The sequence below is a fragment of the Pipistrellus kuhlii genome, unplaced genomic scaffold, assembly GCF_014108245.1.
Source record: "Pipistrellus kuhlii isolate mPipKuh1 unplaced genomic scaffold, mPipKuh1.p scaffold_m20_p_50, whole genome shotgun sequence".
Lineage (NCBI taxonomy): Eukaryota > Metazoa > Chordata > Mammalia > Chiroptera > Vespertilionidae > Pipistrellus > Pipistrellus kuhlii.
In genome coordinates this window covers 964,142-1,030,992 of record NW_023425552.1, presented here as the reverse complement: position 1 = coordinate 1,030,992, position 66,851 = coordinate 964,142, and the positions used below count along the sequence as shown (strand labels likewise).

Sequence of the window (66,851 nt, the reverse complement as noted above, 5' to 3'; positions counted from 1 at the left end):
CGCGCGCGCCTCAGGGGCCGGGGCGGCGCTGACCGGAAGCGGGGCTCCGCGGGGCTTCGGGCTCTCGCGAGCCTGGAGGGTCGGGGCGCGACCCGACTGCCTCGGGGACCAAGAGACACGGGCCCCGCGGAGGGGCGGCGGCGGGACCGCCGGTTCGGGTCTGGGTCCCCCAGGAGCGTTGGCCGTGCGGGGTGACAGGGCAGCGCGGGGACGGGCGCGGCGCCCGGAGCACCCGGCGCCCCCGGTTCGCGCCGCGCGGCGCCCGCCGAGGTGGCAGCGGGTCGAGGTGCGGGGCGTGGGGCCGGGAGAAGAGGCCCGCTTGCAAGGAGGGCGAGCTGCTGAGGCCAGCTGGGCAGTCACGGGGTGATGCTCTCCCCAAGTTTATACTGTTTTGTTTTGTGTTTTTTTATTATTATTTATTTATTTGGTGATGGTTTTGTTTTAAAATATATTTCTTTTTTTAATATATTTTATTTAGTTTTTACAGAGGAAGGAAGAGGGACACAGAGTTAGAAAATCTATGAGAGAAACATCGGTCAGCTGCCTCTTGCACCCCTCCCCCCTCCTGGGGATGTGCCCACAACCAAGGTACATGCCCTTGACCGGAATGGAACCTGGGACCTTTCAGTCCGCAGGACTACCCTCTATCCACTGAGCCAAACCAGTCAGGGCCAAATATATTTCTTTATTGATTTTAGAGAGGAAGGGAAGAGAGAGATAGAAACATCCGTGATGAGAAAGAATCATGGATTGGCTGCCTCCTGCACGCCGGCCTAGTGGGGATCAAGGCATGTGCCCTTGGCCGGAATCGAACCTGGGACCCTTGGGTCCACAGGCTGATGCTCTATCCACTGATCCAAGCCAGCTAGGGCTCTTCCCAAATTTGGAGGAGGCGAGAAGGAGGGGGAGAGAGAATCAAAGAGGAGGGATGCTGGGTGGCTCCAGGGGCAGTGACAGGAAAAGGGACAGGTGTTGTGTTTTGTTTTGTTTTGTTTTGTTTCCATTTGAGGAGGAGCTGGGGAGGAGAGGGGGGGAGAGAAGAGAGAAGGTGATTAATGGAGCCAGAGATAGGGGTGGGAAAAGGCAATCTGCTAGAAGATTTAAAGGATGCGTAAAAGTGGGCCCGTCTCCGCTCCCTGAGTCCATGGATCAGCTGCCCCGAGTGACCCCTTCCACAAGTCCCAAGTCATCTGTGGGCCTCTGCTGGGGTTACCGTCCTTTAAAACAAGTGCAGTTGCCCTGGCATCGGCCTGCGAATGAAGAGTCGCAGGTTCCATTCTGGTCAAGGGCACATACCCCCATTGCAGGCTTTAAAAAAAAAAAAAAAATGCAATTGGGCCGAAATCGGTTTGGCTCAGTAGATAGAGCGTGGGCCTGCGGATTGAAAGGTCCCAGGTTCGATTCCTGTCAAGGGCATGGACCTTGGTTGCGGGCACATCCCCAGTGGTGGGGTGTGCAGGAGGCAGCTGGTCGATGTTTCTCTCTCATCGATGTTTCTAGCTCTCTGTCCTCCCTTCCTCTCTGTGCAAAATCAATAAAATATATTTTTTAAAAAATGCAATTGGTTCACACTCCCATTTCACTTGAAGTGGGAAACCAGCATTTCTAAAATATCTCCAAAGATTCCTTGAGGGGGACTTACATTTCTCCTAATGGTCATTGACCAAGTCAGGCTCTTTCAGCAAATTTGTCCCTTGTACTCCAGATACTGTTCCCTCTATGCTCCTCCAAGATGCAGTACCAGATGTGAAAAACAAGCAAAATGCCCAATGTTCTGTGACTGTTAAATGAATGATAGTTTGTTTGTAGCCATTAAAAGTCCAATTAAGCCGAAACTGGTTTGGCTCAGTGGATAGAGCATCGGCCTGCGGACTGAAAGGTCCTAGGTTCGATTCCAGTCAAGGACATGTACCTTGGTTGCGGGCACATCCCCGGTGGGGGTTGTGCAGGAGGCAGCTGGTCGATGATTCTCTCTTATCAATGTTTCTAGCTCTCTATCCCTCTCCCTTTCTCTCTGTGAAAAATCAATAAAATATACATTAAAAAAAAAAAAAAGTCCGATTAAGACGACATAGCGAAGTGGGCATGACTCAGGGGTTGAGCATCAACCTATGAACCAAGAGGTCACACTTCAATTCCTGATCAGGAAACATGCCAGGGTTACGGGCTCCATCCCCGCTGTGGAGCCCTCATCATTGATGTTTCTATCTCTCCCTTTCCCTTCCTCTCTGAAATCAATAAAATATTTTTAAATGACATCACCATGTTATATATAAGTATACATCTATGTACTATGCAGACACTTAAAAAATGGGATTTTTTTCTTCTGAGACTTCTGTATTTTTTTTCTCTCTACTACATTAATGTTTCTCCATGTCAGGAAAAATTGTATTCTTTTTTTTTTTTTTCCCCCTTTGGTGTTTTGTTTTTTAAGCCTCACCAGAGGATATTTTTTCATGGATGATTTTTTTCCCATTGATTCTTAGAGAGAGTAGAAGAGAGAGGAAAAGACGGAGAGAAATATCGATGTGAAAACAGGGCCCGGGACCCTTCAGTCCACAAGCTGACGCTCTATCCACTGAGCCAAATCAGCCAGGGCAAGGGTATTCTTAAATATATTATTAAAGCTATTGTTATGAAAGATATTTATGGAATTCAAAAGAAAGATATTAGGACTCCAGCAAGGAAATTGGGAGTGGGTGTTTGAAGGACAAATGGGGACTGGCAAGCAGCGACAGGCTAGCTGAGGAGGCCAAAGGAACAGTGCAAGCAAGGACACAGAAAGAGAACCGGAAGGAGTGTTATGGGAACACCAAGCAGTCAGTTCGATTGGAGCTCAGGATTCCTAGGGGAGAAGAGTAAGTGAGTCAGGCGGAGAGGTAAGCTAGGGTTATGGCTAGCCAGGAAGGACCACTGCCCTTCTAGCTTAATGATACTTGGGCATTTTTAAAATGCATTTTGATTGATTTTTTTACGGAGAGGCAGGGAGAGGGAGAGAAACATCAACTGCCTCCTGCACACCTCCTACCGGGGATGTGCCCGCAACCAAGGTCCATGCCCTTGTCCAGAATCAAACCCGGGACCTTTCAGTCCGCAGACCGACAACTCTATCCACTGAGCCAAACTGGTTAGGGCGATACTTGGGCATTTGGTGGGCTTACAGCAGTGGTCGGCAAACTCATTAGTCCACAGAGCCAAATATCAACAGGACGACGATTGACATTTCTTTGGAGAGCGACATTTTTTAAACGTAAACTTCTAATGCTACTTCTTCAAAACAGACTCGCCCAGGCCGCGGTATTTTGTGGAAGAGCCACACTCAAGGGGCCAAAGAGCTGCATGTGGTTCGTGAGCCACAGTTTGCCGACCATGGGCTTAGAGTAGGGGTGTCGGACTCAATCAGAGAAGGGGCCAAAATCTAAAATCCAGCCTAAATCGCGGGCCGAATGCTTTACTGAACAGTCTTAAACTGTCATTGTGATGGAAACGCAGCAGAGTGCAGTGATGACAGCGCGGTGCGGGCCACATTGCAAGGCCTGGCGGGACGGATTTGGCCCGCGGTCCTTGTGTTTGACACATGTGGCTTAGAGCAATGAGGGAGAAGCAATAGTTTTTGCATCCCAGCTGTTTACTGAGTGAGAATTAGCCCTTCTCCTTGTTAATGACAGGTTCTATTCAAAAGGCAGCAGTTTCAGAGCAAATTAGCAAAGAACAAAAATGAAGAAATGTCCACTTCAAACCAGTGCTTTGCAAACTTTTTTTTCACAACTTTCTATGAGTTTTGCAGTTTTTATTTTTTTTTAAATATATTTTTATTGATTTCAGAGAAGGAAGAGGGAGAGAGAGATAGAAACATCAGTGATGAGAGAGAACCATTGATCGGCTGCCTCCTGCACGCCCCCTACTGGGGAGCAAGCTCACAACTTGGGCATGTGCCCTGGACCAGAATCGAACCCCGGGACTGTTCAGTCCACCTGCCGACGACACTCTATCCACTGAGCCACACCAGCTAGGGCTGCTTTAAAAATATATAAATATACATTTTTCAGAGAGGAAGAACGATAGAAACATCAACAATGAGAGAGAATCATTGATGGGCTTCATCAAGCCCACAACCCGGGCATGTGCCCTGGCCGGGAATCAAACCGTGACCTCCTTGTTTCTAGGTAGACACTCAAACACTGAGCCATGCCAGCTGGGTGAGTAATGCTTTTTTAAGAGTCCATATGCAAGTGCAATCATACAGTGTTTGTCTTTTTTCTGCCTGATTTATTTCACTTAGCATAATGCCCTCAAGATCTAACCATGGTATTTGAAATGGCTGGATTTTCTTTCTTTTCTTTTATTTTTAAATATATTTTATTGATTTTTTTTACAGAGAGGAAGGAAGAGAGATAGAGAGCTAGAAACATTGATGAGAGAGAAACATCGATCAGCTGCCTCCTGCACACCTCCCACTGGGGATGTACCCGCAACCAAGGTACATGCCCTTGACTGGAATCGAACCTGGGACCTTTCAGTCCTCAGGTGACACTCTATCCACTGAGCCAAACCAGTTTCGGCTGGATTCCCTTTCTTATAGTTACTAGTAAATAATATTCTCTGCAAGCTTTTGTGACTGTGCCCCTCCCCCCATAAGAAGAAACACATTCCAATTCTCAACCCAAAATGTATATACACACGCGCCAAGATACACACACCTCTGAAAAAGAAGCTTCCTGAAATATTACCCTTATTTTATGTACTGCATGCTAATGTGTTTTGTTTTTTCCTGCTTCATCTTTATTTTAAGATGGATTTTTTTTTTTAGGTGTTTTCATTGCTTTCTCGAGGTATGCTTGACATGCAATAAACCAAATATACTTACAATGTACAATTTTGTTTCCACTTCTATACACTCATTGCGTGCTAATAGTTTCAGCTTTATTCATTTTTTTATTTTTTTTAATATATTTTATTGATTTTTTACAGAGAGGAAGAGAGAGAGATAGAGAGCTAGAAACGTTGAGGAGAGAGAAACATTGACCAGCTGCCTCTTACACAACCCCACTGGGGATATGCCCGCAACCAAGGTACATGCCCTTGACTGGAATCGAACCCGGGACCCTTCAGTCCGCAGACGGACGCTCTACCACTGAGCCAAATCGGTTTCGGCAGCTTTATTTATTTTTAAACCCTGGTCAAGACCTATTACGTTGATTGTATGACCCACTAAAAGACTAGTAGAGGAATTTTTTCGGTGTTGGCTAGGTCTCATTTAGCTGGCCGCACAGACTGTGATCTTAAGTTCGCTGTGTTTGCCTGTTCCAGAAATCAGGACAAGTAAGACTCTCAGGATGCGGTGGGAGAGGGGATGGAAGGGTTGACGGGAGCAATGTTTAGGTTCCTCTTCCCTTCACAGTAAATACTTCCTGATATCTGTATTCCTCAGGAGCCATAGTGTGTGTGTGTGTGTGTGTGTGTGTGTGTGTGTGTTTCCTTTGTCTAGCTTGAGATAGAGATTTGACTTCGTACAAGGCTACACTACTGCCTACAAACCAGAGGCAGCTTTTAGTTTGAATGAACAGAATCACGGACTGAGATAAAAGGGGAAAATAGCCGAAACCGGTGTGGTTCAGTGGATAGAGCGTCGGCTTGCGGATTGAAAGGTCCCGGGCTTGATTCCGGTCAAGGGCATGAACCTTGGTTGCGGGCACATCCCCGGTAGAGGGTGTGCAAGAAGCAGCTGATCGATGATTCTCTCTCGTCGATGTTTCTAACTCTCTATCCCTCTCTCTTCCTCTCTGTAAAAAAATCAATAATATATATATATTTTTTGTTTGTTTGTTTTTTATTTATTTATTTATTTATTTATTTATTTTTGACTGAGTTTTCTTTAAAGTCCCAGCAATTATGAGATTCTTTTTTTTAATTTTTTTTCTATTTTTTTATTTATTAAATTATTATCTGTGTACATATTTTAACATTGCCCCCCCCTCCCAAAAATACCCTCCCTCCCCAGAGTTTTGTGTCCATTGGTTGTACTTATATGCATGTATACAAGTCCTTTGGTTGATCTCTTATCTCCCCCAGATCTTCCTACTCTCCCTGCTGTAATTTTACAGTCTGCTTGTTGCTTTACTGTCTTTATATCTATCTTTTGGTTTGTCAGTTTATAATGTTTTTTAATATCCATAAATGAGTGAGGCCATGTGGTATTTCTCTTTCATTGACTGGCTTATTTCACTCAGCATGATGTTCTCTAGTTCTATCCAGGTTGCTGCAAATGATGAGAATTCCTTCTTTTTTATGGCAGCATAGTATTCCATTGTGTAGATGTACCATAGTTTTTGGATCCAATCATCTGCTGACAGGCATCTAGGCTGTTTCCAGATTCTAGCTATTGTAGATTGTGCTGCTATGAACATAGGGGTGTATATATCCTTTCTGATTGGTATTTCTAGTTTCTTGGGATATATTCCTAGAAGTGGGATTACTGGGTCAAATGGGAGTTCCATTTTCATAAAATATATTTTTTTAAAAAGGGGGGTAAATAATGTGTCTTGATTGTGACAGTACCTAGAGACCATCTTATCCACAGAAACAATGAACAGCATCTCTTTCTTATACGTTTGGAACCAATGAAAAGATGAGAATATCAACTTCTATTACCATAAAGCTAACAGAAGAATGAGGCTTGGATGATGACCAATAAGCTTTTTATTTTTTATTTTTTTAAAATATATTTTATTGATTTTTTTACAGAGAGGAAGGGAGAGGGATAGTGAGTTAGAAACATCGATGAGAGAGAATCATCCATCAGCTGCCTCTTGCACACCCCCTACTGGGGATGCGTCCGTAACCAAGATACATGCCCTTGGCCGGAGTCGAACTTGGGACCTTCCAGTCCACAGGCCCACGCTCTATCCACTGAGCCAAACCGGTTTCGGCTTGATTAGAGTTCTTGAGCTCTCTTTGCTACCTAAGTCATATCCACGATGTGTTTCCAATGTTATCCAAGTGTTTCTTTAAGGTTAACTGAGGACTTAAAGCTTCTTGCAAAGCAATATAAATAGAGGCTCCTTGTTTAAAAAAAAAAAAAAAGAAAAGAAAGAAAAAGAAAGAAAGAAAGAAAGAAAAGCGCAGCCGGTATGGTTGAGTGGTTGAGCGTCGACCTAGGTCACAGTTCAATTCCCAGTCAGGACACTTCCCTGGATTGTAGGCTGTGGGCTCTGTCCCCAGTGTGAGGTGTGCAGGAGGCAGCCAATCAATGACTTTCTCATCAATGATGTTTCTATCTCTCCCTCTCCCTTTCTCTCTAAATCAATAAAAATATTTTTAAAATATATTTTATTGATTTTTTATAGAGAGAAAGAGACAGGGACAGAGAATTAGAAACATCGATGAGAGAGAATCATCCATCTGCTGCCTCCCGCACACCCCCCACTGGGGATGTGCCCGCAACCAAGGCACATGCCCTTGACCGGAATCGAACCTGGGACCCTTCAGTCCGCGGACCGACGCTCTACCACTAAGCCAAACCAGCTTCAGCAATAAAAATATATTCTTAAAAATCCTTTGTAATCAGCCGGGACCAGTTTGGCTCAATGGATAGAGCGTCGGCTTGGGGACTGAAGGGTCCCGGATTCGATTCCGGTCAAGGGCATGTACCTTGGTTGCGGGCATATCCCCAGTAGGGGGTGTGCAAGAGGCAGCTGATCGATGACTCTCTCATCGATGTTTCTAACTCTCTATCTCTCTCCCTTTCTCTCTGTACAAAATCAATAAAATATATATTTTTTAAAAAAAATCTTTTGTAATCATCTCCCCCAGATTTGGTTTGATGGTAATTTTCAGCTGGTCTTTAGCTAGTGTTTCCACAGCATTCAACTGAGATTTTTTTTTCACGCTACGTTTCATCAGTCTGTGTAAATTTTGATTAAATTAATTATATCCAGGCATATTAGTTGTCATCAGCAGGTTTGGGATCAAACACAAGACTCTTGTTAGGCATCTAACTCAACTTGAGCAACATTGTATACGTAACTTACCATTGAGTACTCAGACAACTGGTCACTTGGAAAACACTTAATTACATTTTAAATGAAAAAAAAAGATACAAGTCCATCAACTTCATGAAGAACCACTGAATCCTGCACTTTAAAAGAGTGAATTTTGTGCGCTAGCTGGTTCGGCTCAGTGGATAGAGCGTCGGCCTCTGGACTCAAGGGTCCCAGGCTCAAATCCAGCCAAGGGCATATACCTTGGTTGCGGGCACATTCCCCAGTAGGGGGTGTGCAAGAGGCAGCTGATCGATGTTTCTAACTCTCTATTCCTCTCTCTTCCTCTCTGTAAAAAAAAATCAATAAAATATATTTAAAAATAAAAAAAAAAAAATTTTTTTAAATAAAGTCCTCCAGCGCTCTGGTTTCCTTGCAGTGTCTACCTTTTATCTTTGGAGTCCATCATTTGCCTCCTGATCTCATTCTCCTTTGCTACCGACACTGATTATCTGTAGTCCATGGATCAGGCCACCCTGTCCTTCATTTCAGTACCTTTCCTCCCGGAATGGGATGGCCACACCCTCTGCTCCTCCCACTTGGCAATCCTCTCCATATTCTTCTACGCAATTAACTGTCATCACTTCTCTGGTCCCTGACCTTACCGGGAATAAGGAAGCATCCTCCAGCTTCTTCCTTTGTGTTGTCAGCACATCTTCCTAGCCCTGAATGTCTTTATTGTGCCAAGTAATCTTATCTCTTAGACCTCAAGGCCACAGGATCGTGGGCTAGGACCCTCAATTCGTTGGTTCCTGTGTGGCCCTCTTTTGTAACTCACCATTCACCCTGAACATTAAAATTGACAAGTACACATTTCCCCTCTTTCCCCCCTACCCAGTGCTTAAGCTTGTACTTACAGTTTTCTTGCTGTTAAAAATATTTCATTAAAAATAATAAGGATGCCCTGACTGGCTTGGCTCAGTGATAGAGTGTCAGCCTGTGACTGAAGGGTCCTAGGTTCGAGTCCAGTCAAGAGCATGTACCTTGGTTGCGGGCACATCCCTAGTGAGGGGTGTGCAGGAGGCAGCTGATCGATGTTTCTAACTCTCTGACTCTCTCCCTTCCTCTCCGTAAAAAAAATCAATGAAAATGTTTAGAAATAATAATAATAATATTAATAATAATAAATATTTGAATGTGGCTGGTGTGGCTCAGTGGTTGAGTGTTGACCTATGAACCAGGAGGTCATGGTTCAATTCCTAGTAAGGGCACATGCCCAGTTGCAAGCTTGATCTCTAGTAGGGGGTGAGCAGGGGGCAGCCAACCAATGATTCTCTCCCATCATTGATGTTTCTATCTCTCCCTCCCCCTTCTCTGAAATCAAAAAATATATATTTTAAAAATAAAATAAAGCCGGAACCGGTTTGGCTCAGTGGATAGAGCGTCGGCCTGGGGACTGAAAGGTCCTGGGTTCGATTCCGGTCAAGGGCATGTATCTTGGTTGCAGGCACATCACCAGTAGGGGGTGTGCAGGAGGCAGCTGGTCAATGATTCTCTCTCATTGATTTTTCTAGCTCTCTGTCCCTCTCTCTTCCTCTCTGTGAAAAATCAATAAAATATATTTAAATAAATAAATAAATAAAAATAAAATAAAAAATAATGTTGAAGTTGAATGTGTTTATGTATATTTATTAGTGATATATATTTCTTCTTTTTTGAAATATCTATTCATATCTTTCTGCCCATTTTTCTATTGGTTGTTTATCTTTTTCTTATTCATTTTTAGGATTTCTTTTTTTTCTTTTTTTTTCCTTTTTTATAATTTTTTAATATATATTTTATTGATTTTGTACATATATTTACATATATTTACATATATACAAAAGTATATGTGTGTGTATATAGACATGCACATATATTTCCAAAACACATATTATTAATTTTCATTAGAAGAGTACCATTTCGCCGAAACCGGTTTGGCTCAGTGGTAGAGCGTCAGTCTGCGGACTGAAAGGTCCCAGGTTTGATTCCGGTCAAGGGCATGTACATTGGTTGCGGGCACATCCCTGGTAGGGGTTGTGCAAGAGGCAGCTGGTCGATGTTTCTCTCTCATCAATGTTTTTTGTTTTTTTTAATATATATTTTATTGATTTTTTACAGAGAGGAAGGGAGAGGGATAGAGAGTCAGAAACGTTGAGGAGAGAGAAACATCGATCAGCTGTCTACTGCACACCCCCCACTGGGGATGTGCCCACAACCAAGGTACATGCCCTTGACCGGAATCAAACCTGGGATCTTCCAGTCCACAGGCCAACGCTCTATCCACTGAGCCAAACCGGTTTTGGCTCTCATCAATGTTTCAATCTCTATTTCTCTCTCTTCCTCTTTCTCTAAAAACCAATAAAATAAAATTAAAATTTTTTAAAATTAAAAAAAGATTTGTTTGCTTTTTTTAAAAAAAAAAAAAAGGCCGAGACCGGTTTGGCTCAGTGGTAGAGCGGCGGTCTGCGGACTGAAAGGTCCCAGGTTCGATTCCGGTCAAGGGCATGTACCTTGGTTGAGGGCACATCCCCAGTGGGGGATGTGCAAGAGGCAGCTGATAGATGTTTCTGGCTCTCTATCCCTCTCTCTTCCTCTCTGTAAAAAATCAATAAAATATATATTTTTTTAAATAAATAAATAAATAAAAAGGGTATCACTTCCCACATATTATCCTGGGACTTCTCATGGACTATTCATGCAATGACACTCAGATTTATCTCAGGCTTATTATACGTGGTTGAGTTTTATTTATTATATCTGCTGTAGACTTCGTCAGTGTAGAATATGCTAATCTTACCTTGTCCCCCGCCGCGGGTACATTGTGTTCTTCCCGTGGGGCCACCTCTGAAATTGGCTGAATCTGCAGTGTCCGATTTCATGGGAGCCCTGACCATTTCCACTGTAAGTGCTAAGCCTTGGCCCTCGCCATCTGTCTGCCTTCTTGAAAGCCACAAGTGCCTTCTCAGCCCTCTCCCAGGTCAGCCTGAAGGTAAAGAGAGTTAGCCCTCAACCAATAGGAGATGCGAGCCAAGAGGTCAACGCCCCAGCCCTAAGCGCTGTGGCTCAGTGGATAGAGCTTCGGCCTGCGGACTCAAGGGTCCCAGGTTCGATTCCGGTCAAGGGTATGTACCTTGATTTCAGGCACATACCCCGTAGGGAGTGTGCATGAGGCAGCTGATGGATGATTCTCTCTCATCGATGTTTCTAACTCTCTGTCCCTCTCTCTTCCTCTCTGTAAAAATAAAATAAAATAAAAATATATATATATCAATAAAATATATTTAAATAAGTAAATAAATAAAAGGGTCCCAGGTTCAATTCCGGAGAAGGGCATAAAGCTTGGTTGCGGGCACATCCCCAATGGGGAGTGTGCAGGAGATGGCTGATCAGTGTTTCTCATCAATGTTTCTAACTATTTCTCTCCTTTCCTCTCTGTAAAATATCAATAAAAAGTATATTTTGTTTAATGTTTTTATCTTCTGGGAAATGTCTATTTATAACTTTTGCCCCTTTTTCTTTTTTCTTTTTTTAAAATATATTTTATTGATTTTTTTACAGAGAGGAAGGGAGAGAGGTAAAGAGCCAGAAACGTCGATGAGAGAGAGAAACATCGACCAGCTGCCTCTTGCACACTCCCTAGCCCGGGGGGATGTGCCTGCCCCTGACCAAAATCGAACCTGGGACCTTTCAATCTGCAGGCCAACGCTCTACCACTGAGCCAAACTGGCTTCGGCACTTTTTCCCCTTTTTCTATTGGTTGGTGGTTCTTTCCTTATTCACTTTGCTCATTCTTTGACAGTGATGGCTTTTCCCCCTTGAAACGCAGGTGGTCAGAACTGGATTTAGGGTAATGGTCACCTGATGTGACTTCCCCCCTGGTTACAAAATGACCGCGTGCTTATTATGGAGGCATTTCACTCAGAGAGAGGAAGTCTCCTTTGCTCTCGGCTCCATGCGACCTCGAGGCGGGAATAACTGCCACAAATAGCTTGTCCTCCTCTATTTGGGGGGTTTGTTTTCACACCTCTCTCCCAAATCGGATTGATGTTTCTCCAGGGTGAGAACTGTGTTATTGCCGAAACCGGTTTGGCTCAGTGGTAGAGGGTCGGTCTGCGGGCTCAAGGGTCCCAGGTTCGATTCCGGGTCAAGGGCATGTACCTTGGTTGCGGGCACATCCCCAGTAGGGGGTGTGCAAGAGGCCGCTGGTCGATGTTTCTCTCTCATCGATGTTTCTAACTCTCTATCCCTCTCTTTTCCTCTCTGTAAAAAAAAAAAAAAAAAATCAATGAAATATATATTTTTAAAAAATAAAAACAAAACTGTGTTATTCATCTTTGTGTTCTCAGCCTGGCCTAGATCAGGAATGCAATCACACGTTACTGAGCGAACTACTGAGAGGTGGGTGAGAACAGATGTTTGGAAATTATAAGACCAGTTTGGCTGGAACAGGAGGAAAATGGGTGGTGGTACAATATGCTGTGGCTTGATTATCAAACGTGCTGGCTGTCAGGCAAAGTGTTTGCTTTTTATCTTTTTTTTTTTTTTTAAGAGGTACTATTCTTTTTTTTTTTAAGTATATTTTATTGATTTTTTTACAGAGAGGAATTGAGAGGGATAGAGAGTCAGAAACATCAATGAGAGAGAAACATCGATCAGCTGCCTCCTGCACACCCCCCACTGGGGATGTGCCCGCAACCAAGGTCCATGCCCTTGACTCGAATCGAACCCGGGACCCTTCAGTCCGCAGGCCGACGCTCCATCCACTGAGCCAAACCGGTTTTGGCTGCTTTTTATCTTGGATGCAGTCAGCCAGGGAGGCAGTCAAGATTTTTTAGGTGAAGAGAAGTTCTTTGTCCCTACCAGTCCCAGAATTAAAACAACATATTAACAACCTAGCCAACTATGGCAATGTACAGGATGTAATGGGGAGGAGGTGGGTAAAAACGAAACTGGAGACAGAAAAATGAATGAATCCAGAAGTTACTTTTTGGACACAGACTCCTGTGAAAATACCTTCTTTCAGAAAGCTAGACATAAATAAACACAAGCCCATGCATTTTTTAAAAAAAATATTTATTTTTTATTGGTTTTCAGAGAGGAAGGGAGAGGGAGAGAGAGAGAGAGAGAGAGAGAAAAACGTCAAAGATGAGAGAGAATCATGGATCGGCTGCCTCCTGCATGCCCCACAGTGGGGATCGAGCCTGCAACCCAGGCCTGTGCCCTGACCGGGGATCAAACCCTGCCTTCCTCATTCACAGGTTGATACTCAACCACTGAGTCACACCAGGTGGGCCCCACGCACTTTTTAAGAACTCATTAATTGTGGGTTATCCTAAGTGAGAAAAGAAAAACCTGGACCACGGTGACAATATATGCTCATTCATCCAAGCACAGTTATTGATCTCCAAGTGTATGCAAGGCAAACCACTGTGCTGAGTGCTGAAAACAAGCACCATGTAGTGAGGCATAGAGTACAGTATGGCATGGTGGTCAAGAGCGCATTATCTGTCTCTCTCCCAATTTTATTTTTGCGGGGGGGTGGGAGGGGGGGGTAGGGAAGGGAGGCAACCAGAATTTTTGGTGGTGTCCCAGGTAGATCTGGGGAAAGGACCTGGGGTGTTTATCTAAGGTGTCCCTTGAGATAAACTTGAACCAGGCAGGTGTTGAGATGTTCAAGTTGTTGCTAACAAAGAGACTACTCTACACAAGCAGGACCAAGGGCAGGCCTAGGACAGAAAAGACCAGAAGTTTTCATTTCAATTTTTTTTTTAAATATATTTTATTGATTTTTTACAGAGAGGAAGAGAGGGGGATAGAGTTAGAAACATCGATGAGAGAGAATCAACGATCAGCTGCCTCTTGCACACCCTCCACCGGGGATGTGCCCGCAACCAAGGTACATGCCCCTGCCCGGAATCGAACCCGGGACCTTTCAGTCCGCAGGCCGACGCTCTATCCACTGAGCCAAACCAGTCCCGGCCATTTCAATTTTTTTTTAAATATATTTTATTGATTTTTTTACAGAGAGGAAGAGAGAGGGATAGAAAGCTAGAAACATCGATGAGAGAGAGAGAGACATTGATCAGCTGCCTCTTGCACACCCCCTACTGGGGATATGCCCGCAACCAAGGTACATGCCCTTGACCGGAATCGAACCCAGGACCCTTCAGTCCCCAAGCCGACGCTTTATCCATTGAGCCAAACTGGTCTCGGCTATTTTATTGATTTTTTTTTACAGAGAGGAGGGGAGAGGGATAGAGAGTTAAAAACGTCGATGAGAGAGAAACATCGATCAGCTGCCTCTTGCACACCTCCTACTGGGGATGTGCCTGCAACCCAGGTACATGCCCTTGACCGGAATCGAACCTGGGACCCTTCAGTCCACAGGCTGACACTCTATCCACTGAGCCAAACCGGTTTTGGCCGGCCACGGCTTTAATTTCAATTTTAAGTGTATGCAAAATGACTCAATGAACTGCTAGAGGAATGACACCACATGAAACATATGCAATTGCAAACCACACGGCACTTCATTACTCACACAAGTTCCTGATGCTGCAGGTACAGGTTTATATGGGACCTCGGTGGTGCTGTCCTCTGGGGTCCAGCCACTGGGCTGGGCTGAATGCAGGGGGCCAGCAATCCTCACCTGGGAGCTCGGTCACATCTTGATCGGGAGGTACTAGCCATTCTTCTGTGGTCTGGCAGGGAGAGGAGCGTGGAGCAGCGTCGCTTTCCAGACTGGCAAAAGGACGTGTGCCTTTGTGGATGTCTCGACAGGCAAGCAAGCACTGTTGGCTGGTCAGGACCCATTTTTATTTTTATTTTTTAAAATATATTTTATTGCCAAAACCGCTTTGGCTCAGTGGATAGAGCATCTGTCTGCGGACTAAAGGTCCCAGGTTCGATTCCAGTCAAACCTTGTACCTTGGTTGCGGGCACATCCCCAGTAGGGGGTGTGCAAGAGGCAGCTGATCGATGTTTCCCTCTCATTGATGTTTTTGGCTATCTCTCTCTCTTCCTCTCTGTAAAAAAATCAATAAAATATATTTCTCTCTCTCTCTCTCTCTCTCTCTCTCTCTATATATATATATATACATATATACGTATATATATGTATATATATGTATATGTATATATAAAATTGATTTTCTACAGAGAGGAAGGTACAGGTTTTTTTTAAAAATATATTTTATTGATTTTGTACAGAGAGGAAGGGAGAGAGATAGAGAGTTAGAAACATCGATGAGAGAGAAACGTTGGTCAGCTGCCTCCTGCACACCCCCTACTGGAGATGTGCCTGCACCCAAGGTACATGCCCTTGACCGGAATCGAACCCGGGACCCTTCAGTCCCCAAGCCGACGCTCTATCCATTGAGCCAAACCGGTCTCGGCGAAGGTATAGGTTTAAAAAAAAAAAAAAAAAAAAAAAAGATGGAAGGGATCTTAAATGCCGACAGGGAGGGTGGAGTGGAGTGGGAGAGGCAGAGAGACACATCGCTGACGATCTGTCCTTTTCCATAAAGGTGCCCCCGCTGGCAGGAGGGAGGGTTTGGGGGGAAAGGTGGAGGGCTTGGCGGGAGCTAGGAAGCCACTTCCGCTTGCGAGCTGGAGGGGAGGAGCAGAACATGGTGTGGCTGCAGGTGCTGGCTCTGAAGTAACCACAGGCAAGGGAGAAAGAATGTCGCCGAGGGGGAGGGGAGGGCTGGGGCGAGGAGTGGTGCCTGGTGGGAGGTCTGAGGAGAGAGAAGTTGTGACTTACCATTTTTTTTTAAATATATTTTTATTGATTTTTTACAGAGAGGAAGAGAGAGGGATAGAAAGTTAGAAACATCGATGAGAGAGAATCATCCATCAGCTGCCTCTTGCACACCCCTACCGGGGATATGCCCGCAACCAAGGTACATGCCCTTGACCGGAATCGAACCTGGGACCTTTCAGTCCGCAGGCCGACGCTCTATCCACTGAGCCAAACCGGTTTCGGCGTGACTTACCATTTTTAAAAAATATAGTTTCATTGATTTCAATCAATCAAAATAAGGGAGAGGGAGAGAGAGAGAGAGAAACATCAATGAGAGAGATAGTCATTGGTCAACTGCCCCCTGCAGGCCCCACACTAGGGATTCAGCCCACAACCCACGCGGGTGTCCTGACCAGGAATTGAACCATGACCTCCTAGTTCATAGGTCGACGCTCCACCACTGAATTGTGCCAGCTGGTCGATAAGACACCATTTTATTTTTATTTTTAAATACTGTTTATTGATTTATTTATTTTTACAGAGAGGAAGGGAGAGGGATAGAGGGTTAGAAACATCGATGGGAGAGAGACATTGATCAGCCGCCTCCTGCACACCCCCTACTGGGGATGCGCCGGAAACTGTGGTACATGCCCTTGACCGGAATTGAACCTGGGATCCTTGAGTCCGCAGGTGGATGCTCTATCCACTGAGCCACACCGGTTAGGGCGAGATACCATTTTAGAAAGGGTATAGCCAGTGTCTGGAGGGAGGAGATGAGGTCGCCAGGGATTCTTCAGTGCCAGGGCACTTATGGGAATACTGGTGTGTCTGCCCGGCTGATCATTTCCGGTGGGATGGGAGCTACAGCAGGAGAGAAGCATGGAAAGGCGGTGAGCGCTGAAGCTTACAGGGGTGACGTCAAGAAGAATGGGGACAGGAAGGGGACTGCTGGACTTGCCAGGGGACCTGATCATTGCTGAAGTAGTGTCTCAGGGGTCACAGTAGTGTCTGAGCAGATGGCACATGGCAGAGAAGAGAAGAAGCCGAAATCAGTTTGGCTCAGGGGATACCGTGCAGGGGTCTTCAAACTACGGCCCGCGGGCCACATGCGGCCCGCAGAGGAGTCTGATCCGGCCCGCCAGGTTTTTGGGGCAGTGAGCGCAGCCGAGGTGTTACAGTAGGAATTAGTAGTTCATATAGTCCAGCCCTCCAGCTCTCTGAGGGACCGTGATCTGGCCCCCACTTTAAAAAGTTTGAGGACCCCTGGGATAGAGCATCAGCCTACGGACTGAAAGGTCCCAGGTTCGATTCCAGGCAAGGGCATGTACCGTGGTTGCGGGCACATCCCCAGTAGGAGGTGTGCAAGGGGCAACTGATCGATGGTTCTCTCTCATCTATGTTTCTAACTCTCTATCCCTCTCCCTCTCTCCCTCCCTGTAAAAAATCAACTAAATATGTTTTTAAAAAGGAACAGAGCTCATCTCTTCTTGCCAAACTGCCATCTTCAGTGAACACAGAGAAAACCAAAACCAAGGCACAAGGCCAAAGGGAACTGGGCAGTGTTATGGTCAGGTCCCGGGCGAGGGCCAGAGACAGAAACTGAGAGCTGTGGAGAGCAACTGGACAAACAGGACCAGGGCACAGGGGGCAGACCCTATTGCCACACCGAAGTCCTGCCCCCACAGATCACACCAACGGCCATGGAGAAAATGCCAGGGTTCAAGGGCACCTAGTTGACCAGGGAGGGACTGAAAGAGCAGATCTGAGCAGAGAGGAAGTAGCCACCTGGCCCAGCTCTGCTTGCACATTAACCTCTATACGCCTACAAAAAAGCATTGCAAATGCTCTATTAGTCATAGTGAAAACAGAGAAAAGAGGCAGGTGGCATTGAAGCTACTATATTTTGTTTTCTTTAACTCAGGGTATCCAAGTATTATTTCAACTTATAATCCACTAGCGGCCCAGGTCATGAATTCGTGCACATTGAAAAGAAATTCATTAGAAAAAATATGAGTGCACCCTCTTCTCCTCCCCACTGGCCTGCATACCCCCAACTGCCCCCTTGCTGTCCTGCTCACTCCAAAATGCCCCCCTGCTGTCCTGATCACCCCCAACTGGGCCGCCTGCTGGTCTACTTACCCCCAACGGCTCTTGCCGTCCCATCCTGGCCTGATCGTCCCACCCCCACCCCTGAGACGCAAGATCCCAGCCCCTCCCTTTTTTCTTTTTCTTTTTCTTTTTCTTTTTTTCCCCCCAGTGCCTCCTTGATTAGAGGCCAGGGACAGCTGGAAGCAAGTATCTAGAATTTATTTATCTTCTATAATTGAAACTTTGTAGTCTTGAGCAGAGGCCAAGGCAGGTCAGGGCAGGAAACTTGGCTTCCTCCATTGCTGGGGGCAACCCAAGCCTCCTGCTTGCTCCAGCTCGTGGCTGGTGGCCATATTGGTTGAGTTATTTTGCATACTCACTTCTGATTGGCTGGTGGGCATGGCTTGTGGGTATATCAAGTGATGGTTAATTTGCATGTTTCTCTTTTATTAGTGTAGCTAGGATCAATAGCTCTTTACATTCCCTTTTTCATACTAAGTCTTCAAGATCTAGGGTGGATTTAAAAAGTATATATATTTTTATTATTGATTTCAGAGAGGAGAGAGAGATAGAAACAGCAATGATAAGAAAGAATCATTGATCAGCTGCTTCTTGCATGCCCACTATAGGGGATCAAGCCCTCAACCCAGGAATGTGCCCTTGATGGGAATCATGCCTGGGACCCTTCAGTCCACAGGCTGACCCTCCATCCACTGAACCAAACCATCTAGGGGAGTGGTTCTCAACCTTTTTAATGCTGTGACCCTTTAATACAGTTCCTCATGTTGTGGTGACCCCCAACCATAAAATTATTTTCGTTGCTACTTCATCACTGTAATTTTGCTACTGTTAATGAATCATAAGGTAAATATTTGTGTTTTCCGTTGGTTTTAGGTTCTACAGCAGCAGTTCTCTTAACAACAGTAACTAAACATCAGCTAAGGCCGAAACCGGTTGGGCTCAGTGGATAGAGTGTCGGCCTGCAGACTCAAGGGTCCCGGGTTCGATTCCGGTCAAGGGCATGTACCTTGGTTGCAGGCATATCCCCAGTAAGGGAGTGCAAGAGGCAGCTGATCGATGACTCTCTCTCATCGATGTTTCTAACTCTCTCTTTCCCTTCCTCTCTGTAAAAAATCAATAAAATACATTTTTAAACATCAGCTAAGGGTCAGGACTGTGCTGAGGGCTAGTTTTACAGGCATATTCCCTGGCTTGAGAACCCTACCATTTAGCAGAAAAGGAGACATATCATTACAATGAAATGTAGTAAGTGTGATTGGGGCAGAATGAGGGGCTAAGTGGCGACCTAGGAGAATAATATCACCATTTTGGGAGATAAGTGAAGGCTTGGGGGGGTAGAGAAAAGAATGAAGATTGAATTAAAAAAAAATTACTTGGAAAGGGAGAAGGGAGGACTGAAGAAATGCTCTAGGCAGGAAGAGCAGCTTAGGGGAAATCCAGAAGCCTTTGGGGCCCCAAGGGTGAGAGGTAAGGCTGATCTGAGTTGGGCCAAAACTGGTTTGGCTCAGTGGATAGAGTGTTGGCATGGGGACTGAAAGGTCCTGGGTTTGATTCCGGTCAAGGGCATGTACCTTGGTTTTAGGCACATCCCCAGTAGGGGGTGTGCAAGAGGCAGCTGGTCAATGTTTCTAACTCTCTATCCCTCTCTCTTCCTCTCTGTAAAAAAAAAAATCAATGAAATATTTTTTTTTTAGAAAGAAGTGGAAATTGGAAGGCAGGATGTTGACAGATCTGGAACAGGCTGGCCCAGCACGGGAAGTAGTCCGCCCCACAAATATTCCCTCACCAGTTCAGTTCAAGTTTACTAGGTGACTAGTTACAGACTCAAACCGGTTAGTGAGCTGCCCTTTATCAAAGCAAGAATCTCAAAGCAGGAATCTGTCGTAGAGTGAGAGAATCCTCCTTTCAGATCATCTCAAGCCTTGATGTCTTATTATTTGATTCAGAAAACTGAGCATGATCGAAGTTCCATGTAATAAAGGACTTACAGGGGTAGAACTGTGGTCGGCAAACTGCAGCTGGCGAGCCACATGCGGCTCTTTGGCCCCTGGAGGGTGGCTCTTCCACAAAAAAATACCACGGCCTGGGCGAGTCTATGTTGAAGAAGTGGCACTAGTAGAAGTTTGAGTTTAAATAAATGTGGCTCTCCAAAGAAATGTCAATCGGTGTGCTGTTGATATGTGGCTCTGTGGACGAATGAGTTTGCTGACTACTGGGGTAGAACAAATGAAAGGATAACTCTGCCCAGGGGAAGTCTGGTTGGGCTTCCCACAGAAGATGGCACTTAAGCTGAAACCGGTTTGGCTCAGTGGGTAGAGCGTTGGTCTGCGGACTGAAGGGTCCCAGGTTCGATTCCGGTCAAGGGCATGTACCTTGGTTGTGGGCACATCCCCAGTAGGGGGTGTGCAGGAGGCAGCTGATCGATGTTTCTCTCTCATCGACGTTTCTAGCTCTTTATCACTCCCCCTTATTCTCTATAGAAAATCAATAAAATATATTTTTTTTTTAAAAGAAGGGTTCCCCCACAGGAACTCACATTAAAAAAATGAAAAGAAGATGGCACTTCAGCAGGGTCTAAAAGAAGAAATTAGAGTTGCCAGGCTGCGAGGTGGAAGTGTTAGCAGTTATGTGGGCTCTTCGTTCTTGACTTCAGGTAGAAAATATTTCAGAACACAAGTCTGGGTGATTTTTTTTTTCCATATATATTTCATTGATTTCTTTTTCTTTTATTTTTCCTTAAAATATATTTTATTGGCCGGGACCGGTTTGGCTCAATGGATAGAGCGTCGGCTTGGGGACTGAAAGGTCCCGGGTTCGATTCCGGTCAAGGGCATGTACCTTGGTTGCGGGCATATCTCCAGTAGGGGGTGTGCAAGAGGCAGCTGATCGATGACTCTCTCTCATCGATGTTTCTAACTCTCTATCTCTCTCCCTTACTCTCTGTACAAAATCAATAAAATATATTTTTTTTAAAAAAATAAATAAATAAAAAATATATATTTTATTGATTTTTCACAGAGAGGAAGAGAGAGGGATAAAGAGTTAGAAACATCGATGAGAGAGAATCATCGATCAGCTGCTTCTTGCACCTCACCCCCCCCCCACCGGGGATGTGCCCGCAACCAAGGTACATGCCCTTGACTGGAATTGAACCCGGGACCTTTCCGTCTGCAGGCCGACGCTCTATCCACTGAGCCAAACCGCCAACCCGGTTTTGGCTATTTTATTGATTTCTTACAGACAGGAAGGGAGAGGGATAAAGAGATAGAGAGATAGAAACATCATGATGAGAGAGAATCATTGGTCAGATGCCTCCTGCAAGCCCCCCACTGGGGATTGAGCCCGCAACGCAGGCATGTGCCCTTGACCGGAATCCAGCCTGGGACTCTTCAGTCCGCAGGCCAACGCTCTATCCACTGAGCCACACCAGCCGGGGCTGCCTTGGCCCTTTAGAAAGAAAGTCACAGAGGCAGAAGAAGTGAGCCTACTGGGCTGCGTGAGCTCAGGAAACAAGTTACGGAGGCAAAAGAAAGGCCCTTGGAGAAAGGAAGCAAAAACATGCAACTAAGGAAAGAGGAGAGGAGAGGGGCTGGCTTGCTGAGCACAGGGTGAGTGTACTGGGCCCTTCCCCTTAAGGATTTTATTTTAACATAGATTTTTTACAGAGAGGAAGAGAGAGGGATAGAGAGTTAGAAACATCGACGAGAGAGAAACATTGATCAGCTGCCTCCCTACTGGGGATGTGCCCACAACCAAGGTACGTGCCCTTGACCGGAATCAAACCTGGGACTCTTCAGTCCACAGGCCGACGCTCTACCCACTGAGTCACACCGGTTTTGCCCCTTGAAGGATTTTTATCTGTTTCTTTAAAGGCAGGAATCTTCGGGGAGGTCTCAGGGAATATTCATCAGCTTCTCAAGTGCGTCCTTTCAGGGTTGTGGTCTCTACTGGTTGTTCGGGGATAGGATAGGGTAGTCATTGGTCATTGGTCATTGCACCTAGTCCTGCTGTCAGCCCGCGCGGTGGACTCGCTCCATTTGGTTTTGTTGCTTTTCAGGGCCTGGAGCTGACACACGACTGAGGCTCAGATGGTATCTCTAGCTTGACCAAACTGTGTTTGTGTGGTCAGTGTACCCAAGGCTTTGCTCCTAAGATGATTTGATCCCTATCTAAACCTCATTGTCCTGAGGACTTAGTGCTTAAGGGAGTGATTGTGCAAGGGAGAAGGAGGAAGGTGAGTCAGGAGGCTAGATGGGGCCCGTTTGAATCACTATCTGTCTCAACGTCTACGTTCCCTGATATTAATTACCGTTATTTAGTCTTAGAGGCCCGATGCATGAAATTTTTAAAAAAATATATTTTATTGATTTTTCACAGAGAGGAAGGGAGAAGGATAGAGAGCTAGAAACATCGATGAGAGAGATACATCGACCAGTTGCCTCCTGCACACCACCCACTGGGGATGTGCCCTCAACCAATGTACATGCCCTTGACCGGAATCGAACCTGGTACCCTTAAGTCCACAGACCGACACTCTATCCACTGAGCCAAATTGTTTTCAGCTGGATGCATGAAATTTGTGCAAGGGGCTCAGCCATCACAGCCCCAGCTGAGTCCTGGCCCCACCCTCCTCCACCCCCCATTGGTCCTTCCGGAAGTCATTCTAGAAGATTGTTCCGCAGTCCGGTCTAATTAGCATATTAGCTCTTTATTATCTACCATGTTTCCCCGAAAATAAGACATCCTCCGAAAATAAGACCTACTTACAGGTTTCCTTCTGAGTGAAATATAAGGCATCCCCCCTGAAAATAAGACCCCCCCTAGGCTAAACATGAGAGATTTGGTCCACTGATTCTGAAAGAAATGGAGTCACAGAAATTCATCAGGAAATTCAGGAATTGGATTGTTATGATGATGCTCCAGAAGATGATGACATGATTGTCATTGAATAAATGAGTAAATTCTTGATACTGTAGGATTCACAGTTTGTCTGGTTTGTGTTGACAACTACCATACTACAGTTCCGTATACAGGTAATAAATTTCCTTTATTTTCATTTAACAATAAATGTGTACCGTATTCTTCTTCATGGAAAAATAAGACATCCCCTGAAAATAAGACCTAGCACATCTTTGGGAGCAAAACTTAATATAAGACACTGTCTTATTTTCGGTGAAACAGGGTAGGAAGTGTCAGGCTTTATTCTAGAGGTTTAAATTCTTACGTCACTTGAAACCGGTTTGGCTCAGTGGATAGAGCATCGGCCTGCAAACTGAAAGGTTCCAGGATCGATTCTGGTCAAGGACATGTGCCTTGGTTGCAAGCACATCCCCAGTAGGGGGTGTGCAGGAGGCAGATGATCGATGATTCTCTCTCAATGATGTTTCTAACTCTCTATCCCTCTCTCTTCCTCTCTGTAAATTCTTACCTCACTTGATCTCCATAAAAAGCCCTCGATACCACAATCCCTGTATACAGATAAGGAAACTGAGGCACTGAAAGGAGGTATCACTCGTCCAGTGTCAGAATCTATAAGGGATAGAGCATTTTGGCGTCAGAGCTCACTGCGTTAACCCCTCTGTCATAGCTTGGGGCTGTGTATGCCCAGGAGTGTAGGGTGAGGTGTTGGCTAGGAATGTCAGGATCCAACTCGTGAGGCAGGCAGTGGCCAAATCACGCATGTCAGCTCTAGCACCAGCAGCCTGTCAGGAAATGTTTTTTTAATTCCTTGACTGCATATATAAATGATTGCTAATGATATCTTTGAATGTGGTTGAGTTAAGAGAACATTATATTCAGCCCTACCCGGCTCAGCTCAGTGGATAGAGCGTCAGCCTGCGGACTGAAGGGTCTCAGGTTCCATTCCACTCAAGGGCACATGCTTGGATTGCGGGCTCAATCCCCAGTAGGGGTGTGCAGGAGGCAGCCAATCAGTGATTCTCTCTTATCATTGATGCTTCTATTGTTCTCTCCTCCCTTCCTCTCTAAGTCAATAAAAAATATTTTTTTTTAATGAGCTTTAAAAAAAAAGAGAGAGGAGAACATTATATTCAAATCCAGATTTACACAAGCCACATTTCCTACAGGGATTCCCGGCCTCACCAAATTCCCATAAGCTATCAAGAGAAGCCAACCCCCTGATATTAAGCTCTAAGATGCAAAATCCCAAAAGGCAAGTAACCAGTGACAGGAGCTGGAAGCCCAGGTTCAGGGAGAGGCTAAGGTCGCCTCCACTCTTTTTAAAAATATATATTTTATTGGGTTTTTTTTACAGAGAGGAAAGGAGAGGGATAGAGAGAAACATCGATGAGAGAGAAACATCGATCAGCTGCCACCTGCACACCCCCTACTGGGGATGTGCCAGCAACCAAGGTACATGCCCTTGACCGCAATCAAACCTGGGACCTTGAGTCCGCAGGCCAAGGCTCTACCCACTGAGCCACACTGGTCAGGGCTTGCCTCCACTCTTGACCTTTCACCCACAGGACCCCCAGATTCACAGCGCAGCTCTGTCCTCTGTGAGAGCTTACACACAAACAGCCAGGCCCCTGCTAGCCAAATCACAATGGCCAAACAGGAAACAGGCAACTCCTACCCCCAACCCCCTACCACAGTGTACACACATACCAACCCAGAAGGCTGGTGCTTCCTTCCCCCAGCTGTCTCCGCAGCTGTGCAGGACTCTTTAAAGAGAGCTTTCCAAAAATCTTCCCGAGAGACTTGTGACTCTAATAATCTCTGCGCACAGAAGGCTCCTTTGATTTTAGGAATGAGATTTTTTTTTTTTTTTTTTTTTTTACAGAAACCGGTTTGGCTCAGTGGATAGAGCATCGGCCTGCGGACTGAAGGGTCCCAGGTTCGATTCCGGTCAAGGGCATGTACCTTGGTTGTGAGCACATCCCCAGTGGCGGGGGGAGGGGGGGGGTGCAAGAGGCAGCTGATCTTCTCTCTCATTGATGTTTCTGGCTGTCTGTCCCTCTCTCTTTCTCTCTGTAAAAAATCAACACAATATATTTAAAAAAAAAAAAAAAAAAGAAAGAAAGAAAGAAAGAAGGAAAGAAAGAAAGAAGAATAGAAAGAAATAGGACTTTCTGTCTGCCTACCAACCCATCAGAGACCATGCTTTTTGTTTTTAGTTTTTTTATTTATATTTAATTATTTCTTTTTATAGAGAGGAAGGGAGAGGGATAGAGAGCCAGAAACATTGATGAGAGAGAAACATCGACCAGCTGCCTCCTGCACACCCCCTACCAGGGATGTGCCTGCAACCAATGTACATGCCCTTGACCAGAATGGAACCTGGGACCTTTCAGTCCGCAGGCTGACGCTCTATCCACTGAGCCAAACCGGTTTCGGCTGAACCCACTTCTTGTTGTTTTTTATATATATTTTTTTATTTTCTATAGAGTGGAAGGGAGAGGGATAGAGAGTTAGAAACATCGATGAGAGGAAACATCGACCAGCCGCCTCCTGTACACCCTCCACTGGGGATGTGCCCGCAACCAAGGTACATGCCCTTGACCAGAATCGAACCTGGGGCCCTTCAGGCTGCAGACCAACGCTCTATCCAGTGAGCCAAACCAGTTAGGGCTCACTTCTTGTTTTAATAATAACTAACAGTGATCATATACTCACCATTTGTCATCCATTGTGTCAACAGCTGTATTAATGTGTCTTATCTTGTTTAATCTTCAAATGATATAAATGATTTTTTTTTATTTCCACTTTACACACCAGAAAACTGAGGATTAAAAAAAAAAGAGTTAACTGATTGGCTTGAGATCACACAGCTAGTGAGTGGTGGATCTGTGATTCAAAGTCAAGTGCGTCTGACTTAATCTCTATAATAAGATGCCTCCTTCAGGCAGGCCAGCAGTCTACATATGGAGGAAAATACCAGACATGCCTTTGGGATTGATGGAACCCAAAAGACTTATGGGTTGGGGAAACTGGCAGCACAGTGGGCAGAGAAAATAGCATGTTAGAGTTCCACATTTGGAAAATGTAATTCCTTTGGCTCTATGTCTTTATCTAGTCTGGGATCACCTGTCCCAAATATCTGAATTATTTTCCTAAGAGAGAGAGTGTTTCCTCCTCAGCGCGACAGGGAAACCTTCTTAAGCCTCTCCAGATCTACCCAGTTTCTTTTTCTTTCTTTTTTTAAAATATATTTTATTGATTTTTTTACAGAGAGGAGGAGAGAGGGATAGAGAGATAGAAACGTCGATGAGAGAGAAACATCGACCAGCTGCCTCTTGCACACCCCCTACTGGGGATGTGCCCGCAACCAATGTACATGCCCTTGACCGGAATCGAACCTGGGACCTTTCAGTCCGCAGACCGATGCTCTACCACTGAGCCAAACCTGTTTTGGCCCCAGTTTCTATTAATCCCTCCCAGTCCTATTGCTTCCTAATGCATTCTCTTCACCCCAGTTATTTCTCAATCAGTCTGTCCTCAAGACTATAAGCTCCCAGAAAGGAAGCCTGAGGGTTAGCCACCTCCCACACCGAACCCCATTTCTAATCTGTGCTTGGCATTATGCTTCCTCTTTTTTAAAAAAAAAATATATTTTATTGACTTTTCACAGAGAGGAAGAGAGAGGGATAGAGAGTTAGAAACATTGATGAGAGAGAAACATCGATCAGCTGCCTCTTGCACACCCCCTACTGGGGATGTGCTCGCAATCAAGGTACATGCCCTTGACCGGAATCGAACCTGGGACCTTTCAGTCCGCAGGCCGACGCTCTATCCACTGAGACAAACCGGTTTGGGCTATATATTGATTTTTCACAGAGAGGAAGGGAGAGGGCTAGAGAACTAGAAACATTGATGAGAGAGAAACATCGATCAGCTGCCTCCTGCACACCCCCTACCGGGGTTGTGCCCCCAACTAATGTACATGCCCTTGACTGGAATCGAACCCGGGACCCTTCAGTCCACAGACCGACGCTTTATCCACTGAGACAAACCAGTTTCAGCTATGCTTCTTCTTTTATAATGCCAAGCTGGCCCAACTGTGACCCAGCTTCCCTCAGAAGTTTGTTTTGACTAAGCCATGCCTGGAATATTCTTTTTCTTCTCTGTGTTTCTAGCATTTGAGGCTAGCATTTGTTCCTTTTCTTGATACTTTTTTTTTTTCTTGCTGCAAATTATACTGAAAGCTCTCAAGGATTAGGTCTGTAGCTTCTGATTTTTATTTTATTTTATTAAATATATTTTATTGATTTTTTTACAGAGAGGAAGGGAGAGGGATAGAGAGTTAGAAACATTAGTGAGAGAAAAACATCGCTCAGCTGCCTCCTGCACTCCTTGTACTGGGGATGTGCCTGCAACCAAGACACATGCCCTTGATCGGAATAGAACCTGGGACCCTTCAGTCCACAGGCCGATGCTCCCTCCACTGAGCCAAGCCAGTCAGGGCAACTTCCGATTTCTAATTTGATAAATCCTCTTTCAGCCTTGAGCAAGCACTGCGGGGCCACCATCCTCATGGAGCTGAGTGAGGATAATCCCATCCTTACAGTCTTGCTGGATGCTTCTGTCTGGGAGGATTGTGCCTTCTGGGTGTTAAGACCTCCATTCACTCATTTGACAACTTTTTGAATGTTTCTTTCATGTAAGACGCTGGGGGTGAAAAGGTAAGAAGGGCCCTGTCCCCCAGTGTGAGACAACAGTATTTTCTTTCTTTCTTTTCTTTTTTCTCCAACAGTGTTTTCCAAAAAACCCAGAAATAATAGCAAGAGACCAGCTCCGGTCCTTCTTGCCCTAGATTAAGGTGACCAGACATCCCGCTTTTGGCGGGACAGTCCCATTTTAAACAAATTGTCCCGAGTACCGCTTTAAAAAAAAGTCCCGGTTTTTGGAAAGAATGCACGACAAGCTAAGGAACGGCGGGAGAACAGGAAGGGAATAGACAGTGTTCAGCAGCCATGTCAATGGTGTCTGGATTTACCACTGTTAAAATCTGGTCACCTTACCCTAGATGCATATTAGGAACTTCAGCTACTTATAGTACAGCATGACAGAAGGCAGCCAGAGAAGGGTCACATTCAGGTGCAGGAGGTAGAGTTCAAGGAGGTAGTCAGATACCATTATCAAAGTCAAGTTCAGGGAGAAAGAGATCTCCTGATTATCCGCACCACTGGTTTGCTCATCACACTGTTACATGGTTTGGTTACTTTCTAAGCGAAGGGTTGTTTTCTCTCCAGCCAAATGTTTCTTAAATTTGAGAGACTCAGGTGTGCTTGTTTTCTTTCTTTCTTTCCTGTTTTTTTTTTCATTTTTTTATTAAGGTATTATATGTATACATATTTTACCATTGCTCCCTCAACCCACTCCCATGCATGCTTCCCCCCCCCCAAGAGTTTTGCGTCCATTGGTTATGCTTATATGCATGCATACAAGTCCTTCAGTTGATCTCTTATCTCCCCCATATCTCCCTATCCTCCCCGCTGTCATTTGACAGTCTGTTTGATGCTTTACTGTCTCTGAATCTATCTTTTTGCTCATCTGTTTATAATGTTCTTTATTATCCATAAATGAGTGAGATAAGTGGTATTTTTCTTTCATTGACTGGCTTATTTAACTTGGCATAATGTTCTCCAATTCCATCCAGGTCGCTGCAAATGGTAAGAATTTCTTCTTTTTTATGGCAGCATAGTATTCCATTGTGTAGATGTGCCATAGTTTTCTGATCCAGTCATCTGCTGACAGGCACATAGGCTGTTTTCAAACCTTAGCTATGGTGAATTGTGCTGCTATGAACATAGGGGTGCATATATCCTTTCTAATTGGTGTTTCTAGTTTTATGAGATATATTCCTAGACGTGAGATCACTGGGTCAAATGGGAGTTCCACTTTCAGTTTGTTTTGTTTTGTTTTGTTTTAATATATTTTATTGATTTTTTCTTACAGAGTGGAAGAGAGAGGAATACAGAGTTAGAAACATTGATGAGAGAGAATCATCGATCAGCTGCCTCCTGCACCCCCCCCCCACTGGGGGGGTGCCCGCAATCAAGGTACATGCCCTTTACTGGAATTGAACCTGGGACTTTTCAGTCCGCAGGCCGAGGCTCTATCCACTGAGCCACACCAGTTCGGCCACTTTCAGTTTTTTTTAGGAAACTCCATACTGTTCTCCACAGTGGCTGCACCAGTCTGCATTCCCATCAGCAGTGCAGGTGTGCTTTCAAAGTCTCTCGCATCCTCCACCTTTACAGAAAAGCACTCATTGAAACCATCTCAGCTGTCAGTTTTCCGGAAACCCGCCCGCCCCCCTTGACACCACACGGCGGGGCCACACGTCTAGTGCCACACCCGACCCGGGCGAAGGGGCTTAACCGCTCTGGCCACTCAGCGGCCGCTTCTGCCCGCAGCAGCCGGGAACGAGGCTTCCCATTGGCCAGACAAGCACGAGAGCCCGCCCCCCGGAAGCCGCAAGGCGGCTTCCTTTCTCACCCCGGGTTCGTAGCCTCCACGACGGGGCCGCGAGGCCGAGCGGGGCAGCGGGACCCGGCCGGTTCTCAGCCGACGAGGTCCGGCGTGGGCGAGCCCTCCTACAGCGAGGCCAGGCCGGAAGGCTGGATCAAGCCGGTCGCGAGCCCTTTGGTCCGCTCTTCGCGGCGAGCGAAGGGGCGGGCCGCGCCTGTGCCGCCCCGGAAGCGGAAGTGAAGGCGCCCCGAGTCCTTTCCAGTGGGAGCTCTAGCCGGCGTCGGTCCGTTCCACCCGCCGGCCACTTCGCGCCTCTTCTGCTGCTGGTGTCCTCGTCACCGGCCCGTCCTCACCATGCTGTCTCTAGACTTTTTGGACGATGTGCGGCGGATGAACAAGCGGCAGGTGAGGCTGGACGCCCGGCTTTTTCCCTGGGCTCCTCTCGGCCCTTCGACGCTTCCATTGCGGGTCCTGCGGGGCCCCTGGGCCCCGGAGCCCCGGAGCCGGGCTGATGCCTGAAACCATCTCTTTGGTGGAGTCTGAGGCCAGAGGTCGCTTGGTTCGCCCCCCATTACTATTATTATTGTTGTTGTTTATTATTATTGTTATTATTATTATTAGCTCCTAGTTAATTCGGGGCTTGCTGGAGGGTGGCGCGGGAAGCCGGTCTTCTTCCCCTTCCATTCCTCCCAGTGAGGCAGAGACCCGGGGGCGCGTTGTCAGTGGGAGTCGGGGTTGCTCCTCGCGGATGGCGGCAAACTCGGGGTTTCTCCCATCGCAGCGACTCCCATGCAACCCAGAAGCTAGATATAGCAGTCCCCTGCCGCCGGGATGCTGGGAGAGGCGGTTGTAGGCCCCACAGAAGCCGCCTCGCTTCTTTCAGCAGCTCACAGCCTTGTGATATGTTGGCCCGCAGTGGCCCGCACTGACTTTTCCTTGGACCACGTCTGACTTGAAGTTGGGACAGTTGCTATCCTTGCCCTCGAGTCCGTGTGGCATGAAGGTGGCACCCCTCAGAATCCCCGGGCATCCCATAACGCCCAGTAGTAGTGTGGCACAGGGATCTTGATATTCCGATCTCCTGATTTTGCCCTTAAATCTTTTTAAAAAATATATATTTTATTGATTTTTCACAGAGAGGAAGAGAGAGAGATAGAGAGTTAGAAACGTCGATGAGAGAGAATAATCGATCAGCTGCCTCCTGCACCGCCCCCCCCCCCCACTAGGGATGTGCCCCCAACCAAGGCACATGCCCTTGACTGGAATCGAACCAGGGACCCTTCAGTCAGCAGGCGGACGCTCTATCCACTGAGCCAAACCAGTTTCGGCATCCCTTCGGATTTTAGCTAGCTCAGTGTTACTGTCTCTCAGATATGCTTCTTAATTTCTTCAGTCATAATTGATCATTCTTTTCAAATTGCACAGGACATTTATGTCTTGAAGATAACTCATTAGATTCTCCCTTATATTGTATGGTGTTGTCTTTTCCATCCACATCTGAATTTCTGGGTACTACACACATTTCTCCAAAGAAGTACTTATTTGGGGGCTACTGTTTATTGTACCTTATGCTAAATACAATGAGAGAAATGCAAAGATGCATGACAGACTCTGCCTTCAATGAGCATACATGTGTAGAAAATAGTTAAGGCTGTTTTGCTATGTGTAAAGTGTTATATATGCATATGAGGTAGGTAATGTTCTTCCCATTACTGAGATTAAGAAAATGAACACCAGCCGAAACCGGTTTGGCTCAGTGGATGGAGCGTTGGCCTGGGACTGAAAGGTCTCAGGTTCGATTCTGGACAAGGGCACGTACTTTGATTGCAGGCACATCCCCAGTGGGAGGTGTGCAGGAGGCGGCTGATCGATGTTTCTCTCTCATTGATGTTTCTGGCTCTCTGTCCCTCTCCCATCCTCTCTGTAAAAAATCAATAAAAATGTATTAAAAAAGAAAGAAAATGAACACCTTCCCAGTGCTGGTGAGGAGAAAATGGGAGGAATCGGATAGTGTGGGAATGAGGTGAGGGAAAATAATGAAATGAAGTTTTGCCTGTACATAACTTCTGGGAAAAAGAATTGATAGCGTTTATAGATACTGAGCTCATCACATGAAAAGAGGAAACTGTAAGTTCAGTTTTTTGCTTCTCTAAAATTGCTGCAATTGCATAACTTTTTCATTTACACCTAAATACATATCAAACGTCTGGTTAATATGTTGGAATTATAACTGTATTTTTACCCCTAAGGTTCATAGGGGAATACTTGAGTACAATGAACCCCATCCATTTAAGTGTATTATTTGATGAGTTCCAACAGCTACATACACCCATCATAGTCAAGATAATAGAACATTCTATCCCATACAAGATCCCTGTGCTCCTTTGTAATTCGTCTCCCTCTAGCACTTGGCAACCACGAATTTGCTTTTTGTCATTATAGATGGGTTTGCATTTTATATAAATAGAATCACAGAGTATGTATTCTTTTGAGCTTTGAGTTATAATTGATTTTTATTATAAGACTTGTTTATTTTATATAATACTAGAGGCCCGGTGCATGAATTTGTGCACCAGTGGTTTCCGTCCGTCTGACCTGTGGGATCCCCTGAGGGGTCCCAGATTGTGAGAGGGCACAGGCCAGGCCAAGGGATTCCACCAGTGCACGATTGGGGCGAGGAGGGATGCTGAAGGAGGTTGGCCAGCTGGGATGGGGCTGTGAGAGGGCTCCACATCATGTCTAGCCCTTCTCGCTCAGTTCAGGTCTCGCTCGGTCCTGATCAATATGCCGAACCTCAGCAGCAAGCTGTCCTACCAGTTGGAGCATCTGCCCCCTGGTGGTCAGTGCACATCATAGCGAGCAGTTAAGTGGCCTTAGCATATCATTAGCATATTATGCTTGGATTGGTTGAACAGATGACGGGACAACCAGATACTTAGCATATTAGGCTTTTATTATATACTGAGGATGTGCCTGCAACCAATATACATACCCTTGACCAAATCAAACCCAGGACCTTTCAGTCTGCAGGCTGACGTTCTGTCCACTGAGCCAAACCGGTTTCGGCTTACCTTTATTTGTAATGTAATTTAATTATACTAATTTTTAAAATGCTCATTCAAGGTGTGTGTGTGTGTGTGTGTGTGTGTGTGTGTATGTGTATGTGTATGTGTGTATGTATATGTGTTTATCCACATATACATAAATTGTGCTTAGAAAGGGAGGAAGAGAGAGAAACCTATCAGTTGCCTCCTGTACATACCTGATCGAGAACTGAACCTGCCACCTGTGTGGTGAATGGGACAACACTCCAACCACTGAGCTACCCAGCTAGAGCCAACATTTAGAGTCATATTTTTTAGTGAGTTTTTTTTTTTTCTTCATCATATCCTTTCCATGGTCATAAAGTCAAGCATGATTCTTCATTTCCATGGCTAGATGGCACAGACCTACAGCAATGAAGATGAGCGCCACGTAAGCAGAAATGGTGATTATAACGTCTCTCCCAAAAGTTCTCTTTTCTGACTTGAAGGAAGGAGGTGAGCTAGGGTATCCAAACAAGATGTCCATAGGGGCAGAAAGTGTTGTCTGGGGAACATGGTTCATTGGTCAGGGTTTAGTCCGGGAAGCAGCACCACTATAAATATTGGAGAATTAGGGGATCTATTATAGGCCTAAAATCTTACACAATTGTGGGAGGAGCTCAATAAGAGTCTCAAATGAGAGGTGGAGAATCAGAAAAATATCACTAGCTGAAACCGGTGTGGCTCAGTGGATAGAGCATCAGTCTGCGGACTGAAAGGTCCCGGGTTCGATTCCGGTCAAGGGCATGTACATTGGTTGCGGGCACATCCCCGGTGGGAGATGTGCAAAAGGCAGCTGGTCGATGTTTCTCTCTCTCGATGTTTCTAACCCTCTATCCTTCTCCCGCTCTGTAAAAAAATCAATTAAAAAATTTTTTTTAAAGAAAAGAAAAATATCACTAACTACCTCTTCCGAAGCCCTGTTATGGGTAGACAAAGCCATGCTTGCCTTGGAATTGGGCAGAATTTCAAATCTTCCTGATGGAGTGGGACCACACCAAAGCAGAGGAGATGAAACGTGTTGACTCTACACGGGTCTCTATTAGACAGATGCGCTGGCCATGGGGTAGGGGAGAGTGAGGACAAGCTGGATTCTGCCAGGCCCTTAATGATGTCTCTTACCACCTCTAACCACAGTTAACTTCAACAAAATAGCAGTTGGTTCCCTTTTCACTTTCTAGATTTTGGGGCAGATTTCTCTTTTTGGCCAACCCACCCGGACCAGGGAAGGGGGTTGGGGAAAACTAGTTCAGCTTTGTTAGCCAAGTTGGCAAAGTATAAAACTATAGTCAATCCGTTATCTGCTCAGCATCTAGAGAACTCTTTTTTCCCCCCTCTAAAATATAATTTTTTAAAATATATTTTATTTACTTTTTTTTACAGAGAGGAAGGGAGAGGAATAGCCTCAATGAGCCTTTGACCGGAATCGAACCCTGGACCTTTCAGTCCGCAGGCCAACGCTCTATCCACTGAGCCACACTGGTTTCAGCAGAGGGCCCATTTTTTGTTTGATTTTTTTTTCTTTTTGTTTTCTGTCTTTTGTTTCATTCTTTCTTTTTTTTTTTTTTTTTTTTTCCTCACTCAAGTATATTTTTTCTATTGAATTTTAGAGAGAGTAGAAGGAAGAGGGAGAGACAGAGAAGCACTGATATGAGACACATTGATTGGTTGCCGCCCGCATGCCCTTGACCAGGGCTGGAGTCTGCAACCAAGGTATGTGCCCTTGACTGGAATCGAACCCAGGACCCTTTGGTCCACAAGCCAGCGCTCTGTCCACTGAGCCAAACTGGCTAGGGTTCTCTTCTTTTTTTTTTTTTTTAACAGTATTTCTTTTCTGTGAGTTATTTTGGGTTTCATTTGCTTTTCCTAGTGTTTTAAGATAGAAGTTTACTTTGGGAAAGCTACAAATATTTGTAAATTAAACAGTGTATTTCTAAATAACCCACAGGTCAAAGGAGAATCGCAAGGGAAATTACAAAATATTTGAACTGAGTGTAAACAAAAACACAACATATAATTTGAAGCCTTTATTGCTTTAAAATTCCCTCTTTGTACTACGTTAGGTATCTCCCACAACCTTTTAATTTTTTATTTTTTACCCTCACAGATTTTAAATAAGAAAAAAAGCATGTTTACCAACATATACTATATCTAGTGTGCTTCATTTCCGTGTGTAAATCCAGATTTCATTTGGTATTTTCTTTTTTCTTTTTTTTTAATATATATTTTATTGATTTTTGTACAGAGAGAAAGGGAGAGAGATAGAGAGTTAGAAACATCAATGAGAGAGAGTCATCGATCAGCTGCCTCTTGCACACCCCCTACTGGGGATATGCCCACAACCAAGGTACATGCCCTTGACCGGAATCGAACCTGGGACCTTTCAGTCCCCAAGCCGACGCTCTATCCATTGAGCCAAACCGGTCCTGGCTGGTATTTTCTTTTTGCTTGGAGAACTTTTAAAAACTTTTTTCATAATGTAAGTATACTCAATTATATTTGAATTTTTGTGCCTTTGGAAAAGGTTTAATTTTGTCTCTATTTTTTTTTTTTAATATGCTTTTATTGATTCCAAAGAGGGGGAGAGAGTAACATCAATGATGAGACAGAATCATTGATTGGCTGCCTCCTTCACACACACCCCCACTGGAGATTTAGCCTACAACTCAGTCATGTGCCCTGACCTGGAATCGAACTGTGATCTCCTGGTTCATAGGTCAACACTCAACCACTGAGCCATGCTGGGTAGGCATGTTTCCATTCTTTGAAAAGGTTTTTTTTATTGATTTTTAATGAGAGAGAAAGAGGGGGAGAGAGAGAGAAACGTTGATGTGAGAGGGAACCGTTGATCTGTTGCTTCCTTCATGCCTTGTATCTGGGATCAGGCCTGAAACCTGGGTTTGTGCCCTGATTGGGAATCTGTACCCACAACCTTTAGATGCACAGGACAACACCCAATGAACTGAGCCATACTGGCAAGGGCCTGCCTTTGTGTGTTTTTTTAATCTCTATTTTGAAAATATTACAGATGCTTTCCCTCGCATTCATCCCCCTTCCTTGCCTTTCTTTTTGTTTGTTAATCCTCACCCGAGGATATTTTTCCATTGATTTTTATTTTTATTTTTTTAAAATATATTTTATTGATTTTGTACATAGAGGAAGGGAGAGAGACAGAGAGTTAGAAACATCGATGAGAGAGAGTCATAGATCAGCTGCCTCTGGCACACCCCCCACTGGGGATATGCCCGCAACCAAGGTACATGCCCCTGACCAGAATCGAACCCGGGGCCCTTCAGTCCCCAAGCCGATGCTCTATCTATTGAGCCAAACTGGTCCCGGCTCCATTGATTTTTAGAGAGAATGGAAGTGTGGGGAAAGAGAGAGACGAGATGTCAATTGGTTGCCTTCCACCTGCACCTGAGCAGGGCTGGAAATTGATCACGCCTGCAACAGAAGTGCATGCCCTTGGCCAGGATTGAACCTGGAACCCTTCAGTCCACAGGCCAGTGCTCTATCCGCTGAGCAGAACTGGCCAGGACATTGCCTTCATTTTTTTATTTTTATTTTTTAATATATTTTATTGATTTTTTTTACAGAGAGGAAGGGAGAGAGATAGAGAGCTAGAAACGTCGATGAGAGAGAAACATCGACCAGCTGCCTCTTGCACACCCCCTACCGGGGATGTGCCCCCTTGACCGGAATCGAACCTGGGACCTTTCAGTCCGCAGACCAACGCTCTACCACTGAGCCAAACTGGTTTCGGCCGCCTTCATTTTTGCAAGGAATTTCTCCAGGTATAGAATTTTAGGTTGATAGGTGTGTTTTTTTCTTCCTACTTTCAAGAAGTCTGCTGTTATTTCAAGAGCTCAAGCTATTATTCCTGTCCCATATGAACGCCGAGAATTGTTCCATGTTCCCCTTTAGACGGTTCTTTTGCATCCCTGGTAATTCCCTCAGAGGCACGTGCTGATCGTCGCTGGCCGTCTTTCTGCCGAGGACCTGAGCAGAGACCCCCTGCAGACCTTCCTGTAGCGCTCATTCCCATCCTGCCCCGGGCCTCTAGCTCCCATTGCCTCCTCAGCTCCCAGTTCTTTCTCCTCCCTCTTCCTGCCACTCCTCCAGGCTCTGTCTGCATTCCCCTTTGCCCTTGTTCTAGAAACTCTCCAGTCTGTCCATTGGGGCGAGTCCCTCCTTTCTAAGCAGTCACAGTCCTGGGCTACGTGGATGCAGTCAATGAGAGAGAAACATCGACCAGCTGCCTCTTGCAATCTCTGAGACCCTTTGTTTCATCTGTTTTGTCCAGTTGCTTAGTTCAGGGAGGTTAACTGGGCCCCGTTACTCCACCTTGGCCTAAACATCCTACTTTTGAGATGCATCTGTGTTGTACGTATCACTAGTTCATTCTTTCTCTTCCTGAACAGTATCCTAGTGTGTGGAAATATTGCAGCGTATTCACTGTTGATGGACATTTGTTTGTTTGTTTGTTTTTACCAATAGGAGGCTATTATGAATGAAGCTACTGTAACCTGTGGAATGAATAGATACGTTTTCATTTGTCAGATTATAAAGCAGTCTTAACGGATTTTTTTTTTAAATGAGACTTGTGTTACTGATATTATGCTTCTTCTGAGAGTTAGGAGGCAGGGAGATTGGGGTTATGGCTTATGAGTCTGTTAGTTTGAGGGCCTAAGATAAGACTTTAGGTCAACTGCTAGTTTATTTTATTTATTTATTTATTTATTTTATCCTCACCATAGAAGTGAAGATATTTTTTCCAGTGAAGATATTTTTTCCAATATCTCTTTTTAGAGAGCTGGAAAGGGAAAGGGGAAGGGGGGAGAACATATAATGATGTGACACTTCAATTGGTTTGCCTTCCACACGCACCCTGACCCGGGCCCAGTTAGTACATGCCCTTTGAGTGCCCTTGACCAGAATTGAACCACATCCCTTGGGTGCACAGGCCGGCGCCCTAACCATTGAGCAATGCCACCCAGAGCAGGTCAACTGCTCTTTTGTAGCTCTGACACATTTTGCTTCCATGGTCACTTCTGTCTTTGCTTAAAATTGCAGGAAGTCTGACTTCTATGAAAATATCCTATATGGCCGAAACCGGTGTGGCTCAGTGGATAGAGCATTGGTCTGCGGACTGAAAGGTCCCAGGTTCGATTCCGGTCAAGGGCTTGTACGTTGGTTGCTGGCACATCCCCGGTAGGGGGTGTGCAAGAGGCAGCTGGTCGATGTTTCTCTCTCATTGACGTTTCTAGTTCTCTATCTCTCTCCCTTCCTCTCCGTAAAAAATCAATAAAAAAAAGTATATATATAAAAAAAAGAATCAGTTTGTCACTGTTGGCTGGTATGTATCATGAATGTGATTGGTTTTAAGCTGAAAGATTGTGAAAGTACAAATGAAATAACTTATGGGAAAGGTTCTGGAAAGAATAAAAGTTATATACCTAAATGTAACCTATTTTAGTCAACAAAATGGAGCAAGGTACTTGGGATGAGAGAGAAGGCTGATTGTGTAATTATTACAGTGTTTTAAAGATTCTCGGAATTTTAGCTGCTGTAATAGGGCTAATTGAAACCTTTATTTTTATATATATATTTTTAAGTCATCTTTTTAATATATTTTATTGATTTTTTACAGAGAGGAAGAGAGTGGAATAGAGAGTTAGAAACATCAATGAGAGAATCATCAATCAGCTGCCTCTTGCACTCCCCCTACTGGGGATGTGCCCGCAACCAAAGTACGTGCCCTTGATGGGAATCGAACCCGGGGACCTTTCAGTCCGCAGGCCAACGCCGACGCTCTATCCATTGAGCCAAACCGGTTTCAGCTATTTTTATATTTTTCAAATTAATTTTTTACAGAGAGAAAGAGAGGAGAGAGAAACACTGATGAGAGAGAAACATCGATCAGCTGCCTCCTGCACACCCCCCTCTGAGGATGTGCCCACAACCAAGGTACATGCCCTTGACCGGAATCGAACCCGGGACCTTTCAGTCTGCAGACCGACGCTCTATCCACTGAACCACACCGGTTAGGGCTACTTGAAACCTTTAAATTGATACTACTCTCTGCTCTTTCCTGGGAGGGGATCGTCATAGATCTAATCTCTTCTCCTTTGTCCTTACAGCTGTATTACCAAGTCCTAAATTTTGGAATGATTGTCTCCTCGGCACTAATGATCTGGAAGGGGCTCATGGTCATAACCGGAAGTGAAAGTCCGATTGTAGTGGTGCTCAGGTAATGATTTTCCTTTTCAAGGCATGGCATTGCTGGGGAGAAATATCGAGACATTGAATAATTCTTGTATCATTCCTCTAGAAACTACTTCCCGGGAGAGGGCCTACAAGAAAATAACTGTCTCTAAATTGGCAGACATTCTCAAAGGGCTCCTGACCTCTCCACAAAATATTTACTATGTGAGCTTTGTTTTCAGCACAACTCTTAAGAAAATGTTTCAATGTACTTTATTTTCCTGCAGTTCTTCTGTCTTTTTTTTTTAAATATTTTTTATTGATTTCTTAAAGAGAGGAAGGGAGAGAGATAGAGAGTTAGAAACATCGATGTGTGAGAGAAACATCGATCAGCTGCCTCTTGCACACACACACACACACCCCACTGGGGATGTGCCCACAACCTAGGTACATGCCCTTGACCGGAGTTGAACCTGGGGCCTTTCAGTCCGCAGGCCGACGCTCTATCCTCTGAGCCAAACCGGTTTCGGCTTTCTGTCTTCTTGCTTTTCACTTTGATACATTAAGCTGGTATTTAGCTGTTAGTTTGCTAGATTATGTATCATGTCCAAAGGAATTGTTTTTCTGCAAGATATTCTCATTGTCGGTGCAGAAGCATCGCTAATTATTTCCATGTTTCCTGCTGACCTTTAAATATCACTTCTAAATAGATTTCAGGAATCTTGAATATACTGATGCCTTCTCTTTTTTATTTTTTTATTTTTTTATATATATTTTATTGATTTTCTTTTTTTTTTACAGAGAGGAAGGGAAAGGGAGAGGGATAGAGAGAAACATCGATGAGAGAGAAACATTGACCAGCTGCCTCCTGCACACCCCCCACCGGGGATGTGCCCGCAACCAAGATACATGCCTTTGACCGGAATCGAACCCGGGACCTTTCAGTCAGGGCTGAGAATCCACTTTTAGGATCTTTGTGAAGCCATTAGAGATAAAGACAAATACTTATTATTTTATTAATTGACGTTTCAGAGAACATAAAAACTTTGCTCTTTAGAGAGCTGAAGCGAATTTTAAAATATTTCAGTCGTGCCGAAACCGGTGTGGCTCAGTGGATAGAGCGTTGGCCTGCGGACTGAGGGGTCCCAGGTTCGGTTTCGGTCAAGGGCATGTACCTTGGTTGCGGGCACATTCCCAGTGGGGGGTGCAGGAGGCAGCTGGTCGATGACTCTCGCATCGATGTTTCTAACTCTCTGTCTCTCTCCCTTCCTCTCTGTAAAAAATCAATAAAATATATTTTTTTTTAAATTTCAGTCGTTTATATGTAATGTCTTATAAAACTACTCATGATTGATATTTATGTTTAACAGTATAGTTTAATCAAATAATATTAAGAAGGTTATTAATAATTTATTTAATGTTTAAAACCTTTTCCCTGGCCCTGGCCAGGTTGCTCAACTGTTAGAGCATCATCTCAATATAGCAAGGATGTGAGTTCTATTCCTGATCAAGGCACATAATGCGAATCATCCAATGAATAAATGGAATAACTAATCGATTTTTCTTTCTCTCCCCTCTCTCTAAAATTGGTATAAATGTAATAAAAATAAATAAAAGTTTCCCCTGGTTTCTTTCTTTCTTCCTTTTTTTTCTTTTTTAAATCCTCACCTAAGAATATATTTTTATTGATTTTAGACAGCAAGGAAGAGAGAGAAGTTGCCTCAACACACGCAAACGGTGATCAGACCAGGTCTGTGTCCTGACTGGGAATTGAACACACACCTTACGGTGGACAGGTTGATGCTCAACCAACTGAGCCACCCTGGTTTCTTTTCTTTCTTTCTTTTTTTTTTAAATATATATTTTATTGATTTTTTACAAAGAGGAAGGAAGAGGGATAGAGAGTTAGAAACATGGATGAGAGAGAAACATCGACCAGCTGCCTCCTGCACACCCCCTACTGGGGATGTGCCTGCAACCAAGGTACATGCCCTTGGCCGGAATGGAACCTGGGACCGAAGCTCTATCCACTGAACCAAACCGGTTTCGCCTGGTTTCTTTCTTTAATGGTCCTCTCGCTGCATACTTTTATCTGTTTAATTGTCACCTATAGCTGAACTTTTAAATCTGTTTCTCATCTATCTTTCTTCACTGCTATCTAGACAGGTGACCAGACTTTTGGCGGGACAGTCCCGATTCTTAACAATTTATCCCGAGTCCCACGGCGTTTTAAAAAAAGTCCCGATTTTTGGAAAGAATCTTCTAAATCTTCTGGACTTTTTTAAAACGCCACGGGATGCGGGACAGATTGTTAAAAATCGGAACGTCTGGTCACTTTAATCTAGACTGTTTTCACCTCACACTGGATATTTGCACCTGGCACCTGAAACCGCATGTAATCAAAACTGAAGTTCGCCAAGGCCGGTGTGGCTCAGTGTATAGAGCACCGGCCTGTGGACTGAAAGGTCCCGGGTTCGATTCCTGTTAAGGGCATGGACCTTGGTTGCGGGCACATCCCTGGTAGGGGGTATGCAGGAGGCAGCTGATCAATGATTCTCTCTCATCGATGTTTCTAACTCTCTATCTCTCTCTCTTCCTCTCTTGTAGAAAATCAATAAAATATATTTTTAAAAAAGAAAAGTGAAGTTCATTTTTTCTCACAACCCTGTCCTTTTTCCTCATTTTTCTGTGACTATCTCTGTCATCTACTCAGTTGCCAGCGTTGAAACCTAGGAGTCATTCTGTCATATCCAGTTGGCCATCGAGTTCTTTCTTTTCCCGATCTCTGTCCTTCCCTTTGTAGTCGGCCCCCTGCTGCTGTTCTGTTTCCAGCCCTCATCATTTCCTCCTCAGCAGCCTGGGCTATTGCCGTGACCTTTTAAAAAACTGCTTTTTTAATCAGTAAAAAAGTGAGTATATTTTCATTATATGAAATATTGAAAACACACACACAAAAATGTAGATGAAACTAAGTCACCCATAGTTCTGGGATATAATTGTTCACACTCTGGTCTCTTTTTTCATGTATTATTTCTTATATAATTGAGGTAATTCCGTATATACATCCTTTTCTCTGTATTGTTATCCTTATTCTTTTGTCTGTTTTTTAAATAAAACTTTTTTTTTTAAGAAAATATATTTTGCCAAAACTGGTTTGGCTCAGTGGATAGAGCGTCGGCCTGCGGACTCAAGTGTCCAAGGTTCGATTCTGGTCAAGGGCATGTACCTTGGGTGCGGGCACACCACTGGGAGTGTGCAAGAGGCAGCTGGTTGATTATTTTCTCTCATCGATGTTTCTAGCTCTCTATCCCTCTCTCTTCCTCTCTGTAAAAAATCAATAAAAATATTTTTAAAAAAGAAAATACATATTATTGATTTTAGAGAGGGAGAGGGGGACAGAAACATCAACGATGAGAGAATCATTGATTGGCTACCTCTTGCACACCTTCTACTGGGAATAAAGTAGTCTGCATCCCAGGCATTTGCCCTTAGCCGGAATCAAACCTGGGACCTTTCAGTCCGCAGACTGACGCTCTATCCATTGAGCCAAACTAGCAGGGCTAAATAAAACTTTTAATATTTGCAAAATGTTCCATTATAAGTAATAGCCTGGACAACTGGTTTCCTTTTCTACCTTCTCGTCGATTCTAATTATTTCAATAAATATTTGAATGACTTGTGTATATCCAAAGCTTCTGAAGTGATGGTTCTTACATGCAAATATTATTACAATACTTCCTGCTTAAAATTGTAGAGTTGCTCAGAGGCAGTTTGGCACAGTGAGAGTGGATTTCGTTGGACTCACTTGTTTCATATCTCTCCTTTATTATTTCCTTGATGTATACCTCCCTAAGCCTCAGTCTGTCTCCTTCTGTAGAGAGTCCAGAGTCTTCAGACAGAAAGACTGGCTTGATTTTTATCCCCTCTATATCCATTTTCTTCTTACTAAATCTATTATTATGATGGCAAACTAGAGCTTGAGTTTCCGAAAATAATACTGATTGCCTTCTTCCTCATAGAAAGAAAAGGTTCCTTAGTGAGTGCACGTATTTTAGGACATATATATATATATATATATATATTTATTATTATTTTTTTTTACAGAGAGGAAGAGAGAGGGATAGAGAATTAGAAACATCAATGAGAATCATTGACCAGCTGCCTCTTGCACACCCCCTACTGGGGATGTGCCCACAACCAAGATACATGCCCTTGACCGGAATCGAACCTGGGACCTTTAAGTCTGCAGGCCACGGCTCTATCCACTGAGCCACACCAGTTTCAGCTCTTAGGACCTTTGAAGGACTTGGTATAGGGTAGAACAGGAGAGAGAGAGGAGAAGTTTGTCCTCGCTGATTATCATGGAATTGAATGCTTTGCTCATTTCTGAAATTCTTAGGCAAAAAATCTCTTCTCTTGTCCTTGGTTTTCTCTCTTGGTTTTTTTTTTTTTTTTAAAATAAATAAGTTGATACCACAGGCATTATCTTGGTAACTGACTGTTCTCTGACTTGAGCTCTTCTTCCTTCTTCGTGGTTTGAAATCATAAGGTCATCTTGGTCTGTAACTTCATAAATGGCAGGAGAGGATGACCTAGCTCTCATTTGAATATTTGAATATGTTTATTGTTTTCAGAAGAAGGAAGGATAAGAGCAGTGATTATAAAGTTCATTCTGTTAGTCACTTGAAATTTTAAAAGGTTAAAGAATCCGTAGCATTGCCCTTTTCAAAGATTTCATCTCCTTTGAATAGTAATGCTTGAAATAGGAGTACCGTATTTTCCAGCGTATAACACGACTTTTGAAACGAGAAAAAGTCAACCAAAAATCGGGGGCAAAAGACCAAAATTGCACAAAAATTACCTGCAGATCTTGACGGCAAAGTAAGTCTTGTCTTTGAAGTGGGGGGTAGTCTTATACAGCAAATATAGGCCTAAACCTATGTTTTAACTGTAAAATTAGGGAGTCGTCTTATACGCCGGAAAATACGGTAGTTAATAAATGCTAACAACTAAAGAAAATTTTTTTTAATATATTTTATTGATTTCCTACAGAGAGGAAGGGAGAGAGATAGAGAGCCAGAAAGGTCGATGAGAGAGAAACATCGACCAGCTGCCTCCTGCACACCCCCCACCGGGGATGTGCCCGCAACCAATGTACGTGCCCTTGACCAGAATCGAACCTGGGACCCTCCAGTCCGCAGGCCGACGCTCCACCGCTGAGCCAAACCGGTTTTGGCCAACTAAAGAAATTTTTAATATAACTCCTTAGCCTGAGAAAACCATATATTTTTTTTAATATATTTTATTGATTTTTATTTTATTTTATTGATTTTGTACAGAGAGGAAGGGGGAGAGATAGAGAGTAGAAACATCAATGAGAGAGAGTCATCGATCAGCTACCTCTTGCACACCCCCTACTGGGGATATGCCGGCAACAAAGGTACATGCCCTTGACCGGAATGGAACCCTGGACCCTTCAGTCCCCAAGCCGACGCTCTATCCATTGAGCCAAACCGGTCTCCGCGTATTTTATTGATTTTTTTACAGAGAGAAAGAGAGAGGGATAGAGAGTTAGAAACATTGATGAGAAAGAATCATCAATCAGCTGCTTCCTGCACACCCCCCACTGGGGGTGTGCTCGCAACCAAGATACATGCCCTTGACCGGAGTCAAACCTGGGACCTTTCAGTCCACAGGCCGACGCTCTGTCCACTGAGCCAAACCAGTTTTGGGGAAACCATATTTTCAGAACGATATGCATTTATGTTGTCAATATACTTGTTAAGGTATTGAGTATATTTCCAAGGTGATACTTGAGATTATTTTGTTGACTATCTAATTTTGAAAGTAAATTGAACCTCAGCTTTTCTCTGTCCCTCCCAGTGGCAGCATGGAACCTGCGTTTCATAGAGGAGACCTTCTCTTTCTGACAAATCGAGTTGAGGATCCCATACGAGTGGGAGAAATCGTCGTTTTTAGAATAGAAGGAAGAGAGATCCCTATAGTTCACCGGGTCTTAAAGATTCATGAAAAGTATGTGCAACCTGTGTATTCTTTGTTTCAAAATAGCTTTATGTTTTGCTGTTTGCGGTATTTAATGTGGATAGCCCAAAGGTTAAAACATGGGTGGAATGGAAACTCCTTGGTCCTTCTTTCTTTTCTTTTTTTTAAATATATTTTATTGATTTTTCACAGAGAGGAAGAGAGAGGGACAGAGAGCCAGAATCATCGATGAGAGAGAATCATCGATCAGCTGCCTCCTGCACACCCCCTACTGGGGATGTGCCCACAACCAAGGCACACGCCCTTGTCCGAAATCGAACCCAGGACCCTTCAGTCCGCAGGCCGACGCCCTATCCACTGAGCCAAACCTGTTTCGGCCTTGGTCCTTCTTTCCATTTATTTTTATGAATGTCCGAAGGCTTGGTGAATATTAGAAAACGAAATTGTTGGTTATTAACTCATTTGTTTCCCTGGAGGTTTTTCTTGGTTCCCAACCAGATCAGCAGCCCTGTGTATTCCAAAGCAGTAAACAACTTAATGGGCCTATTTGTCTGCATCAGAGCGTTCCTTTCAGATGATAGGGGCCTGGTGGTCACGATGAGCAACTTGCTTACAATGGCTCGGTCACAGCAAGCCCCAGAAATCGGCTTGCCTAACACTCCTCCCCTTTATGATCAGTTCTTATAATGTCACAGGAACGGTCCCTGAGCCTCGGAGGGGATAGAGGAATACAGTTTTCACTTTATATATATATATATATATATATATATATATATATATATATATATATACACACACACACACACACACACACACACATATATATATGTATATAATTTTTTTTTTTATTGATCTTTTTACAGAGAGGAAGAGAGAGGGATAGAGAGATAGAAACATCGATGAGAGAGAAACGTTGATCAGCTGCCTTCTGCAGACACCCTACTGGGGATGTGCCCGCAAGCAAGGTACATGCCCTTGACCGGAATCGAACCTGGGACCTCCCAGTCTGTAGGCTGATGCTCTATCCACTGAGCCAAACCAGTTTCAGCTCCTATTTGGTTTTACTTTTCTGCCTCTCTGTCGTTGCTATCTTCGTGGTTGAATTGACTCGCTTCCCATGGCTCCTGGCATCCACGCTTGTAGCACCCTCCCCCCCTTTGCACCTGCCCTCTTTTCCCCTCCAGCATTTTTCAGACGCTCTTTCCTTTACAGAGTTGTCAGCTGCACATTATTTTTCTCTGCATACATTTGCATTTTTTCTCATTGGAACCTCATTTTTAATGTGACTGTTTGCACCTTTTTGGTGTTTGCAACGCCTTCCAATTTAGTCTCATCTGCAGATGTAGTGTCTAGTGAGCCAGTTCCTGGCTTAGCATCTCAGTGAAGACTAGTCAGTGGGAGTCTGGAGCTAATTTTCCTCTTTCTAGTAGGATGGCTAACCCAGACTCACTTTAACTCATTTGTTTTAAATGTATTTTATTGATTTATTTTTCAGGGAGTAAGGGAGAGGGAGAGAGAATTAGAAACATTGATGAGAGAGAAACATCAGTCAGCTGCCTCCTGCATACCCTCTACTGGGGATGTGCCCGCAACCAAGGTACATGCCCTTGTCTGGAATCGAACCTGGGACCCTTCAGTTCAAAGGCCGACACTCGCCAAACCGGTCAGGGCTTGAACTAATTTTAAAATGTTTTTTATCAACTGTAAAATGTACTTTGCTTTCAGTTAAAATGTCAAGTTACTAGAAACCTCATGATTCTTTATTTTATTTTAATATGTTTTTATTGATTTCAGAGAGAAAGGGAGATTGGGAGAGAGAGAAACATCAATGATGAGAGAGAATCATTGATTGGCTGCCTCCTGCAGGCCCCTTACTGGGGATCAAACCATGATCTCCTGGTCATAGGTCAGTGCTCAACAATTGAGCCACACCGGCCAGGCCCACATAGTTCTTTAGAAGAATTAAACTAGCCGAAGCCTGTTTGGCTCAGTGGTAGAGCGTCGGCCTGCGGACTGAAGGGTCCCAGGTTCGATTCCGGTCAAGGGCATGTACATTGGTTGCGGGCACATCCTCAGTAGGGGGTGTGCAGGAGGCAGCTGGTCGATGTTTCTCTCTCATCGACGTTTCTAGCTCTCTATCTCTCTCCCTTCCTCTCTGAAAAAAATCAATAAAATATGTTAAAAAAAAAAAAAAGAATTAAACTAATAACTTTCTGATTAAGATACTGTTATTTTTGCTCCTTTTTTTTTAAATATGGAGAATTTCTAACATGAATAAAAGTAGACAATACAGTACAGTGAACTCCCAAAAGCCCGTCACCCAGTCCCAATAATTATTTTTTTTAAATATAGTTTTATTGATATCAAAGAGGAAGGAAGAGGGAGAGAGAGAAACATTGATGATGAAAGAGAATCATTGATTGACTGCTTCCTGCACACCCCCTAGTAGGAATCGAGCCCGCAACCTGGGCATGTGCCCTTGGCTTGAATCAAACCCAGGACTCTTACCCACTAAGCCGAACCAGCTAGGGCCCAATAATTACTAATCTATGGCTAATTCTGTCCCACCTATACTAATACTTCCCCCCTATCCTGCATGTATTATTTTGATCATAGATATCACGTCATGTCATAAGTAAATATTTTAGCGAATATTTATGAACTATATAATCAGTGAGCTTTTTTTTAACAGTTTGAATCCAGATTCAGATAAAGGTCCTCAGTTGATATTGGTTGATATGGCTTATAGTGTCTTTTATTTAATATGTAAATTCCTTTTCCAACATTTTGTTCTTTGCAATTTATTTGTTAAGAAGTTGCGTCATTCTGTAGTTTCACATAACCTTCGTTTTGCCTCTAGGGTAGTTTAATGTGTTCCTTTGCTCTGTGTATTTTAAAAAAAAAAAAATTGGTAGTTTGTCTTTGTTTTAATATAAAAATGAGATTATTCTGCACATACTGCTTTATAATCTTTTCTTCACTTAATACAGTTTGTATGATCTTCAATGCATTCATCTTCTGTAACATTGTCCTTAATGCTTGCTTAGTATTTCAACTCCTGAATGTTAAACATTTAGCTCGTTTCCAGTTTTTCCGAATGATAAACTACACGGCTATAAAATTCCTTTTAGCTAAATAAACAATTCTTTTTCATCTTGGGAATGGTGATTAACATACCACCGTGCCACAGGAATTTTTGGATAACCAGAGCAAATTTTACGCTTTGAAATGGCATCAAGCTATTTGATGACTTGGTTTTCTCTTATTCTTTTAAGGCAAAACGGAAATATCAAGTTTTTGACCAAAGGAGACAATAACGCGGTTGACGACCGGGGCCTCTATAAACAAGGACAACATTGGCTAGAGAAAAAAGATGTTGTGGGCAGAGCGAGGGGGTAAGTATAGATGGAGCCCTTGCTGAGTTCCGCATGTCTCTTTAAACTCGGCCCCCTCCATCGCATCGCTGATCCTACCCAGTTGACATAACGTCCTGGTTCTTACAGATCACCTCGTATCCTCTGAAAAGGTAGACTTCTTAAATGCACTTAAAGCTTCAGGTATACGCTCCCGAGGGGCGGGAATGGGGGGATGTAAAAGAATAGAACATTAGCGATGAGATGACGAATTGGAGTGACTGTGTCAAAAATTCATTTGTTTACTCCAATCAAGAAACGTTATTGGGCAACCCATGGACTCTAATGTTTGTATTCCGCTGGTCTCTGGGGATCCCAGCAGTGTTTTGTTGGTTTGTTGGTTTGTTTGTTTGTTTGTTGTTTGTTTGCTTTCATGTTAAAGTTTATTCCCCAGTAATGGGCGGGACTCATTACGGAGGTAGAGAAATCAGAATTGAAGGAGTGGGGAGAGGAGAGGGGACCCAGCCGGGCTGCCTCCACAGATGGAGATGGAGAGAGCAGCACGTGAGCCTTTTGAGGGGAGGAACAGGAAAGGGTTGGACCCAGGGCGGAACAGGAAGGGGCGGGCTCCCGGGCCTTCAGCACGCGCTGATTGGTGGTTCCATGTCTTGGGGATGTCTCTGTGGCAGATGCCAGTAACGTCATAACTCCACCCACCATTTGGGGATCCCAGCAGTTTTAATCCCACTTCATGAAACTTACATTTCTTAAGTATTTACTGAATCAGCAACTTGATGCATTCATCCAAATTAACGTGTTCATCCTCATTGAAAACCATACTGTTTTCTTCCTGGTCTTGAAATTGTTGAGGTCCAATGAGACTGAAAAGTTATATTAAGCCTGTTTATTTCAGCTTTTAACAGGAGCACAAATCAGTGGAGGACAGGAATTGTAAGTGATTGGTACGAGGAAGTACGGGGTTGTAACCACCTTCGTGTTTTTAATAACATTAACAATAACTGACATTCATTAGGGCTTACTCCGCACCAGCGATTCATTCTAAGTGCTTTGCAAGTATTTAACCTCAGAACAACCCTAACATTGCCATTCTGTAGATGAGGAAACATGGGTCAGTGAAGTTGCTTATCTGAGGTCACACTGGTGGTAAGTGGCCGGATGACCTCAGCGCCCACTTTCTTAACCATTGCAAACAGAATTACAGGCATAACCGCTCTGGCGTGGGGAGCTGCTGGCTCTCAGTGTTCAGATGCCACGTCACACTCTGACCACTGTGAGAGCACCCGCTTCTCTCACCTGGGACTGGCAGTGTGAACACCTGGGACGGCCGGTATGGACACCTGGGACGGCCAGTGTGAACTCAGTGGAAGGTCGGGCAGCAGTTTTCAACCCTTTCCACCTCATAGCACACAAATCAATCAGTAGAACTCTGCGGCACACCAAAAAGTGCATCGTATTTCTTGCCGATCTGACAAAAAAAAAAAAGGGGGGTATAATTTTGACTCATTCGCAAGGAATGAATCGCCTGTTTTCATTTTGACAATCTAAACACAAAGAGGCCAGTGCTTCTGACCAAACAGTCGGGATTGCATGTTTTTAAAATTCTCGCAGCACACCGGTTGAAAACGGCCGCTCTGTCGAACAGGCCACCACACTGAGGGGCTCGGGTCCCACAGAGAATTGAGTGCGAGTTGTGAGGTGATAGCTGCCACAGGGACAGCATGAGGTGGCTCGGTGTGGGGAAGAGAGATCTGATCAGAATAAGCACCGTATGTCGAAACCGGTTTGGCTCAGTGGATAGAGCATCGGCCTGTGGACTCAAGGGTCCCGGGTTCGATTCCGGACAAGGGCATGTGCCTTGGTTGCAGGCACATCCCCAGTGAGAGGTGTGCAGGAGGTAGGTGGTCGATGTTTCTCTCTCATCGATGTTTCTAACACACTATCTCTCTCCCTTCCTCTCTGTAAAAAATCAATAAAATATATTTTTTTAAAAAGAAGCACCACCACGTGCTTTGTGCACTGCGGTGCTGGGGGCTTTCTGCGCATGCCCCAGTTCCAGGAGCTTCATTCCCCATGGAGGGCCAGATGTACCTTTACCATCAAATACGATCATCGTGTTCCTGAGAAATCATTGCCCCCGTCTCTCTCTGCTCCCAAGATGCTGCTATTACGGTTATTCACACTCATCAACCTGTTCGAGTCTTTTTGTTTTTACTTTAATTAGAAATGTACAGATTCATGCAGAACCATGAGGAGAAAATAGTCATCAAAAAGCAAAGTCGCTTTTCTGCTCCCCCTCCATAGATTTTTTAACTTTTGGGTATATATATTTTTAGCCTGTATGTATAAAGATGTAAATCTTAGTTGTTTGGGTGGGTGGATTGGGGTGCATACAGAAAATAATTTGTGTACAGGGAAAGAATGGTCACAGTTTATAAGCTTTTTTCATCCCCCAGAGTTACCAGTCTCTTTACAAATAAAAATTAATTTCCATGTCATCATTTTCAAAGCTGTATGCTTTTCCTCTGTGTGGATAGACTACTTTATTTACTTATTTTTGAAATGTATTTTATTGATTTTTTACAGAGAGGAAGGGAAAAAGATAGAGAGTTAGAAACATTGATGAGAGAGAAACATTGATCAGCTGCCTCCTGCACACCTCCTACTGGGGACACACCCGCAACCCAGGCACATGCCCTTGGCCGGAATCAAATGCAGAACCCTTCAGTCTGTAGGCCAACACTCTATCCAGTGAGCCACACCGCCCAGGGCTAGACCACATTTTTAGTTAGACAGTCTCCTGCTGTTAGACACTTTGATTTTATTCCCCATTTTTTAAAAATTATTATTATTCTTTACAGAGAGGAAGAGAGAGGGATATAGAGTTAGAAACATCGATGAGAGAGAAACATCAATCAGCTGCCTCCTGCACACCTCCTACTGGGGATGTGCCCACAACCAAGGTACATGCCCTTGACCGGAATTGAATCCAAGACCTTTCGATCCACAGGCCGACACTCTATCCACTGAGCCACACCGGTTTCGGCTTATTCCCCATTTTTTAAAATGATGAACAATGTTAGGATGAGCATCCTGTTACCTATATTTCAGTGCTTCTGCCCAGTCGTTTCTTCACAGTCAATTCTCAGAGGCAATGCATAAGGCTTTTGATAAATGTTGCCACAGTGTTTTATTTGTACTCCTGCAAGTGTGACAGTGTTCCTTCATCTGGGTCTTCATCATTAGGTGCTTAATGCAGTTCTGTCTCCTCACTTGGGCCTCTGTTTGCGTAAAAGATGCATCATTCTACCTAAACTATACACTGTGTTATTTCTAAAATTCCAACATTGAAGATGTTGCTTTAATCCTCTCTGTGGCTTTAATAAAAAATAAAAAATAAAATGAAATAGCCTGGTACTCTCTGAAGTAACTTTCCGTGAGGCATGAACAGCTGGGCACAGGATCTTAACTACACAAATTCACTTACCTTGACACGTAAGGGGGCATATCACCTCCTTTTGTGGAAATTGTGTTTATAAAACCCTAAACTGATATTTCAAAGTCAGACTGTACCCAGACCTTGAGGCGAGAGCTTTCTCACAGATCATACTGTAACCTGTGGTACAAATGTCGGTATGCATTAAAAACAATATTTTTTTCAAACAGCTGCCTGCACACTAAAAAAAAAAAATTTTTTTAATCTATTGATTTTTTTTTTTTTTTTTACAGAGAGAAAGGGAGAGGGTCAGAGAGCTAGAAACATCTATTAGAGAGAAACATCAACCAGCTAGCTCCTGCACACCTCTTACCGGGGATGTACACGCAACCAATGTACATGCCCCCGACCGGAATCGAACCTGGGACCCTTCAGTCCTCAGACCGACACTCTGTCCACTGAGCCACACCAGTTTCAGCCACTAAAAACATTTTACACTGAAGCCCAATGCCCAGAATAAAACACATTTAAAATAGCATTGAGCCGAAACCGGTGTGGCTCAGTGGATAGAGGGTCAGCCTGTGGACTGAAGGGATCCGGGTTCAATTCCGGTCAAGGGCACGTACCTTGATTGCGGGCACAACTCTGGTAGGGGGTGTGCAAGAGATAGCTGACTGATGTTTCTGACTTTCTATCCCTCTCCCTTCCTTTCTGTAAAAAATTAATAAAATGTATATTTTTTTAAAAAACAACATTGAGATATAATCCATATATCCTAAATAATAAAGAGCTAATATGCTAATTAGACTGAACAGCAAAACAATAGTCCAGACAACCTTCTGGACAAAGCTAGGGCTGGTTTTTCTTGTTTGTTTGTTTGTTTTTTAATTTTTTAATTTTTTTTTTAGTGTGCAGGCAGCTGTTTGAAAAAAAATATTGTTTTTAATGCATATCAAGGCTGCGAGGGCTGGCCAAGATAGCAAGGGCTGCGAGGTACAAGCCCCCTGCACGAATTTCGTGCATCAGGCTTCTAGTTGGGATATAAGATTCATCATTTTAAAGTAGGGGTGTCGAACTCAATCAGAGAAGGGGCCAAAATCTAAAATCCAGCCTAAATCGAGGGCCGAATGGTTTACTGAACAGTCCTAAACTGTCATTGTGATGGAAATGCAGCGGAGTGCAGTGATGACAGCGCGGTGCGGGCCACATTGCAAGGCCTGGCGGGACGGATTTGGCCCGCGGGCCTTGTGTTTGACACATGTGTTTTAAAGCATACAGTTCCTTGGGTTTCGTTATATTCACAAGGTGTGCACAGCTATCACCACTGTCTAATTCCAGACCGTTTCCACACCCAGAAGGAAAACTCCACTCATTTGCAGTCACTCCCCATCCTTTTTCCCTGAAGCCCCTGGCAACCACTAATCTTTCTGTCTCTATGGTTTGCCTGTTCTGGACATTTTTATAAACAGAGTCTTAATCTTACACTAGGCAGGCTTTTATGTCTGGCTTCTTTCACACAGCGTAATGTTGTAACGTAGTAAAAACAATTTTAGGAAATGAAACCAGCCCAAGCCAGTTTTTCCCAGTGGTTAGTGTCGACCCACCAACTGAAGGGTCTTGGTTTCCATGCCAATCCAGGGCTTGTGCCTCGGTTGCAGGCTGGCTCCCTGTGCAGGAGACAACCAATCAATGTGTCTTTCATGTTGATGTTTCTCTCTCCTCTCCCCCTTCCTTCCACTCCATATAAAAATCCTGGAAAAAAATATGTTGGGTGAGTGTTAACAAAAAAGAAAATTAAATTAATATTGAACCGACTGGGTATTTGGTAGGGTTGATTCGGCCTAAATTCAGGGAGGGAGTTGAAAACCACGAGAGGATCTGTTACTCAAAGAAGAATTAGCAACAACAGGAGCAAGAGAGAAGACTGGTGGGTCAAGGAATAGAGAAATCGTGACATTGAAGAGAGGAATAACCATAGCAGGTGTGGCTCAGTGGATAGAGCATCAGCCTATGGACTGAAAGGTTCTGGATTTGATTCTGGTCAAGGACACATGCCCAGCTTGTGGTCTCAATCCCCAGTAGGGGGCGTGCAGGAGGCAGCCGATCAGGGATTCTCTCTCATCATTGATGTTTCTCTCTTTTCCTCTCCCTCTCTGAAATCAATAAAAATATATAAGAAAAGCGGAATAAAAATATAAGGAAGGAGCAGAGTAATTGAGCCCTCTATTGGCTGAACCCAGTTTCATGGATGAGGCTTTTGAAATATACTCTATACTTAACTTGAAACAGATCATTTTAGGGTAGCAACAGTGACCTTTTTAAGTCAGCTATGGTAGTCCAGACTTCCCAGATACAGATCCCTTGTAACATCTGACAAAAGTATCTTCTTCTTTTTTTTAAGTATATTTTATTGATTTTTTACAGAGAGGAAGGGAGAGGGATAGAGAGCCAGAAACATCGATGAGAGAGAAACATCGATCAGCTGCCTCCTGCACACCCCTCCACTGGGGATGTGCCTTCAACCAAGGTACATGCCCCTGACCGGAATCGAACCCGGGACCCTTCAGTCTGCAGGCCGATGCTCTAACCACTGAGCCAAACTGGCCAGGGATAAGAATGTCTTCTGACACAACCTCAGCAAGTGCTTCTTCCTTCTTCTTCCTCATCTTCCGGGGGTCAGCAGCACTTTGACCCCAGAGCACCCAGGACTTCCCCGTCTTGACGCCCCGCCTTCTAGACGGTGACTCGGCGCAGGCCGGCGTTGGAGGTGGCCCCGCAGGTGGCATTGGGTTTACCAGCTCTGCTTTAGCAGACTTATCTGTGCAGGGAGGGAGAAAGCGCATCGGATGGGAACCGAAAGGGACTGCTGATAGCATTGTGCACTCTTCGCCGTCTCTGTCCACGGAGGGAAATGGCGATACGGATCAGGAAGCCCTTTGTCTGACTTTGGACCGCCTGTCAGACGCTACCTTGGGCTTGGTTACATGACGCCTGAAGATCAAGGTGCTTCCATGTCACTCAGCGTGGCAAAGAGAAACCAGCCTCAGGGGAAGGGCTGTGTCCGTGGAAAACTCCCAGGCAGGACTACATGATTCCTGGGAGCCAAAGGCTGTGGCGGTTTGAGCATCGGTATTATTATTATTTTTTTTAATATATTTTATTGATTTTTTATTTTTTTTTGCCCCCTTTCCTCCCTCCCCAGAGTTTTATGTCCATTGGTTGTACGTATAGAGCATCGGTTTTTTAAATATATTTTATTGATTTTCTTACAGAGAAGAAGGGAGAGAGATAGAGAGCCAGAAACATCGATGAGAGAGAAACATCGACCAGCTGCCTCTTGCACACCCCCTACTGGGTATATGCTCACAACCAAGGTACATGCCCTTGACCGGAATCGAACCCGGGACCTTTCAGTCCACAGACCGACGCTCTACCGATGAGCCAAACCGGTTTCAGCTACAGCATTGGTATTATTGTAAGCAGGTAACAGCGAAAGTCTCTACCCATGAGAATGGTTGCTGGCTGATCATCGGATCGGAATTAGCAGCCTGAGCCTGTCTTCATAGAAATCGCAGATGCTTTTATTGCTTTAAATCTGCATTGTACCATTAGGCATTTGCCTTTACATTCTTCAATTAGGTGATTTATCTTTACGGAAAGCTGTTGCTTTCATGAAGGTGTTTTAAGAAACATCAACTTGCGCCAAGAGGGGTTTGGCTCAGTGGATAGAGCGTTGGCCTATGGACTGAAAGGTCCCGGGTTCGATTCCAGTCAAGGGCATGTACCTTGGTTGTGAGCACATCCCCAGTAGGGGGTGTGCAAAAGGCAGCTAATCGATGATTCTCTCTCATCGATGTTTCTAACTCTCTATCCCTCTCTCTTCCTCTCTGTAAAATATCAATAAAATAGATTTTTTAAAAAAGAAAAGAAAAAAAGAAAGAAACATCAACTTGCTCAGATGTTGTGGCTCAATGGATAGAGCGTCAGCCTGCGGACTGAAGGGTCCCAGGTTCAATTTCGGCCAAGGGCACATGCCTGCGTTTCAGGCTGGATCACCAGTGGGGGCGTGCAGGAAGCAGCAAACTAATGATTTTCTCTCTCATCATTGATGTTTCTCTCTCTCCCTCTCCCTTCCTCTTTAAAATCCATTAAAAAATATTTTTTTTAAAAAAAAAAAGAAAAAGAAACATCAACTTGCCCAGCAAGTTTGTGGTCATCTGAGTCAAATGCTGCAGAATAAAGGAAGACTGGAGCAGAGACCAGTGTGCTGCCTATAGTGATTGCACCGTTCTAGAAAGTTTCAGGATTAAGAGAGCCAAAGCCAGATTACAGGTGTTTAATAAATGGGAGGTAAAGAAATCTTAAGTACTGGAATAGGGCTCTTACACTCACTTTTTGGACACTTGACATAAAGTACCTTGTCATGTTCTGGCTGTGTTTACCTTGTCTGCCCAACTACTAATAGATTGACAGTCCCTGAAGGTTATAAAATAAGGTGACCAGACATCCTGCTTTTGGCGGGACAGTCCCGATTTTTACAGTTTGTCCCACATCCCGCGGCATTTTTAAAAAGTCCCGATTTTTGGCTGAAACCGGTGTGGCTCAGTGGTAGAGCGTTGGCCTGCGGACTGAAAGGTCCCAGGTTCGATTCCAGTCAAGGGCATGTACATTGGTTGCAGGCACATCCCCAGTAGGGGGTGTGCAGGAGGCAGCTGGTCGATGTTTCTCTCTCATCGATGTTTCTAGCTCTCTGTCCCTCTCCCTTCCTCTCTGTAAAAAAAATCAATAAAATATATTTTTAAAATAAAAAGTCCCGATTTTTGGAAATCGGGACGTTTTTAAAACGCCGCGGGACAAATGGTTAAAAATCGGGACATCTGCCGGACCGGTTTGGCTCAATGGATAGAGCGTCAGCTTGGGGACTGAAGGGTCCCAGGTTCGATTCCGGTCAAGTGCATGTACCTTCGTTGCGGGCATATCCTCAGTAGGGAGAGTGCAAGAGGCAACTGACCGATGACTCTCTCTCATCGATGTTTCTAACTATCTCTCTCCCTAACTCTCTGTACAAAATCAATAAAATAATGTGTTTTTTTAAATCGGGAAGTCTGGTCACCTTATTATAAGGACAACCCAGTCCCCAGCACTGAGTCAGCAGGTATAATGAGAATCGCCAAATAGATGTCTAAGATGCGGATCCGGTACTGGTTGTACTGAGCAGTAACAACGTGCCATGGGTCCGAGCACCTGTTTCCTCATCTATATTGTGGCAATGTCCCTCACTTCCCTGTCACCGGGCTGCTGAAAGGATCTATAGGATGATGGTATATACAAACGGACTTCGCGAACTGACACTTAATTTTCTGTGGAAGACACTGAGAATGCTCAGTAGATGGTAACTACATATTATAGGAATCTCTGTGACCGTCATTTTTTTTGTTTGTTTCTTTGTGTAGATTTGTTCCTTATATTGGGATTGTGACAATCCTCATGAACGACTATCCTAAATTTAAGGTAAGATCCCTTACTTTATGTCTCTGGATCTATTTCTGCTTTTTGGATTTTTTTTGTTGTTCGTTAGAGATAGAGAAGCATCGGACAGATGGTCAAACCTCAGAGGGAAGGCAGGGGAGGGAGGGCAGGTGGGAAGAGATCAGCCAATGACCTTGAATGCATAACCCAGGGACATGGACAATAAGGGGGTGAATACCACCTGGGAGGGAGGGGGACAAGGGCCGGCTGGGGGAGGTCCATGGGGGGAAACGGGGAAGTCCGTAATACTTTCAGCAATAAAAACTTAAAAAAAAAAAATCCTACCTATACTTTATGACTCATTAAATATGTGATCTTTTGCTCCATTTTGGGCACTATTAAATGGATTACCCTTAAAAGAGAATACTAACCTGTTAGTCTTATATAAATTTCTGCTGATTGGCCAGTATCGGAATTCCTGCCTGAAGGATATGGGTGTGTCCCATAACCTCAATAAAAGGGATGGCAAGGCCAGAGCGGGGTGTAGTCATCCCCCTAGAGGTGGGATCCGCTTGGCCCCCGATATTCCCAAATTAATACATTTTTTTAAAAAAAAGAAGAAGAAAAAGCCAGAACCGGTTTGGCTCAGTGGATAGAGCTTCGGCCTGTGGACTGAAAGGTCCCGGGTTCGATTCCGGTCCAGGGCATGTACCTTGGTTGCGGGCACATCCCCAGTGGGAGGGGGGGGGGCGTGCAGGAGGCAGCTGATGGATGATTCTCTCTCAGCGATGTTTCTAGCTCTCAATCCATCTCCCTTCCTGTCTGTAAAAAAAAAAATCAATAAAATATATTTTAAAAAATAAATTAGAAAAAGAAGACTAATTGGATAGTGAATGTTATAGTCTGGTCACAAAAGTGTATTTGTTGAGGACCAGGAACCTGTAAGGCTGCCCTGACTGGCTGTCTCTCTCTCTCTCTCTCTCTCTCTCTCTCTCTCTCTCTCTCTCTCTCTCTCTCTCTCTCTCTCTCTCCCTCCCAGTACGCAGTCCTCTTCCTGCTGGGCCTCTTCGTGCTGGTCCATCGGGAGTGAGAAGCCAGCCGCCTCGCCGCTCCGGGGAGGTGCCGTACGTTGTGTTCCTGGTGTTCGCAGTAGATGTCGGTCTGTGGCTGGTGGAGGGGCGCTGGCGCAGGCCGCCCCTCCCGGTTTGCATTCGTTCCTGTCCCCTCCCAGGGTCTGTCTGGGCCGGTGTCCGTCCGCGCCCCGCCCCGCCGGGCGCACGCTCTCCAGGGGACTGTCACTCACAGGATCTCCCACGCTGTCATTGTCCCACTTCCGCATTTTTGTACACCCCGTGGGTTTTTTATATTAAAAGGTTGAGCCAAAGCCCCCAGTGTTTGTATTTCGAAGCCAAGCTTCGCTTTTAAAGTGCCTACAGAGTTGGGAAGCCACCGTTTCCTCCCGCTAATGGGAATGGCGCATCCTGAGGCGGTCGGAAGTTTTAACGTTTTAAAATGTTCAATAAAAGACTTTGCATATCGAACCCTGTCTTTATCCCCTGGCTTGTGTTTGTCACAAGGGCGAGCTTTCCTCCGCAGTTTGCCTTTCAGCGCTGGGCCCCGGCGACCCCCGGGGAGATAACGGCTGCCACGTGACCGCTCCTTGCGCCCTGAAGATTGTCCTCACCCTGCCGACTGTTTCTTTGTTCGTCGTGTTTCTTTTTGTTTTTGTGATGTCAGAGCGGCCACTGACGTCCACGGGGAGTCTCTTAGTCACAGAATAAACCCAGCTAGTGCTGCTTAGAGGTCCAGAAAAGTCTCACTCTGCTGCAGACTCCTAACCTTTCCCACGCTGGACACATTTGCAGCCCTGTCTGACGGGAGGAGGGAGGAGGGAGGAGAGAGGTGATGGAGGGCAAGCATGTCTCCTTTATTTATTTATTACATTTTATTGATTTTTTTTTACAGAGAGGAAGGGTGAGGGATAGAGAGCTAGAAATATCGATGAGAGAGAATCATCCATCAGCTGCCTCCTGCACACCCCCCACTGGGGATGTGCCCGCAACCAGGGAACATGCCCTGGACCGTAATCGAACCCGGGACCTTTAAGTCCACAGGCCGACGCTCTATCCACTGAGCCAAACCGGTCCTGGCTAATTTAAAAAAAAAAATATATATATATATATATATATATATATATATATATATATATATATATATATATATATTGATTTCAGAGAGGAAGGGGAAGGGACAGAAACGTCAATGATGAGCCGAAACTAGTTTGGCTCAGTGGATAGAGTGTCGGCCTGCAGACTGAAAGGTCCCAGGTTCGATTCTGGTCAAGGGCATGTGCATTGGTTGCGGGCACATCCCCAATGGTGTGCGCAGGAGGCAGCTGGTCGGTGTTCCTCTCTCATCAAAGTTTCTAGTTCTCTATCCCTCTCCATTCCTCTCTGTAAAAAATCAATAAAATATATATATTTTTTAAAAATCAATGATGAGAGAAGAATCATTGAGTAGCTGCCTCCTGCACGCCCCCTACTTGAGGAGATCAAGCCTGCAACCTGGGTATGTGCCGTTGGCTGGAATCGAACCTGTGACCTCTTAGTCTGCAAGCGGATGCTCTATCCACTGAGCCACACAGGCTAGAGCTCCTTGTTTTCTTATATTAACGTGAAATCTCAGAGTAAGCACGTTTTCTGCCTTGGGCTAAATGCACTCTTTCTATTATTTGTCCAACTGAAGTGGGAATCAGTTCACACTTGAATGCTAATGGAGTGGGAATAGGGACATTTGATCCTCGGAAGGCCTCCCCTGTGGAGAGCAGTGCCATCCCCAAGCCATTAACAAGGCTCTAGCCTTCATGCTTGGCATATTGGCTCTTAATGAGCCCAACAGAGAGGGGAACTTGGCAAGTGCCTCCTTGGACCGGTCTGGGAGGCGTCTGTTTCGTCATGAGCCAAGAAGAGCACATGGTACAATAGCCCCCCCGTGCAGATGGCAGAAAATGGCTACTCTCCCCTCATCTGCTTGGTTGCGGGCACATCCCCAGTGGGGAGTGTGCAAGAGGCAGCTCATCGATGATTCTCATCTATGTTTCTAACTATTCCTCTCTCTTCCTCTCTGTAAAAACTCAATAAAATATGTTATTTAAGAAAAGATAGATATAGCCGAAACCAGTTTGGCTCAGTGGATAGACCGTTGGCCTGCGGACTGAAGGGTCCCAGGTTCGATTCCGGTCAAGGGCATGTACCTTTGTTGCGGGAATATCCCCAGTAAGGGGTGTGCAAGAGGCAGCTGATCGATGATTCTCTCTCATCGATGTTTCTAACTCTCTATTCCTCTCTCTTTCTCTCTGTAAAAACTCAATAAAGTATATTTTTTTAAAAAGATAAATAGATATAAAGATACTGCTCTCTTTTTTCCCCCATAGCCTCTAGCAGCATAGACCTATTCAGCATAACAATGAGCTCGACCCAGAGGCAGTAACGTAGGGTAGCATTATTATTGCGCTGTTATGCTGGGGCAGAGCATATGAATCATTAAAGCAATTTGTACTTTCCTGTTACTTACTAAGTACATTATCTCGGTCTTGCCAAATTTGAATCTGAAATTTTTCTCTCTCCCTGGTTCCAGCATGTTCCCTCCTCAGAATAGTTCACATTAATCCTGTTTCCTTCTTTTGTGTGTGCCCTTGGCTCTTCTGTGTGCTCTTTCGCCGTGGGAGAAGTATTTATTGGTGTTGATCACTTTTTTTAATATATATATATATATATTTTAATATATTTTATTGATTTTTTTTACAGAGTGAAATGGAGAGAGAAAGAGAGCTAGAAACGTTGATGAGAGAGGAACACTGACCAGCTGCCCCTTGCACACCCCCTATCGGGGATGTGCCCGCAACCAAGGTACATGCCCCTGACCGGAATCAAACCTGGGACCTTTCAGTCCACAGACCGATGCTCTATCCACTGAGCCACACGGGTTTCGGCGAGAGCTTGCTCTTAGAGGCTTTGTTATCCTTAAGTGCATTTGCTGGTCATTTGCACAAGTTGTTCCCAAGTCCAAGTGCCCCCTTCTATCTCAGCATCTGACACAGCCTCCTTATGACACGTATCACTCGGCTGAGCATCAGAAACGATCCAGCAGATTCTAGCAGCTGAATGGATTGTCCACATTCCTCAGGGTCAGGCTGGCCTGTCTATGCTGCTGTTTTTTCTTTTTCTTTTTCTTTTTAAATATATTTTATTGATTTTTTTTTTTTTTTTTTTTTTTTTTTTTTACAGAGAGGAAGAGAGAGGGATAGAGAGTTAGAAACATCGATGAGAGAATCATCGATCAGCTGCCTCTCGCACAACCCCTACTGGGAATGTGCCCGCAACCAAGGTACATGCCCCTGACCGGAATCGAACCCGGGACCTTACAGTCTGCTGGCCGACGCTCTATCCACTGAGCCAAACCGGTTTCGGCTGCTGTTGTTTTTTCTTTCCAGCTGAGTGTATCTGACACTATCTTCTGTAGTTTACTAGGACTGTAAAGAGTACCAGACCAAGAAGTGTGAGAGACTAGAATATGCAGGTGCTATCAAAAAATAGTGAAGCCCTGACTGGCTTGGCTCAGTGGATAGAGCATTAGCCTGTGGACTGAAGGGTCCCAGGTTCGATTCTGGTCGGGGACACATGCCTGGGTTGTGGGCTCAATCCCCGTTAAGGGGGCATGCAGGAGGCAGCCGATCAATGATTCTTTCTCATCATAAATGTTTCTCCCTCTCCCTTTCTCTCTGAGATCAATAAAAAAAAAAAAATATATATATATATATATATATATATATATATATATATATATATATATATATTTTTTTTTTTTTTTTTTTTTTTTTACAGAGAGGAAGAGAGAGGGACAGAGAGTTAGAAACATAGACGAAAGAGAGTCATTGATCAGCTGCCTCTTGCACACCCCCTACTGGGGATGTGCCCGCAACCAAGGTACATGCCCTTGACCGGAATCAAACCTGGGTCCCTCTAGTCCGCAGGCCGACGCTCTATCCACTGAGCCACACCGGTTTCGGCATATTCCACATTCTTGTATCCTTGACATTGGTCTCACTGTACAGCCAGCCCTCCAGTCTTTGCTTCTGCTGGTCACTTTCCCCGGAGTGTCCGCTCACTGCTCCACCTGCTAAAAGCTTTCTCATCCAGCAGCCATTTATTGAGCATCTATCCGTGCCAGGTTTGGGGCTAGGCCCTGGGGATGCAGAATGAGTGAGACCAGGTCCCTCCTCTGCCAGGAACCCAGGGCCTTAGGAGGGGCAACTTGGAACAGATTTTTTCCACACGAGATCCTAGGTGCAGAGGGAGAGATGCGCAGGGAGCTCAAAAGAGGAGTGTTTTGTTTTGTTTTTAAATATATTTTTTATTGATTTTTTACAGAGAGGAAGGGAGAGGGACAGAGAGCTAAAAACATCAATGAGAGAGAAACATCGATCAGCTGCCTCCTGCACACCCCCTACTGGGAATGTGCCCGCAACCAAGATACGTGCCCCCGACCGGAATCGAACCCGGGACCCTTCAGTCCGCAGGCTGATGCTCTATCCATTGAGCCACACCAGTTTGGGCAAAAGAGGAGTGTTTTTATCTTCAAGTGAGCTCTCAAGTGCTTCCTGCTCGGTGCTGCCAGACTTAGTTCACGCTCCTCTGATATCGTTTGATGTGTCCCTCTCCCAACCAGCTCCCTGCAGGCATTGAGGCAAGGCCAGCCTCTGATTTATCCCGGTGCTTGTCATAGTGCTTTGCACAGTTTAGACTTATTTATACCCTGCATTGTTCCACAGAGATGCTATTAAGACGTATGATGAGATATATAAAATAATTGAAGAATTTGGGATTGAAATAGCGTGGGAAGAGAAAAGGATGAGTACATAGACGGTGAGACACTTTGAAAGATTCTGTTAAATTGGTTCTCAGCTCCTTTGGGGTTGATGTAAAGAGGGACATAGTTATGTCTGTCCTTTATGGACTAGGCTAAACGGAATAAAAATCAACAACTTACAGTGACATCAGGGACCAAGAAATTTCTCTTCTGGGACCTCCTTGCCATTCTGTAATCCCTGTATTTATTAGCCTAATGTTTGTTTTTGTTTTGTTGGGGTTTTTTAAATTATTTTTTATTGATTTCAGAGAGGAAGGGAGAGGGAGAGAGAAACATCAATAATGATAGCGAGTCATTGAGCGGCTGCTTCCTGCATGCTCCCTCCTGGGGATTGAACCTGCAACCCGGGCATATGCCCTTGACCAGAATTGAACCTGAGATTCTTCAGTCCTCAGGCCGATGCTCTATCCACTGAGCCAAACCGGTCTCGGCTACCCTACTTTTCTTAAGTTTGTGTTATAAAAACAACAGTTATTCCTCTTCCATGCAGATATGTTACTATATTGAATATGACTTCCAAACTGTAGATTGTCCTACGAATCTTAGGAGTCTCTGGAATGTCTTGATGAAGAATCATTTCTCTTGAGCCCTCTCTGCAGTTGGTTAGTTTGTTTAGCTGGGTTCCAGATTTAATTCCAGTAGTCTCGTTAAAAGGATTTGTCCTCAGGCTTACATCAGGCAAGTAATTAAATCAACTAGCATAAAAAAATAGAAGTAATAAAATAAAATAAATCAACTAGCATGAAGTTTGATCAAAGCTGTCAGCCTGGCCGAAACCGGTTTGGCTCAGTGGATAGAGCTTTCGCCTGCGGACTGAAGGGTCCCGGGTTCGATTCCAGTCAAGGGCATGTAGCTTGGTTGCGGGCACATCCCCAGTGGGGGGTGTGCAGGAGGCAGCTGATTGATGATTCTCTCTCATTGATGTTTCTAACTATCCCTCTCTCTCTCTCTCTCTAAAAAATCAATAAAATATATTAAATAAATAAAAAAGCTGTCAGCCTGGCAACTTAGTTAAGTGGAAAAGAGAGAACTTTGTATAGAACTTGTTTCTTGGAATTGGCCCAAAGGAGAGAGAGATATGCTAGCATTTTATTATTTTTATTTATTTATTTTAATATATTTTATTGATTTTTTACAGAGAGGAAGAGAGAGAGAGAGAGAGTTAGAAACATCGATCAGCTGCCTCCTGCACACCCCCCACTGGGGATGTGCCCGCAACCAAGACACGTGCCCTCAACCAGAATTAAACCCGGGACCCTTCAGTCCAAAGGCTGACGCTCTATCCACTGAGCCACACCGGTTTCGGTGCATTTCCTACTCTTAGAGCATCCATTGAGACTCTTATTTGGAATAAACCCCACCATTGCAAAGCCCCTGGGAGTAGTTTTTAAAGGCTCGGCATTGTGGATTTGCTCAGAATAGTCCATCTAGATATAGTGAGATCCTCGGGCAGATTGCCAAGCCTTGAAACCTTTTTGAGGTTTAAAGAGTATTTACTTCAGTTACCGAAATACCTCCGGAAACACATGACAATTTCACCCAAATAATGACAAAGGTGGGGCCCGGCCATCGCACTTCCTTAGATAGTCATACCTTCCCTGGCCATCTGTGCCACTTCCCTGCTCTCTTAGCCACATGAGGATTGTCATTACCCTCATTAGAGAGAGAAGAAGGAAGAGGGAGGGAGAGAGAGAAAAACAGGCTCCCTGCTGAGGACCAAGCCTAGGCATGTGTCCTGACTGGGAATTGAATGGGTGACCACTCAATCATCTAAGCCACACCGACGGTATTTTCTCTTTTTGTGAATATTGCCTTTAAAAAAAATAATAATAGCCGAAACCGGTTTGGCTCAGTGGTAGAGCGTCGGTCTGCGGACTGAAAGGTCCCGGGTTCAATTCCGGTCAAGGGCATGTACCTTGGTGCAGGCACATCCCCGGTGGGGGGTGTGCAGGAGGCAGCTGGTCGATGTTTCTCTCTCATCGACGTTTCTAGCTCTCTATCCCTCTCTCTTCCTCTCTGTAAAAAATCAATAAAAAAAATATATTTTTTTAAAAAAGATCCCTTCAAGCACTCTGTTGGCTCCTGAGTGTTCCCTCCAATTACTGCATCTGGAGGACCAGAGGGGACGGGGTGGGCGTGTGACTGATGAGAGGAGAGGGAGGGGCCGCCAGGGGAGGACTATTACGGGAGGTGATAACAGCTGTATCTGTACACAGTGGCTCAGCAGCGACAAGAATGCCGGGAGGTTTCGATGCCAGGGTGGGAGATGAGAAGCAAGGAGATGGGGGGGGAGAGCCAGGTTAGAGGTCCCTGCCCTGGGTGTCACGCTCCTGGGGGCTCAGCATGACAAGCAGCTTCTCCTATACGCTTCCCCTTTAAGGGGCGGGGGGCTGGGGGCTGGGGGAGGAGTGTCACAGGGCCAGCAGGCAGCAGTGCCACACTGAGCAGTGTTTCAGGGAAGCATCCAGAGTCCACCTCTCTCCCCCAGGAAATGGTTGACTCCCTTGGGAGCAGGAAATTGGCTTTAAAAAAAAAAATTATTATTATTGACTTCAGAGAGGAAGGAAGAGGGAGAGAGAGAGAGAGAGAGAGAAACATCCCTGATGCGAGAATCATGGAGGGGCTGCCTCCTGCGCGCCCCCTGCTGGGGATGGAGCCTGCAACCTGGGCATGTGCCCTGACTGGGAATCGAACCGTGACCTCCTGGTTCATAGGTCCGTGCTCAACCACTGAGCCTCTGTGATTATCTTTTGTCGCCCCTCCTTCAGTGCCTCCATAGTGCTCTGAACAGTATTGGGTAGTAAACATTTCAGCCGGAGAAGTGTATTTTCCTGGAGCACAGCTTTTTTGCTCGTAAAGCAATGCCACCGACCCAGAGGTTCCTTCTGGGACTTCTCCTTGGGAGGGCCAGTGTTGAGTGTGGGTGGGCCATGCTACAGGACTGCTGCTTTCGGCCACAGGAAAGCCGCCAGAAACCGTAAAGGGATTAAAAACAGGCTAGTCCCAGGTTCGATTCCGGTCAAGGGCATGCACCTTGGTTGCGGGAACATCCCCACTAGGGGGTGTGCAAGAGGCGGCTGATCGATGATTCTCTCTCATCGATGTTTCTAACTCTCTATCCCTTTCCCTTCCTCTATGTAACAAATCAATAAAATACGCCGGGACCGGTTTGGCTCAATGGATAGAGTGTCGGCTTGGGGACTGAAGGGTCCCGGGTTCGATTCCGGTCAGGGGCATGTACCTTGGCTGCGGACATATCCCCAGTAGGGGGTATGCAAGAGGCAGCTGATCGATGACTCTCTCTCTCATCGATGTTTCTTACTCTCTGTCTCTCTCCCTTCCTCTCTGTACAAAATCAATAAAATATATTAAATAAATAAATAAAATAAAATAAAATACATTTAAAAAAAAGTCAAGGAAATTTAAAAAAACAACAACAACAAAAACAGGGTAGTGGAGCTGAAACCGGTGTGGCTCAGTGGATAGAGCATCGGCCTGCAGACTAAAAGGTTCTGGTTTCGATTCCAGTCAAGGGCATGTACCTTGGTTGCTGGCACATCCCCAGTGGGGGGTGTGCAACAGGCAGCTGATCGATGTTTTTCTCCAATGGATGTTTCAACTCTCTATCCCTCTCGGTATCTCTCTCAAAAAAAAAAAAAAATGAATACAATATATTTTAGAAAGAAAGAAAGCAATCTAGCTGGTGAGAGTGGAGAGGGAGGGCCAGGTCCTTAGCAAGAGGCGGTGCAGACACCCCGCGCAAGCAAGCGGTGGCCTCTGGGGCAGGACTGCGGGAACCCAGGTTGTGGGGCCCCTGACCCAGGCCTGGGAGAAGGGCTAGGGGGCGGGGCGGACACTGGGGGGCGGGGCTTATACAGGCCCCGCCCCCAGAGCGCGGGTTTAAAAGCTGGGAAGCCGGGCTGCGAGCGGAGCCGCTGTGCAAGCTCGCTGCTTTGCCTTGCATCCTGCAACCCGGCCACCGCGATGGCCCTGCGGGCGGGGGGCGCCCGGTGGCTCCTCGGCGCCGTCTTGCTCTTGGCTCTGCTCGCTGCC

General features: G+C 44.8%; 2 protein-coding genes across 5 annotated transcripts in view; both read left to right on the top strand.

Annotated features, from left to right (window-relative positions):
• Positions 1 to 29,333: 29,333 nt before the first annotated feature.
• On the top strand, positions 29,334 to 58,407 carry SEC11A (SEC11 homolog A, signal peptidase complex subunit). Of its 3 annotated transcripts, XR_006740121.1 has the most exons (7): positions 29,344 to 29,709; positions 38,528 to 38,637; positions 44,475 to 44,624; positions 47,870 to 47,989; positions 48,861 to 48,898; positions 56,855 to 56,912; positions 57,910 to 58,407. XR_006740121.1 is itself a non-coding variant. In XM_036415665.2 (6 exons), exons 1-6 carry the CDS (start codon positions 29,659 to 29,661, stop codon positions 57,958 to 57,960), a joined length of 540 nt encoding a protein of 179 aa, XP_036271558.1. In that variant the 5' UTR covers positions 29,346 to 29,658; the 3' UTR covers positions 57,961 to 58,407. The 3 variants fall into 3 exon arrangements, 2 of the variants coding, with proteins under 2 accessions (XP_036271559.1, XP_036271558.1); XM_036415665.2 differs by lacking the exon at positions 48,861 to 48,898 and having other exon boundaries at positions 29,346 to 29,709; XM_036415666.2 differs by lacking the exons at positions 44,475 to 44,624; positions 48,861 to 48,898 and having other exon boundaries at positions 29,334 to 29,709.
• An 8,315-nt stretch (positions 58,408 to 66,722) lies between these two features.
• NMB (neuromedin B) overlaps positions 66,723 to 66,851 on the top strand; it is a 4,741-nt gene continuing 4,612 nt past the window's right edge. Inside the window, exon 1 of one of the 2 annotated variants that reach the window (XM_036415667.2) lies at positions 66,723 to 66,851. This exon is cut by the window's right edge and continues 91 nt beyond it. In XM_036415667.2, coding sequence (XP_036271560.1) covers positions 66,783 to 66,851 — 69 coding nt within the window. In that variant the 5' untranslated portion in view covers positions 66,723 to 66,782. The other variant, XM_036415668.2, reaches the window with a different exon arrangement.

What these genes read in the sequence shown, in the direction of transcription:
- SEC11A (XM_036415665.2), top strand. Translation starts at nt 29,659, where the DNA reads ATGCTGTCTCTAGACTTTTTGGACGATGTGCGGCGGATGAACAAGCGG. An exon ending in CCGATTGTAGTGGTGCTCAG is followed by an intron (nt 38,638 to 44,474) that starts GTAATGATTTTC and finishes TGTCCCTCCCAG; the next exon opens with TGGCAGCATGGAACCTGCGT. An exon ending in GTTGTGGGCAGAGCGAGGGG is followed by an intron (nt 47,990 to 56,854) that starts GTAAGTATAGAT and finishes TTCTTTGTGTAG; the next exon opens with ATTTGTTCCTTATATTGGGA.